Here is a 64,179-nt window from a genome sequence, read left to right on the forward strand (position 1 = left end):
ACCAGCAGAAAATATCAGCACAAGTCAAATCCTGAAATCCTTTCCTGAACAGAAACTCTCATCAAAATCAGTAGGACCAAAGATGTAAGGATCACTTATGTAAAAGTTTCAGGGCTGTTCTTTCAATCTACATATCTAAAAAATACCAGTTAAAATGCGTCAGATCAGTTTGCTTTTTGTCTTTTCTTGCCAGCATGAAAAATGCCTTGATGATTGCACAATCACAGTCCTTCAAAGAATAGCTCTGGTTTGACTTAAAAAACTTCATAATGCTGGCTTAGCCACGTAGACTACTCTTGCCTTTGGGATGAATGAGACACTTTCTGCCTATCAAGCTGAAATCCATGCAGCAGTTCTCAGATTTTAATGAGCAGAAAATCTTTGTTGGAAAGACAGGTTAGACTTGATTTATTTTTTTTTAAGATGAGAAAATACTGTTAGTAGCAGCGGGAAGGAGTCGACACGTGTTCACTGGTTACAGCAGTTACAAGATCTTGTATATGAAAAAAGGATTAGAGCAGCATGGATTTCACCTTTTGTAGACCTGGAAAATTTAGTTACAGGTTCATATTGGTGAACAAATGCCATGAGTTGATCCCACTCCTATTGACATTAAGGAGAATTTTGTCATTCATTTTCTAAGGAACAATTCTTATTTATTCTCTTTATTCCATGCCCAAGAATCTTACCTGAGCAACTCAGGGATTTTACTTTGCAACACACTTCCAGGACATTATAACACAGACAGTGCAGAAGACCTAATTCTAAAGATGTGTCTTAGTAGAGGCACTCCTATAGGAACAGAGAATGAATCCTATTGAGTGGATAGCAAGCAGCCATGGAAATCAAGGACCGCAGACTGGATTTAAGGGCGGCAACATGAACTCCTAGTGTAAAGCAAAAGGGGAGAATGTGATTCATGGATGTATGAACGAGGAAGTAGTGAGTAGGAGTGGGGAGCTGATCTTATCTCTCCCCACTGCTCTGGTAAGACTAATATTGGCATAGTGCAATAAGTTCTGATGCCCGTATTTTAAATGGGAAAAGTTGGAGGCAGGTCAGAGAGAGGATGAGAGAATATGTCTCTCTCTAGTGAAAGCCTGGAAGGGATCTCTCTGCTTACCTTATCAAAAAGATGGAGACATGACTTGATTAAAGTGTACAAGTACCACCACAACAAGATAATACTGTATGCAAAAGATCTCCTTCATCTAGTGGAGAAAGCACAGCAGGAATCAACGGCCAGAAGCTGAAGCCAAACAAATTCATATAAAGAAACCTAGGCATGCATTATTAATAGTAAGAGCAATTAATCCTGGGAACTACTTACCAAAAGTAGGGTTGGATTCTCTGTCTCTTGATGTTTTCAGATCAAGATTGGATGTCTTCCTAGTAGAGATGCCCTAGGCAAACCCCTATGAAAGGGAAGCATGGCGAGACATAATAGTCCATGATATACCATCAGACCAGTTCACTGGATAATCCTGTTGTTACTACTCACTGGCTCTATCTCTGCTAGTAAATTAAAGTGTCAGGACCCAGGCCCAGACTCCAGAACGTGATCACCTACGCTATTAAATTGGTAGGATAGTCCCTCACGTGCTGTTGGCCTAGGTCAACTAACCCTCTCCCAGACACACTTAGCACAGTTTGGGAATGAGTACAGTCCAGGGCTACAGGCAATTTGGACACGGGCACCCTATTTTGGAGAGGAAAGGAATGTAACGGTGGTACATGCTGACCAGACCACCCTTTAGTTGGCAAAATCCATTTTTGCCTGTATTACTTGCAAAGGCTTGAGTCGGCTACGGCTGCACAAGGTTCAATGCCGAGCAAGAGAAACGCCTGTGAATCAGATATTCCAGAGCCGCCTCCGAGTAGGTGGAATGATGTTGACACACTCACAGCTTTGATGAGCCCTAAAAGGGAAAAAGGAAGAATGTTTTGACATATTTTGAATATTCAGAAAAGATAATTGTTTCCTGCAGTAACTGACATTCCATAGGAGTAGTGTATTCCTGCCGGTCATGTCCATACTAGATAGAGATGTTGAAGCAGTGCTTCCCACACAGCCCTCGCAATTAGGCAACTCAGAGCCTGATAACTGGGATCTTTTAAATGTCAACATAGCTTCCTATTCCAGTGCTCACTCGGTGCTCATTAGCAGCATTGAGTTAATGTGTTTTGTTGCTGACGGTGATGATGTACAGGGACCCAACTGCTACCCCTCGATGTCTGCTGTAATAGGAAAACAAGTTCATTACAAGATTTAGTATCTCATCTCAGGGATCCCAGAAGGATGCTCTTCACTGTTCCCAAGTGCTGGAAGCATTTCTTGCCTCCTGAATGTTAAACAGATACTTGGGCTTTCTGTAGAAATAAAAATCCCGTATACTCTGACTAAAGCTTTAGCAAGCTGTAAACAATTTCTACAGTGAAATTGCATCTACAATGCATGTTTTCCAGCACTGTTGAACCTGGCAGCAGAGTAAATATTGTATGGGCCATAAAGACAGTTGGGCAGTAGTTGCTGGGCTACCACTGTGCGCATCAGATGTCCCTAATGCATAATTTGGTCTGTTGGGAGACATGGGACAAAAGACTGGCATTATAGTGAGCCTATACATAAAGACTTTCAGACTTCATCTCCATTCATAAATCAACCAACACAGAACCCTCAAGAGAAAATGAAATAGTTTTATCCTTTCTTCTAGTTGAAGGAATCAAGACAGAAAGGCTAGGTGCTTTTGGTTCACAAGATGTCCGAAGAGAACTGCAGGGCAGGTCTCCATTGCAGGTCACTGTGCAGAGACACCATGTAGCTTTATTTTTTTCCAGCTTTATGTCCAAAACAGATGTTTTCCTCCACACTGAGTACCACAGTGGCTGGACTAACTTAGCAGACAGTATCTGAATGAGGGAGTTTAGAATTAGTTCACATATCTCCACAAAACACCCAAACCAGCCTTGTGCTCTGTGTGTATCGCAAGACTCTCTTGCTCAAGAAAACTGAGCAATTCTGAGTCTCTCTGAGACTCACCGAAAGAGCGCTACAGCTGCAGCAAGGGAATGGAGAAAGACCCTTTTCAGTTCTCTTCTGCAAGACTAAAGATCCTATGCTGACAACAAGGTCATCTATCTCAGATCAAGGTTTATTATTTTTGTGAAACTCAGATCACTCAACACCTGGAGGCAATTTCCTAAGCATCTGCATTTTTACAATGTGAAGCCAAGGTGGGATGAAAGGGCAAAACCCAGTCAGCTCTCAGAAAACCTGGCACTCCTGGGCTTTGCAAGTTTGCCTTAGCTGAGTAAAGTTGTCATTTGCAGGGTATCAATGAAAAGCTTCTGGTTTAAGTGAAGCAACACTATGGTTGTGATTTTCCCTTCATTATACAGAACACCCATATTTTAGAAAATTTCAGTCACATTTCATCCTGGCCTTAAAAAATTATGTTGTCATAAAAAGTGGATATAACACTGAAAAGCAGCACTCTGAGAAGAGGATACAAGTATACTAGCAAAGTGTAAAGAGGCCTAGGGGCTGGCCATCACTTATCCCCAACTTGGGCCAGCTTGCTCTCTTGCAGACACAGCTCAGGCACTGTTGCCAACAGGCATTTTGGATGTGGCCACTCAGTTTTGGCGGAGAAGGTTGCTTACCTGTGTGGTCACGAGGCATGCCGTGACTCTAGATCATGGGGCAGAAAGCAGTCCTTGAACTATTTTTTATTCACAATGGTGCCATTTTAAGATTTATCTTGCCAGGGCATGAGAGAACAAGAGCAAATGAAGCTCTCAGCAGCAGTTCAGACATCAGGACTTAGCAGGAGTTACTGTAAAAAAGTCAAGATTCAACTTAGGACACTAAGTTGAGGTGTCTACATCTAGGTGTCAACACGTGAGGCAAAGGAACAGTTCAATTTTTACCGCCTGAGACCTTCTTGGTGCCCTCTCTGGCTTCTGGACAACAGTGCAAGACTTTGGGTCTTTTCTGTGCTGTGTCGTTTCTCACAGCACCACATAAATGTCTTGTGCACCCCATGATATTTTTCTGAGCAACCAAGCTGAGCCCGTAGCCTTGGGCACTGGTGACCTGAATTGCTCGCTGGGCTTCATTGGCTGTACTGACAAGCTCTCCACTGACCATGATGGTCTCCTATGTAAAATGCATACTAGGTGTGGTCTGCATGTAGACACTGAAGTTCAGGAGTCTTAATATAGAGCTGAAACCTATCCCAACTTTCTAAAGGATTAATCTTTAAATTCATAATAAATTTAATGAATTTAAAAAGACAGACAAATAAAATCATATATTGGTCTTAATTAAGATTATTATAAAGAAAAAATCAGAATACTACTCTTATTTGTTCTATTCAAAGCATAGAGAGGTACAGATATCAAGGGCTACCAGTGCTGATTTCCATATTTTATATTACTCTTCATTCTGACATTCCAGGTACTGAAATTCTGTCTATGTGAGATGGAATTGCATTTTTAGAGAAGGTCATAGATGGATCATGTGGATGCAGCACTGGTCTCTAATGTTTTTTAATATTTTTATAGAGCATAGAAAGCAAAGGTGGTAATAAATTCCCAGGTCATATCTAGCCTGCTACCACCCTCTCTGTAACAGTGACAGTGAGTCTTCTCAGATGGACGCACTACAGTGTGAGAACTTCCAAGAGAAGAAATGAAGGGGCAGTAGCAAGAAGAGAGAGGCTTGGCAAATGGCTGAGTAAGAGACTTTACTGGGCATATTCAAACTTGCCAAACTGAGCCCAAATACATGACCTGGCATCTGTCAGGACATGTCCATGTCCATGTCCACTATCTGCTCAGTCTCGTGATAGACATGTTGTCAGGCAGAGGAGTCTGACTCAGAGATCTCTTCTCCACTCTGCTGTTGAACGTCTGCTGGATCCTGGGAGCACCCCTCACCTCTTTGCACCTCTGCTGGTTGTCATCCCATTTTTTTGGTCTTGTCTGCTTAGTTTTGTAACACTTTCAGCATGTGCTGCTAAGTTGGGTCCAATTTTGAACTATGCCTCTTTGAAAACTGATGCAACGCTGACTCAACATCCCATTCAGAAACTTGGGAGACTAAATAACGCTGTGCACCCCAGATCGAGCAGTGTTTTACTGGTCACAGCAGCGAGCTTTAACAGTGTGTTTTAAATGAGCAGAACTTTATTAGAGGGAAGAGACAGAAGGAAACAGAAGGAAGCATTAGTCTGGGAAACCTGAATTAACAGCCAGCAAGCCCCAGCCTTGCTCCTCAACATGGTTATTAAGGAATTAGCCTGGACCCAGCCTTCTGCCTGCAGCCGTGACAGTGCCGAAGGGACGGCTGCTACCCTCCTCCCTGGTTGCACTTCCCTTGCAGCATGCCCGTGCTCAGGACAGTTCAATGAGTTGGCTGGTCAGGCCATTTCCAAGGCTGTCAGTATGCCATAGACAATGATCCCAGCCTCACTGCTGGTGAAGGATGTCCCCATGGAGCATCTCCCAGCTAGGGTGATGCTCCCAGTTGCCCCAGACTGGTGCCCAATAGCCTCCATGCCATGGGTTTTGCCATGGGCTGCTGTGGTTCACAGGAGCCCCACAGCTCAGCCGTACCACCCCAGCTTATGGCTGGGGACCTGCTCCTGTCTGCAGTCATCACTCTCTCAGGCCACCTCCTTGCTTTGTTAGGGCCATCGCCACGCTGGAGCTCCCTTGGGAAGCTGGGGGTGGTTCTTCTCCAGGTTCACTAATGGGGCCAGAGGACTCCACAACTTTTAAGCTGCCCAGTCATCATGTTTACAAGCTTTCTGGGTGCAGTCGTTGTCTCCTACTATGTTTTTTCACCGCAGCAAGGCCAAAAAATATAAAGCTTCTAGCTATTGCCAGTCTAAGTAACAATGATGGTTCAGTAATACAATGCTACATGGTCCATGAGAGGATTGTAACTCTACCAAATGGCCAAAAGTGATGGGAGTGCAAACAGGAAGGTGGGCTAAAAAAAAATAGTGTAGGTAGTGAACTGTTGAAGCACTGGCTTCTTTGCAATGGAGAATGTGGTTGATAACCATCACCCCTTTGATGCCCGAGAAGAGGGATGTGTGCTCAGGTACAGGGGGAGGCATGATGCAAAAGGAGGGTAAGGAAAGGAAACACAGGGAACAACACGGGGGGAACAGGATGAGCAGAGCACATGATGTGAGACGGGGCAGGAGAACAGGAGGAGGCAGAGAAACAGCCGATCTGAGACATGGTGCAGCCGTTTCCTACCCACGATATCCCATCTTCCCTGAGGATACGCCCCTGTCTTCCTTCTCCCCCTTCAAGTCTTCACCACCAGCACACGCTGTGTGCTGGGGACTGCAGAGCAGGACACGTCCTGCCTGGACAGCCACCATGGCACCAGTGCTAGTGACTCCAAAAGAGCCTGGAAATCCTTGTTTCCAACCGGTACCTCTCCTTCTCCTCCCTCAGCATGCTTTGGCACTGATGTTGGCCTTGAAGGTCCTTATATCAGGAACGAATTGCATTTGGTTCAGGTTTGTCAAGTGCTATTATAATCCATATTTGTATCTCTCCAAAGCCTTTCTACCAGGTCCCAGGATATATTCTTCCTCTTATTACGTGGGAGAAACTCCCTTCGAGCCCTCTCCCCTCCCCGTGCACAGAGAGCAGCATGCACAGGGTTAACTGAGCTCTTCACAGCATTCAAATTTTTGAAAAAATGGGCTATGAGTGCTGTAGCTTTCAGCATGTTTCCTCCTGTGCGGAGGCGCGGAGCCGGGGCGCGCTGTGGGTGGCAGACGTGAGTGACATGGTACAAAGTTCGGGCTGGTCTGACTCGGCTGAAGCTGCAGCTGAGTTAAAGGCAGCGGCGCTGGCTCAGCCCGGGAGTGGAGAAATGTCTCTGTTGGGTACGATAATGGAGTGCGAGAGATGTTGGGAAGTGAAAGCCATGGCAGACCAAGCCGGCAGCAGGACCCTGCGAACGCTTGTCTCCCAGTGCCCCCCAGCCAGGCTGCCTCGCTCCCGAGGACGTGATTCATGGAGATACAGTGATCAAGGGAAACATGAAATATTTGATATTCCCCTCACCCTCTCGCAGCAAAAAACGCGTTGGCTTTCATGTCCTGCAGGCAGCTCACTCACGTACATTGCGCGTTCCTTGGAGCAAGAAAACAGCCAGCGGTGCTCCACTGGAGAAGAGAAACGCACGAGCAGTGCCGGGGACGACGCAGGGTGAGAAGGAGAAGAACAAGCAGTCCTCAGCACCCGGCACTTGGGAGAGGCTGACCTCGGGCCTGGGGGACATCGGGCTGGAGCGACGTGTCATATTCCCTGCAGCTGGCAGCGAGGAGTCGTGGGACGAAACTGAGACTTTCCTTGTGGAAGTCCTGGTTCACATTAAAAAAAAAAAAAAAAAACCAATCTGCTACCGCATGCACAGCTTGGCTCTGTTACGACTCGTGTGTGTTTTCTGAGCAGCCCTCCTCGTGGCTGGAGAGGCATCAGCCATTTTGTGCTTAGGCACAAACTACAGGCTGTTTTGTCTTTGTTTACCATCATCCGTCCTCTCTGTACCACATACAGCTGATCTTTACTCATCCTTACTTTATAGGGAAGGGCAAAGCACCCAAGCATTCAAGTGCATTGCATCAAAGAAAATGCTTCGTAAAAAAACAACACAAAAAACCCACCCTGGGCATGCGGTGAAAGGGCCTCCTTCCCTCCCTCAGGTGGAGACGAGATTTTGGGACTTTGCAATAACAATCTGGCAGTTCGGGCTCCTGTTTCAAAGGAGCTTCTTCATGAAAGAAATCCTATTTAAATCTGCTTCTCTATCTCCAGAAGAACCACTCTGGGCGAATCCTACCTCTCTTGCTTCTGTAAATGACTGTGATGAGCTCACTCATGTGCACTGGATCTGCATTGCTTGAAGTTAGTAACAAACAACTTAGTGAAATAAAATTAGCGTGTTAGCCATTTCTTTCTCAGATTCTCATTTCCTGATTTCTCTTTGTTATCTACGTAGGAGGAAAGGAAGTGAGATCTTCTTCATCCTTTCTGGCTGTGAGGCAATTAATTCCTCTTTTTAATTGTGAGGGTGTTTTGCCATAAATGGTTTAGCTTCCACCCAGGTTGTCTTCTGCATCTCCCACTGCTTCTCAAAACCTTTGAGAAATATAATGTGTTATCGCTGCATGGGCTCCCTAACTCTCACATTGTGCTACCTCTGGAAAATACGCCCATACCTCTTATGTCAAGTGCTTTCTTAAATTATAGGGGCTTTAAGCAATCCCCCTCCCTGACAGTCCTTATTACATCGCTGTAAGGACAGACAGACGGCCAGCGTGTTGCCCCTGCCGAGGCTGCCCCTCTGCCCCCTTCCCATGTGGTCAAGGTGGCTTGAATCCCTACCTGCCCCAGCAAGGCTGCTTTTTGGGGAGCAATCTTATTTACCTCCTCTGTGACTGCTTCTTCCCTTGGTGGAACATGAAAGGAAAAGAAATCACCCCACAAGTACCCTGGCAGCTAGAGAGGGTTAAAAGTTTCCTCCAGAAACCTTTATCTGAAGATTTTGGCTAATATGAAAATGGTTTGCTAGAACATGTGTATCCCCTTTGGAGGGGGAAAAAAGGGAGAGATTTTTGCTTAACACAGGAGAAATTTATTTCACCAAGGTAGCTAACAGGTCAGTGTCAGGGACCTTTGCCTAGACCGGAGTTCAAGTGTCCTTTCTACAAATAGTTGGACATAAGGAGAGGGACTCGACCTTTAGTCTACCGCCTAAATCTGAGTATAAAAAAAACCATTGCCTGTTTAGTCAGAGGTTGAATGAATAGTTAGAGAGGAAGTTTTGGGTTGGGTTGAATGAAGAAACAGAAATTTGGGGTTTCTGGAGAAGAGAAATACTTTTGTTACCATCTAAGATATTTTTGATTGAAACCAAAATGTTTTAAGATTCTTGGGGAAGATAGAACTTAACCCTTCAAAGGCTTGCTTTTGTAAATTTAGGATAATTTTAAAAGTCAAGATGCAATGAGAAGTGAAGAGTTATGTTTCGCAAATGCCAGGAAGAAATACCAAAGTAATGTTTTCAAAAACTGTGCCTCCATTTTGAGGATCAATATTTTTGGCCAAACTTAACTTAGATCTATAAATAGATTTGGTCTTTCTAAAGGTTGGGTTTTTTTCAGGGAAAAAAGTACTATTTGTAAAATTAAATGTAAAAAGCTTCCACATTCTCTCACTACACCTGGAATAAGGACTTTGACCATTTGGCTATGCTGGAGTAGGTGAGGGGCTTCTCCCTCACTCATATTCTTTTTTCATCTCTAAAAATAGTGGTTTCCTCCTGTGGTGACACAAGAAATCAGTTTTCTGGTCAGAGCTCTTGCTGGACTGTGCCCTGTCTCCCAAGAGGGGTGAACTCCATTGCAAACTTTTCCATTAAATGCCTGACCAGCGCACGGGAGCAGTTTATGAACGGGAACACTGCCAGCAAGCCCTCATGCGCTTCCCAGTCCTCTGGCATCTCACCAGGCTGCTGACAGAGAAAGAGGTGGCAGAGGAATTATCTAAGACAGTGGCAGAGTCTCTTGTGGACTAATTCCAGAGGAAAGCAAGACAAAATTATCCTCCCGATTTGAGGGTCTTCCTCCAAGGAAGAGAAAAAACCACTAATGAACGACTTTTGGTGAGCTGAGTATCAGGGCATGTACCCGTAGGTAAAAGCATGTTTAATTTCTTGAGCTGGATATCAGTTACACTATTGTGAGTAGTATCAGCCGGATTATGACTATTTTGCCACTCCTGCAGACTCAGAGGATGGCAGGCTGAAATCATTGCCCTTATCTGTTCTGCCTGTTTGCTCTTGTGAAAAGCGAGGGACGGGTTTTCGAGCGGGACAGGTTTTCGAGGGCTCACTGTCAACAGCTGTAACTGCTTTCAGCACAGTTCACACCCAAAGGCAGGTCAGCGAGCATTATTTTCACTTCCCTTGGAAATGTACTGAGAAACCCCGGAGATGAGATTTTATGTAATGCAGTGAAGTGGTACAGCACTCCACAGGCCATTTACTGGACCTGGTGATTTAGACTAGCGTGAAGAAGCAAGGTCACATTATTAAAAGCTCGCTCCTGCCTCTACAGTATCGTTGAAACAAAAAGTTTTACACGATCTCAGCATCGGGCATGCCGGTTTTCAATGGCAGCGTGATGCACTGATGCATGTGGGAACTACAGTTTCACAGCCAATACATGTGCCATAAATTCACACAAAAAAATAGTCTTTCCTTGTATTTATAGGGCCAGGATGTTGCTATGCATGAGATGATCATATTTTTAGATTTTACAACAGTTCCCTTCTGTGGGCAGAAACCTTATTGCCCCCCAAATAAATACTATGAAACCAAAATAAATGCCAAGGGAATACTGGCTTCAATATAAACGGCCTAAATTCTGGTTCCTTAACTGGCACCTTCCTTGTATAATAACCACTGAGTCAGAGTATGACCCTGAATGCTCGATCGTTACCTCCTGGGGTGTCGTGGGGAGAGCAGAGCTGCTAATTCTCGAAAGTGTGTAGTGAAGTATAACATATGAAAGGGCAGGACTAAGCTTTACATCATTTTTTAATTCAACGACTCATTCATTCAAATAAGATTTACAAAGACATTATGCAATTTTTCTGTAAGCAGTCATCAGGGGTGTGTAATAAATATCTAATTCACAGACTGAGAGTTTTAATTGGATGTAGATCATCTTATGACCATGGTCAGAAAGCAAAGAGAGACTGTGCACCAAATGAGCTTATAACAAAATATGTTGAAGTCTCTGACTCAGTTGTTGTCTTATATAAAAGAGAAGTGCTAGAGAATTGTGAAACCTTGTGAATTATGCAAGGAGGGAGATTAATTACTTCTATTGAATTTATAGATTTTTTTGCACTGCTAGTAGCTTTTAATTACTCATTACATTTTGAGCACTTGAAAACCAGAAATAAGAACTGCAGGTAAATTTGTCCTTGATACTGCTTGTAGAGTAATGCAAAATTAAACGTATCTGTGTAGGTTATTTTACAGTGATATTTCATACATAATATACTGAAAGAGAAAAACAAATGAGCAAACAAAATCTTATTAACTCATTTCTTCCTGAAAAACTCGTCAAAGAGATTAAATAAGTATTTCTCAGCAATTATGTAACAGCATTTTTACTTCCACTAGAAAGGTTCTTCCACTTCAAAAAACTCCAAATGTATTTATTTATGTTACCAAAGAGCATTTCAGAAAGTTATAACACACACACACATCTATTTTCCAGCCTGCAATTTACTGGAAATACTGACATAGTTTCTTGCAAATAAAAGGTGGGGGGAATATAAAAATATAATATTTATTGCTAAATGTATAAAAATCTAATAACGAAAACTTGACACGTGGATTAATGGAAAGAGAAATCTATTTTTTTTTCACATTTATAAATTCTAAATGTATCATCAAGAAGGAAAAACAGAAACTTAAGTATGCCTTATTATCTTCCAAAGCTGTTCAGCGCTAATGGAGTGAAAGATACAGTGATTTGAATTTTTTTACACGGATATCTACAACCATTCATTTTATAGAAAATACTAGAAGAAAAACAAGTGAAAGGGCATTTGATAATGACTCATACTTCCATTTGTAAGCATGGCATAAGCACTCAACACAAGGAAATGGAAGTCAGATCTGGGGAGTTATGGAAAGAAACATAATGTACTTTAGCCCAGAAAATTGCTGATTATTTCAAGTAACGCTGACCCCAGTCTCCCTCATCCCTGAACGTAGTCACCTTGCCCATGGCAATGACAGTCACTGGACTTAACTGAATTCTCAATTACATTTGTTTTGCTACTATTGGGTTTAATTTACCTGTTTGGTATATTAGGTGGTTAACTAGTTGTGTGAAACGAAGAGTGGAATTCAGGTGTCTGTCATTATCAATATTGCAATCCCAAGTATTGCACCTCCATCAATTTTATTGACCAGCAGCAGGAACTACAGAGCCTAAATTGTGAGAACAGGGGAAAAAAAGTAGCACATTGGTGTTCCTGTATTTTTACAGTTATAAATTTCCACTTAGTCTGCACTCTGCACATCCTCAGGGTTGCGGCAATTCTTGCTGATGGCTGATTTCAGTTTAGTAATTTCATTTCTCCACTTCTCATGTAGCACTGAGATGGCACATATAAACAAAGCATGTCAATTTGATTTGAGTATTTTGACATCTCTAACACCTTTACAGCATGAGCACAACAATAACAAATCATTACCATTATTATTATTTGCACCCAAACTGTCAGAGTTTAACAGGCATTTGGACAATGCCCTTAGTAACATGCTTTAACTTGATCAGCCCTGAAGTGGTCAGGCAGTTGGACTAGATGATCATTGTAGGTCCCTTCCAACTGAAATATTCTATTCTATTCTATTCTATTCTATTCTATTCTATTCTATTCTATTCTATTCTATTCAAAAGCCTTGGCCAAGTTCAGGAAATGACTGTAGTAACTTCTTTCTGCATAAAAGTGATTGTTAGGTCTCTGCCTCAAAGGTGCAAGATGACTATAAAGAATAATTAGTATAACTTCAAGGTTTATTCCCGAAGCCAGGTTCTCCTGGTAGCCAGGAGGAGGTAGCAGGACGCAAAGAGTGTTTTGGGGCTGGATGGCGCGGTGGCCTGGGCCAACATCGTGACGTGGCTGCTGGTGCCTGTGCTTGGACCTGCACCCTGCGAGCGTGGAGTTTGCTAGCGCAAACACGCCTGACGAGGCCGGGCTTTCAGCTCTGGCCACCTGCCCCCAGTAGTTTACAAACCAAGCCCCAAATTACGTGAAGCTCACTCATCCCACCACCACATATTTATGCAGCCTTGCCACTCTCGAGCAAAGTTTTCAGCCAAGCGGTGAAGAATTTGATGCTAAACACTGAAGCAAAAACAAAAGGATAAGAGCCAGTGGCGAAGAGCTGCGAATCCCGGCAGTCTGCGGTGCCTCTCGCTCGCCTGCCCCTGTTTTGGGTTACACCGCGTGTGTGACTCAGCCAGGGAGAGCGAGCGCCGGGAGGGGTTGGAAATAAATGTGTTTGGAGGAGGAAACTGAAGGAAGAAAAGTGTTTTCTGTAGGGGAATAGAACAGTATGTAGGACTGCATGGTGGAAATCCAACATAAGCCTCGTGCAAGTCTAACTGCTATGATCCCCCATGACTGTCTTCTCATTCCTTAAGTAATTGAGGCTTCAGTTTAGCAAAGCATTTAAGCTCAGGCTTCATTTTATGCTGTCAGTAAGTGCTTTGCTGAACAGGGGCTTAAAGTATCAAGCTTGTAGTATGAGATTTATCCCACCTAATTTTAGATGTTTGCAGTGCAGATATCTACACCAGAGCTAGTGACCCCAGGCTCTCCTCATTATTAATGGGGAGAAATACGCATTTCTGGGGTGCTGTTCATTAGGCCTACTCTACCTTAGAATAAGAAATACCATTCAGTAGAAGTGTTTGCAAGCAGAGCTTAAGATAGCTAGGTCAGATGTAAACATCTACAATCCAGTTACCTATATTTATATACCTGAACCACAACAACCTCTGATGACAGATAAGTAGAAAAAACCACAGCAATTGGAAGGTATCAAGCAAATGCAAACTGAATTTTTACAGAGAAATGAAACTGAAAATTATTTTCTCATTGAGAAAGTTACAGTTTTAATTGTTTTTAAGACAAACAGCGGAAGAAAAGAATAGACCATTGTGATTCCCTTGTTTAAGGCATTATTTCTTTCATACTTCCATTGTCTGAAATTGCTCCTCTGCCTCCATTGGTTACTGAGGGTTCCTGCTCACCAGCCTAACTTTTAGAAAGCTGCAGCTAGGTAAGATTAATCTCCTCTTGTGTCAGACAGATATTTTTGGAGGAGGAATCCCAAACATTCAAGACATTTCTGCACAGTTATTTGACTCAGAACTCGTGTTTCTCTGAATGTTGAAGACCGCTGCTCTCCCTGCATAGGCAACTGGGACATAAACTTCTGGGAATTACTGCAAATATGGGAATGCCTGGAATCCCTGTGGGAAATAACTGCAAAACCTTTAATCCTTGTTATCTCTGAGAGCACATATTTTTGTTTGCTTGATTAGCAGTGGGAGAGGATGACTGATTAGCGTGTTGGGCAGTAAAGCATCGCGCTGTTTCTCTGTTTGCCTGCCGCAGTCTGCCTCTGGGAAGATGCTGGTTCCTGGGCAAACACCACTGAACAGAAGAGCAGCAGCAGTGTGCGGTGGTGGGGAGTCAGGGAATGTGTAGCAACTGCAAAAACAGCTGTACCAACTGTAGTTGTTGAAAGTACAACACAGCAGCAAATACGCTTCTGTTAAACTTCAGGAGTTGGTGCTTAATGTGGTCTGAAGCCTGCAGCAGGAGTCAAGGACGCCCATGCAAGCACTGAACTGAGGCAGTAAGTTAGGAGTAAAATCGCTTGACTTTTCCTTCTATGAACAGTGGAGACAGACAGCTTCAGAAAACAATTCATCCTATCCCAAGGAAAAGATTTAAAATTTGTGGGTTGAACCACTCTCTGAATACAGCAACCTCTTTCTAACTGCAAGAAAGTCACCAAATTCTTAACCGAGGTGGATAGTCCAATCCTTAAATGTTACTAATATAAATTACGTGCTGCTTAGCACTGGAAAAGTCTTTTTCTCTGCACTTCTATGACATCTACCGAAATGAGGACCATGCTGAGATTGCTGCTTCTATGTGCTATCACAGGCCAGTTGATAACAGAGCTCGGGGCTCTGTGATACCTGCAGAGGGAAAATTCACGTACAGGACCACAACACATCTTTCTCTTCGGACATTTAAAGCTTTCCAATCCTAACACACGTTAAAGCTTCTACCACAAGCAGTAGCCTGGGAGCTACATGGGGACCGAATCTGGTAAAGAGTTTATTTTACTTGGGGACGAATTCTGTCTGGGTGTTTTGTGGGACTCGAAGAAGAGGAAATGATTCACTGACAAAGGGGGGAACAGATGCCTTGACTCACAGTTTCCTGATCCAACCACTAGACAATTCCTCTAGCAATTCCTTAGTGCATCAAAAGGATGGATTAGTTTCTTAATTCCTTAAACATCATGAAATGGTTGTCCTGGGTTTTACATCCAGGCTTATCATACTGCCTACTGAGGGAAGATCTCTAGGTTTTATTCTGTAAGTTTGTAGAAAAAGTGCCAAAATAAGTGTATTTGCCCAACAATCTTGTTAATGCTACTGGAACCAAAGCGCCGAGTCTGCTGCACTGCTTTTCTCATATGTACAGGGCTTGGGGCTTTGGGGTTGATATACTCAAATCTCACTGAGTTCATACAATTCCAAACATAACAGAACATGGTTTTTATGCCTAATTCTGTAAGATTCTGGATGATGGCTAAGAAACACAAAAGGATTAGGTCTGCATGAAAGCAAATTTAAGACATTACTGTTCAATTAAATCATTCTGGAGTTTCGCTTTCCTTCCAGTAAATAGAATTTCTTTGTATCTATGACCGCTATAAATTGTTTCTAGATCATACAAGGATAATTAAAAGAGTGCTTTATGAGGCATGAATGCCAAAAAACCTTATAATTACATTTAAGCTGTCAGCTGTACTTGAGAGTCTTAAACTAAACTCCACTGCTACCAGATTGTCTCATATACACAGTTTCTTTTATAAATGATTTCTCCTAAAGGGAAAATACACTATTTTCAAAAACAGTTTGCTTATGTTGACAAATCAGTAGACGCACTCCACAGGATCCCCTTGCAGGAGCTTTCAGATTCGTAGCCCTGGCAATGTTTCCCCGTGGCTGCCTTGCAGGCTGATTTTAGTTTTAGGACTATGCCATCTGCTGTTGGAATTGCAAATTTCCCTGGGTCTGCACAGTCTGCACCCACCAGCTCCGCCAGTCCGGCCACGCGTGACTGTGATTCGTTCTGTGTGAGGGACAGATCTTGTAGGGCGACTCTGTCTGCCATCCCCGGTGGAGGCTTCAACCTTCCCAGGATCGTTTATTCCACTGTTTTGAAGGGCTCTGCTTTGGCACGGACATGTAAAGGCCGGCCTTTGTCCCTGTTGCTCAGAAGTAATTTTATCAAAGGTGGTATTGCAGGGCCATACTCTGCAATATTAAATTTTAAGAGAAAATTGAACCTTCTTTCTGCTCTTCAGTTCCATGAGCAGAGAAGATGCACAGACAACTAAGGAATGGGCAATTTCAGCTTCCCAGCATGTTTGGTAGCTTCAGGTACCATTCCAATTGCTGTTGAGTGAGGCTGTAGCTCCAGGGGAACTGAGCGGGAAGGGAAGAGGCGTGCTGGAGGCTGGCCCCATAAAACGAGGAGCAAAGGGCACCACAGCTTCTCAAGGGCAGTGGGGAGCATCCCTCAGCAACGTGGGGAAGCTGGGTCTCAAAAACTGGTTTAAAACCGAGATACTTCTTAGGATGTCCCATGGCTTAGTCTGCCAGTGCCTCTGCCTGATCCTCATGACCGGGCTACTCTCATCCCTGAGACTCAAGAAATTCATTTGCTCACAGAATATTTTCCTGAGGCGAGGAAAATATGGCCCACTGGATTGCATTAGCCCTGCCTGCTTTTGTCTGGAAGCTGTCTTGGTATATGAGTTAGTAACACTGTTATTCCAGCTGAGTTTCTAATCACACAGATGGACTCGCTTAGGTCTCACACACCAGCCCTGTGCTCAGGGCTCCAAAACTTTCATCTGACTTAGGGCTGTTATTTGGGCTCTGCTGAGCAAGAGGTCTGAGGTTGCGGGTGATTCTCTGCTTTCAAGATCTGATCTTGCAAAGAGTTATTTCCAGACTCCTGCAATGGCATCTTAACAGCCTGTGATGCCCTGACCCCTCATCTGTGCATTCACAGGACCATGTATTGAATGCATCACATGCCCGGTCCCTAAGGCACATGCAGGACTGTCTGCTGGTGGCTTCACATAGCACAGAGTACCTCTTTGGGCAGTCCAGTGCAGACCTCCTTGCTAGTACCAAACAAGCCATTTCTTCATCTGGAAACAGCACAGGCACATGATCATAGTACTGCAAATAACCTTATTTGGGAGGCACAGTGAATTGGGGTATATATTGTGCAGAGCTGGTACAGTTGTACGGTAAGGACTACCAGTGCAGTATCTCAGGGCAGCATTTCACCCTCCGGCATAGACCCCACATTTGTGCATTTGGAGCAAGCCGTGATAGCTTTAACGTGGCAATGAATCACGTGGTTGAGACATGTATCCTGGGCTGCATCAAAAGAAGCGTGACCAGCAGGTCGAGGGAGGTGATTCTCCCCCTCTACTTCACTCTTATGAGACTCCACCTGGAGTACTGCGTTCAGCTCTGGGGCCCCCAACACAAGAAGGACATGGACCTGTTGGAGCAAGTCCAGAGGAGGGCCACGAAGATGATCAGGGAGCTGGAGCACCTCTCCTATGAAGACAGGCTGAGAGAGTTGTGGTTGTTCAGCCTGGAGAAGAGAAGGCTCCGGGGAGACCTTATAGCAGCCTTCCAGTACCTAAAGAGGGCCTAGAGGAAAGCTGGAGAGGGACTTTTTACAAGGGCATGTAGAGATAGGACAAGGGGTAATGGCTTTAAACTGAAAGAGGGTAGATTTAGATTAGATATAAGGAAGAAATTCTTCACTGTGAGGGTGGTGAGGCCCTGGAACAGGATGGCCCATCCCTGGAAGTGTTCAAGGCCAGGGCTTGGATGGGGCTTTGAGCAACGTGGTCTAGTGGAAGGTGTCCCTGCCCATGGCAGGGGAGTTGGAACTAGATGATCTTTAAGGTCCCTTCCAACCCAAACTATTCTATGATTCTATGATTCTATGAACCGAATGTCCTCCACTGGGAACTGGCATTTTTATCAGGGCTTGGACACAGACAGCACACAGCAGGATTGGACCATCAGGGCATGTTGAATTCCCAGTAAAAAAGTGCTAGCAAAGTTTAAAATCAGTTTTCTGAAAAATTAGTTCTTGGAATAAACACTCTGCTCAGGTATTACCTTAGTTGGGGCTTAGATTGGCGCAATCTCCACCACATCGAGGTGCCCTCCCCTCAGTGCCAACTCGGCAGTGGTGGTTTGGTCAGCAGTATGATAAATTAGTCTGAAAATTAGCTGCTGAAAATTGAAATAAAGTACTAGTTTCTGTTCTTGAATCTTGTTGAAGACTCTCATCGTTTGTAGATCGGCATCTCAGAGGGGCTGCTTGTGCATGAGAACAAGAGGATCGAGAACAAGGAATGAACTCCGACCACTGCCTTATGTTATATTTTAGTTCCCCTTGTCTATACGCTAGTGGGATCACAAAGCTATTAAAAATTAGACTGAACAATAGAGATATTTGTTATTGAAACTGCATTACACACTTAACCACAAGTATCTCTTATCTAATAACATGAAAGCAATACCACTTTGGGAAAACTGAGAATGACTGTGAATTTGGGTAGTCACATTCCTCACAGAGGTAACTCACATCCTCTGCAGGGAGCACTTCTGAGTTCAAAGGTCCACCAGGGAGGACTGCCCAGGGAAATCATCCCAAACCTATTTTCAATTTAAAAATTTCAACAAGGGGCATCTTCCTGGCAGTCACTGCAGAACAGGCAGGCCGTGCTCCATACTTGGCTATGGCAGCTCAGGAAATCAGGTGGTTGGTATACAGATGGGCTCTCCAGGGGGACAAAGTCATATTTCAAGAGACACAACTGACCTGGAACTTTTTAATCCCTGGTTCCTGTTATAATTACATCCGACTGCCTCACATCACTAGCATGTTTATCTACTGACACTATTAGGAAAGGAAATGTCTTATGTTTTAGACACAGAATTATGTTAGCAGTTAGTTAATAGGATTTTGTTACTCAGAGTTGTAGGACCTGGCATCTTTGGCATCTAGACTGTATAACGAGGGGGAAGTATATGCCTAGGCATCAAACCGAGAAAGGCCAGCACACGACGCAAGAAGCAGTTTAAACAAGCTGGTTAAAAATACTAAGAGACCTATGCCTTACATCCCATTCTGCTTCAGGATTTAGACAGTTTTTAAGGCTTGTTTTTCTCTCCACAGCATGAAGAACTCCCCGATCAATAAGCACCATTAATACTCACAGTTGGCACGACACCAGTGCTCCTCCAAGTACTTGGCCCCAAGGCTTTAGGTGTCCATCCTAACATCAACAGCTCCTGCACTGAAATGTCACCCCTCCGTGCCACCATGGCCATGCTAGCCCATGGCTCGTGGGAACTTGCCCCGATGCTGCTCACAAGCACAGGAAATTTGTAAGTTAAAACTGAGGCTCACAGGGAGAGCAAAGTGTGGGGTTGCCTGGAAAACTTGTTGTCCCTTATAGCCCATGGGCTGGTGGAGTTTTGGGCTGATCTGAGGAGACAAGCAAATGAAGGATGTGAAAGCAAAGCCATTAACTCCTGAGCCAAAATGGCTTGGCCAGAGTTACCCAGCAGAGCCGGGAGGTGAACACGGCCCCCGAGGGGCACGTAAACCAGAAGGTTATGTTTTCTAGTCGAGAGGTAAAATGGAAAATATCAAGAACATTAAAAAAATCCCTTTTGCAGACTGAAAATGTGGCTAATACTGCTGTCCCTCCTCCACTTCATTTAATCATCTTAGAACTTGCTTGTAGCAGCAAATGATTCATTTTCAGATAGAAACATGATGAAGTGTCAGCAGAGACCCTTGACATAACGATGGCCAGCATTTCCTTCCAGGACTTGAGCTTTTCCCACAGGACACGCTGTCCACTTGGTAGCTGCCTTCCCCCACACTGCCTGTAACCTGAGGCTAATTAGAGGAGAGCTGTTAAGAGGTTACGTTTCCCAGTTTCCCTGACTTCAGGAGGTTTCAGAGTGGGCCTTGGATCAAGGGCATGACTACAAATGAAACAGGAGGGCTGAAAGCAGGAGGCAGAATTAGCTGTGACTTTTTGACCATGAGGGCTTCAGCGAGAGCAAGCCATGATGGGAAGCGAGCTCCTCCCGGAGAGAGGCCTCGGGGTCCAGCCGTCACTGACCATTTCTCTTCAGTGAGTGGACCCGGGCATGGAGCCACCTGCCCCTCTCCTGCCTGCCCCGAGGCCACCGCGGCTCTGCCCACTGGCAGCACGGCTCAGGCAAAAAGCTTGTCCTGCCTTGCCATGGCTTCCCACCATTTCCAGCCTGGATTTCCTCCTCCTGAGACACTTTGCTACCCACATTCCCGAGCTAGGCTTAAAAATAGGACTGCCTCTGATCCATGCTGGGTAAACAGATTTTAGTTCCCTGTTTTGCATGTGTTGAATTGCATGTTTTGCATGGTATCTGAAGACCGCAGTAAGCTGCAGGCAGCACAGTTATTGATAGCTGAGAAAAGAGCCGTCTCATCTCTGGAGATGCCTTATACAGTGAATTTAAGCTCAGTACCCTAAATTTAGGAAAACTTTACGTGAAAGGAACCTGGGGTGTAGGGAACAGCTAAAGGACTTGATCTTAAACACGCACTCTTACAGAGGCTCGGAAAATTACAAGATACTCCCTTCCGAAACACACCTGCCAAACACAGTCCTCTCTTCTGAAACGCTGCATTATTTGGGAAGAAACGTGGAGGAACAAGTAACCTTATGCATGGGAGTCTCCAAAAGTGCTGCTGCGATAAAATATTGTTGCATGGCGCGTCCGGCAGGGTGGTGCAAGAACGGGGTGGTGGGATGGCTTTGAATGCTAAATTATGTCATGTTTTAAGAGAGACAACCCCAGAAATTAAATGTTGCCGGTCTAAGTTACAATATAGTTGCCATGGCAATTATAAAATGGGAAACCATTGCCGTCATTGCTTGCATTGTCACATGCCTTATGGTGAAATCGTAGCTCCCTGGGTTACAGAAGGAGACAAAAAATGTTGGGTTCATCCCAAGAGGTTGTGTTTTTCTGGGCAAGGTGAGCAGAGGAGCAGCAACCCCAGTGAATCCTGCAGGTTGCTCTGACTCTGGCTGGATCCTTGGGGCACAACTTGGGGACCCAAGCCTGGCATCTAGACAAAACAGCAGTTTGAAAAACCTCAGGGCTTAGTCGTTAATAGAGATTTCTTCTGCAGAGCCACATCCGTGATGACTCCAGGCCTTCAACTTAGCTGCTCACAGGGCAGAGCCTTCAATAAAACAAACCTTTGTGCCAACACCCGCATCCCAGGCAACTACCAACCATGGAGGAGACTCAGCCCTTTGCTGTGACATCTCCTTTGACAGAAGCAGGGTCATGCGTTTTGTCTTACACAAAGGCCAGCAAGCTCCCTGGGCATAGAGGGTTCACTCATAGGACACTTAGGAGCTGGGCACTGATTTCTGCAGGTCCAGGCGACCACAGCAGTCCACCATGTCTGAATTTTTTGGGCTCAATAGCAATGCCCAAGAAGGATGATCTCCTTCAGATATAAGGAGACCTGGGATTAAAGGAAGAGAAGACAAAGCAATAAATCATCTACGATCAGGTTACATCTGGGGGGCACCAGCCCTCTAAGTCTCAGGTCTGACTCTCCATGCTGAGATGATTTTCCCCAGCTCTCCTGGCTGTCCCTCTGGAGCACAAGCTCCGGTGATGGGCCAGCTCTGGGTACTTCACTGTGGTCTTTTACAGCCAGACTCACAATTTCTCTGCCTTCAATGTGAAAACACTGAACACAAACCAGGTCTGAGCAACCAGCTGCACGTATACTGTGGGCAGAACAAATAGACATGTACCTACAGAGCACCATGTAAATACAGCCTCCGTAAGCTACTTTTATTATCAGGAGGTATGCCAGAAACATAAGAAATCAAATGCATTTATAATAATCCTTCGTTACAGACAGCGATACTGCAAACAGTGCAGAAGCAAATTTCAATCCACTGACCACACCTGCCATACAGATATGATGGGACAGGTCCGAAAGCATCAGGGTTTTGTCTGTTAATGTTGTCATACTGACCAAGGCTACCAGCCTATGCAAAAACCATAAATCTCTTCAGTATCTCAAAAAGATCTATCTGTAAGTGCTCCAGATTCCCTGTTAATCACAAAAAGATTAAACTACTTTTGATTCCCAATGTTGTGATGAGATTAGTCTGAGCTAACAAGATAGACTAAGAGCGGTAGAAACATTATTTCTCCTTTGGAGAGGAAGGAACCAAGTACAGGGCAGTCACCTGCTGGCAACCAACAAGTCCTGCTAGTTTGTAGATGTCATTACTCTAGTAATCCAATAAATATTTTTGCATTGAAATTAGTAAACTGGCTAGGAAGCAGGAAAAACATGAGCAGGCAGCTCCACTGGAGCCTCTAATGCGTTGGTGCAGAAAAGAGAGCTAAAATGATCCCACAATGTATATACTAGGAACAAGTGAATCGGTTCAAGAGCTGAATATTACCTCACCATGTGACGATGCAGAAAAAGGATGTCAAGGGGACGTGCAAAATAAGAGACTCCAAAAATAGCATGAGACCTGGTGGAAATGCCTTTTGGTGAGAACTATAAAGAGTTTTAATATCTCTTATTTATCAGAAGTGAGTTTAAGAGGTAACGTACTTGTGACACTGAAGCACTTTCTCAGGAAGAATATAGCAGCTACGAGAAGGATACCTCTGTCAGAGAAAGCCACAGAAATCAGTGGTGGAAAACTGAAACTAGATAACATTAAGTTAGCAACAAGATATAGGTTTTTTCACGTGGAGGATGACTAAATGTGATAAGAAACCATGAAGGATGTGGTGGATGTGGTACATTTTTCAGACCTTCATGTCTCTAGATCAACGCGGAAGATCCTCTCCAGATACAGAGGTTGTGTGAGCGTATCTAGGGACAACTTTGTGGCCTTTGACACCTAGGTCACATGAGAATATGATATGGTCTGAACACTGTAGCGTAAGCCATACTTTTATCAGTGGATATGTATTCATACATTTTTGACACTAAAACCTCCCTGAGGGCAATGATTGCTTCTCTCCAGTGTGTCAGCTGCATCTCTCTGAATGCTGTTTTTGATGGCAACAAATTGTGTGTCATCACTAACTTACTCTGTGTTCACTGTGTCGTGTGCCAGTTTGGAACAAAGTAAGGACAGACCCTTATCTTGATTTTAGGAAACTTCCTTGTAGTCATCATTATCTTGAAAAAATGCACGCGTGCCGCTGATCTCTGATGAAGGGACCTAGGAAGTTATTAAAGCAAGAGCTTGAACTGCCTGTCAAAAGAAATAGAAAATTACCAGCTGGTTTCCCAGACAGCTGGATCAGAAACACAGGCTGAACAGCACTGAGAACAAATATGCATGTAAAGAACATAATAACAGTCCTGTCTTCTGCTGCTAGACAAATCCATTTTTTTATTGTGTAAAATATTTATAATAGTATGTTGTAGGTTGCACTCAGCTTTTTTGTAGAGGGGAAGGGAATAAATTCTCCTGCCATATTCCCAGACCTCCACCGCTGATGGGATGTGCAGAAAACCTACCAGTGCTGCTGTATATTCATGCAGTCCTGCGCAGGCTTTCAGCCGGGGGAAGAGCGGGTGCTAAGGGTGCAAGAGTAACCTGGGGCACTCAACAGCTTCTTTCTGAATTGTTTGACAGGGATGCAAACCTCTTTGCCTTCAGGAAAGCCAACTATGCATATTTTTATGTCTACTTCTGCTTTGCTCACAAGGCCTTTGATTTTATCTTTAAACCAGCAGTGTTTATAGTTCTCAAGGTGATCGTGTTCTGCTAAACAAGTTCCTTTGTCCCATACTGCTGCTGACAAATATGCTAGTGAAACAATTTTACTATTCAGTAACTTCAGTTTTGCCTCCAACTTTTTCACTGTACCCTTTGAACTGACATTGTTGCATTAATGCCTGCTATGACTTGGTCTTCCATGCATGTCATTGCTATAGCCTATTAAAAGCAGTTGCAGCCGTGCTTACCACTGGCTTCCTCCTTCCTTTTGAAGCAGTTTTCTTTGACTGGTCTTAATTAACACATAAGCTGGGAAAGTGCCTTCTTTCCTCCTTTCAAGATGTTTTTGTTTCTTTGTTTTAATTTCACATCTTCGGCTGAATAGATGTTTCCAGTATGTTCTTTATGAAAATCAAAGGGAAATTGAAGCTTGCACAACTTTTTATTGGTGAAAGAAACCCAGGCCATAGTTCTTCTTTGACTGCATTACCATTGCGTGCTTATTTGACTCCATTTCTTCTCCCTATTCAGAAAAGCCAAGTAACATGATTAAAGTCCCCTTCCAACTCAAAGACTTTGACAGCAAACAAAGATGGATCACTTACCAACCAAATGAATCATGTACAGGAAACCAAGGCAAGTGTTAAACATATTTAGTAGGGGAATCAGTTAAGAATGGTATGCTGAAGATCTGTAATTAATTAACACCAGTTCCACGTACTGAAACAAGAGATTGAAAAGCTATTAGATAATTAGTAAAAATCTATAGTGCTGCATTCCTCAGAGCAGCCACAGATGCTGAAATGAAATGCCGGACTGCTAGGCCAGATATCAACTCATCAAGGAATTAATCATCTTATTTAATGGCAAATACCTGGCCACATGGGCAGCCATGCAAAGAGCTGAATAGTCTGAACAGACGGAGCTCTCCTCTCTCATTACTGGTTATGGACACACTTTTGCCATGCGTGCAGCGATCACGTGCCTCAGTTTCCTCACCGATAAGCTAAACAAGCTCCGTAGTTTATCAGCTTCACGTCGTCCATGGAAAGTCACTAGTGCACCAGGGCTTCAGACAGGAGAAAAAATGGGAAAAGTTTGTGAATTACACAAATACGTAATGAATACATATCCTGCACATCAGCAGGTGAACCTCAGGATTTGGTGCAAACGTCCCTTCCAGCCTGGAAATAAGCCACCGGTTGTGAGATCATCTCAGCCTGTAAATTAGCCTCATTACAGCAGAGCAAGAGGGTCGCGGCCAGGAGCAGGGCCCCGCGGCAGGAGTCGCTGCCCGGGGAACACGTCCTCGCTCTGCGTTTCATTACCCGCCAATGCCTGAAACGGAGACCTGCGCTTTGATCTCGGCCACGTCCGAACATCCTCCCGCCTGCACCAGAAACAACTCCCGACCGAGTGCTCAGAAACTGGCTACTGAAAGGAGAGCTGCTCCGTGTCGCTTAAACCGGTGCAAAATTGATTTCCATGTAGTTACCCCAAATTCCCGTAGTCTCAGAGAGGGGAGGGTGAAGTCTTGTAATTTTATGAGAAGGGTCTGTTCTGAACAACCTGGTAAGCACCGATTGCTGCTAGCAGGGAAGGGACAGCTCGTTCTCTCCCCTTACTCAGGGCTTTCTGAGCAGCTGTTAGAAACAAAACTCACTGCCTTGTTTCAGCTACAGTTTTCTCAACTGTCAGGGAAGCTGAGTAAAGAGTATTAAATACTGCCAAGAGGTCTTCTCGCTGCCCCTCAAAAGGTGTTTTTGCTGAGGCAGTTTAAAAGCTTCCTCTTTACCTCTCTGACTTGTGTGAAATCACTAATTTTTCTATTATCGCATCTGTTGCTGTTGATCAAATACGAGCAAGGCTACAGATATTCAGCGTCAGGGTAGGGTACTGCTCTTAGCTTCCGTGGGTGAATCCTTAAGACTACTGCTAATACATCAGGTCACGATCTTATAATTTCTGTGAAATGCTATTAAAATAATTATTTTGTTCCCCAATTTTTTCAGAAAATTTTATTGTTTCCACAATTCAATAGAAAATTGAAATAAAAGTTTATGCTTTGTTTTTAGCGTGAAAACTCTGCTTTGCTTTTATCATCAAAATTGGTCAAAAAAAAACTTTTGCTTTTTTTTTTCCCCCAGTTGCAATCTGGTTTTGTCAGAATCAAACTGTTTTCATGAAACATTTAAACATTAATAAGACTGGATTTTTCCCCAGAAAAACTCCCAAAGCCTACCTTCATCATTTCAGCACCTCGAATGACTAACTCTACATGCAGAAGCAGACAGGTTCGAGTATGGCCCATCAGGCATTAGCGACTGCACTATTTTGTCAGTGTATGTTAACTACATTTTGATCTGCAACAAATAGATTTTTGGACTGATTATTGGACTTTCTTTCTGAGTCTGAATGGGGAATAACTCCCCATCAGACATTTGCAATTAGGTTATGTCACACATAAATAGAAAAATATCTTCTCAGGCTGCAATAAAATTTCAGGCTTTCCATATAACACAACATCATGATAATTTGTGCTATTTTCATAGACCAATACTGTAAGTGATATGCTGTTAAATAAGCCTGTATTCATACTAGAAAAAGGTCTCATATGGTTATGCTTATATTTGAAAATAAATGCCATTACAGACCAGCCCCAGTAATTGCCTTTATTTTGTGGAGGAAAAAAAGAAATAGAAAGGAATGGTGCAAAGTAGTAATCTCATAGTCAATTAAGCAATGCTGAGTCCTGAAATGCCTTTCAGCTCATCTTTCCCCAGGAAAAAGAAAAGCAAACTAATTTAGATGAGCTGAAAGTAGTGATATTTATTTATGATCCGAGGTATAGATTGGATGCTTTTTAACAGCTCAGACCTGGAGAGATGCATCTTCATTTTATGAATAGAGAAATCCAGGCAGGGAAAAAATAAAAGACAAGTATCAAATCAAAATGTCATAAAACTAATCATATAACTGCCATCTTTTAACCTCAGGGGAAGCCCCCCGTCTCTGACATTTGCACATGACCACTCAGTTACCAGCTTAGGGCTCCAGCTTAGGTACGAGATAGGCATATTCTCGTAAGAAATCAGGGCTAGGAACAGAAACACTGAAATTTCTGAGGTTTCAGACCACAAGATTAGTCACTGCCGAACAACAGACTTTAGAAGATAAGCAGGACGAGACAGGCAGACAGAAGACAGATAATTTGTGGGATCTATGTTTAAACAGAAGCTTCCCATCCCAACAGCAGCATTCGAAGTACCACCATACCCCCGCAGCCCTCTCCTGTGTACTAAGCATTTCTCCTTCCCTCCTAAAACCTTCTTCTCCCCATAAAGCCATTCCACACATCATTTTATTGACAATCTTTCTGTATTTTGTCTGGAAATTTCCACAGTGCTATGACACCTTACTGTGCTTTCAAAACCTAGACCTTTTCAGGATGAATTGGAATTGGGTCCAGGACACGGGAATAATAAACATTTTGTCCCTGAAGAGTTGATAATCCAGCGGAAGGATGGATACTGACCCTTCCCCATTGCTGTCTCTTGCACGGGTATGTGTTTGGGTTTGAGCTTCAGCGCTTGAATCCGCACTCAGGAGTGAGCAGTCCCCACTAGGTGTGAAATAAAGCCAAGACAGACAAACTCATTCCCTTACCAACCCCTTCTCTGCGCTGGGTTTACTACAAATATGACTTTTTATGCTATTCTACTTAAATAAGCTCTACTTACTATCTTCTTTGCAGTAATGCTCCCTAGCCCTGGTGAGTCCCACAGAGTTTGTGCCAGGCACGAGAGACGGCCATGCTGAGACACACACTTTGGAATTAGGGCCTTGTTGCTTCCCTTCATTGCTCTTCGCTGCTTATTTCTCAGAGGTTGTCCCTCTAGACTGGCCAAGATAAAATACAACTTCTCACCTTAAAAGAAGCTCTAAGACTTTGAAAAAAGACTTTCTGAGAGCATCACCTGCACTTATGCATCAGGTGGGTGGAGGAATTTTCCACCCAGCAAAGTGAAGAGGTTTGTGGTTTGAGGCGCTCTGCTAGCGTTTTGCTAGCTGTAATAAACTGTTATTTCTCTGAGGATCAGCACTAGATGAGAACGCATCATGCGCTGCATTACACAGGCAATTCCTGTAATCATCACAGGGATGTTGCTCGATAATGACCTATTTGTAACGGCGCCTGAGAACAGACGTACATTCCTAAAAACTCTTCTGTCTAGACTGGAGAATTTTGCAAAAACGCACCACTTGAGAACATCCCCGTGTATCCCGATCCTCGACCAAACATCTGCTCTCGAATTAATGCTGATGCCCGCAGCTCTGCTGCTTTGAACCGCATCGCATTCGCGTTTAATTTATCGCTTTCGTTCGTCCACAGAAAAGATTCATTCAGTGCATTAACTCCTTCCTCCACCCACGGAACAGCCCCCCACGCGGCTATCGGCAGCGTCCGGGGTCCCACGCCCCCCCTCCCCACGAACCGCGCAACCTCACGGCCAAACCCTTTGCAACGAGACTCCCGTAAGCAGGGACGCGTCCGCGCCCCCCCGTGCCCCCCCCCCCCCGCCGCGACCAGCCGGTCTCCCCGCCCGGCTCGGCTCCGCAGCCGCGCTGGTGCCCGCTCCTGGCTGCAGCAGCGGGCGCGGCTCCGGCACCAACTTTCCGTGCGCAGCGGAGCGGAGCGGAGCATCCCCCCCTCCTCGGGGGGAGCGGCGGCGGCGGCGGCCCCGCGGGCGGCCATGCTGGGGCCGGCCGTGCGGCTGGCGCTGGGCGCGGGGGAGCCGGTGCCGGCGGCCCCGGGGCTGCCGGGGCGGCTCCTGGCCCTGCTCTGGCCGGCGCTGGTGCTGGGGGCGGCGGCGCTGCTGGTCCTGCGGGGGCTGCGACGCGGCTGGGCCGCGCCGGGACCCCGCCGCGCCGCCGGGGAGGCGCAGGAGGAGGAGGAGGAGGAGGAAGAGGAGGAGGAGGAGGAGGAGGATGGCCCCGCGGGAGCCGGCGGCCGGGCGGCCGGGGCGCTGCCGGCGCGGCAGCCGGAGGAACAAAGGCGCACGGCGCAGGTAAGGGCGGCGGGGGGGCTCGCTCCCTGCCCGCCCCCGGCACGGGGGTCTCCCCGGGGCCGGCATCCTTCCCCCTCTCCTGCCCAGCATCTTTTCCTCCTGCCTGTCTTGCGCTCTGCAGCCCCGCCGGGCAGCCCGGGCTGCAATCCCCTGCTCCCAGCCCAGCGGCTGCAGACGTCCATCCCACCCCGCACGCCCGGGCAGCCTGTCCTGCCTGGAGATGCTGCGTTCCAAAGCTCTCTTTGGATGGTTCACGGGTTAGGGGGCTCAGCGTTCCTCTCTGAGCCCTGTGGTGGCATCAAGCCCCTCTCCGAGCTTACAGTGCAAGGCAGCAGATTGCTAGAGCTCCTGGCCTGGGATTGCTGGTGTTGGCCTTTCTTCCGCCACTTTGTCCAACACCTTGAGTCCATATGGGCTTCATCCTGTTTTCAGAGAATTACGAAAACTCCAGTTAATGTCCATCATACGAGGAAGGAGGACCCAAATATAGTATCTCTACTATGGTGTTAATACAATGTGCTAATAATGTATATTTACTCTGAATCAAAGCTTCGTTATTATTGCATTAATATATGATAGAAGCTGTGAGCTGATGACCATGGCCACCTTGTTGAATATATGTTGTGAGTTTGATACGATGCACTGCAATGAAGTTTCCGTATGACATTGTCATGGTTGTGTCACTTTGACTTGCTGTAAGCTGGCTTTAGCAGAAAATCCCTATATAAATTACAGAAAACAATTTCACCAAGGTATTGCAGTATGGAAAGTAAAGCTCTCAGGAGAACATACTGAATATAAGTAAGTATGTACTTAAAATTAATACATCAAGCATTTCTGAACATTTTTATCTCTTACTAGGATCTCCTAGGTCTTAATTCTGAGAAAGACAAAAAAACCAAAATGAATTTGCAGAGGTTTTTTTAGGTGGACTATGAAATAAGTGGGTTTTTTTCTTCATGAATACAAATGTGTCAGGCTTTCCATCATAACACTAGTTTTCAGGGTTTATTAACTTTGTCATGGAAATTTTAACCTTTAGTTGTATTATAGTTATATTTTAATAGGCTATTCCATTTTAGGGTATTTTGTCTTTCGTCAGTGAGAAGAGAGTCTTGGCCCGACAGCATAAGTATCCCTGAATTAGTAAAGAACAATTAAATCAAAAAAGCAATCCTAACAGAACTGCTTGTGTCAAGGGATGAAGAGGGAGTTCAGTAACAATTTAATCATAGCTTTATAATCATTGATACTTGACTTGGCTGCAGAACGAATTAAAATTTTGCAGAGCCACCAATTATTGGAGGCAGAGTGGGACAGAAAGGGGTGGACACCCACCTTGTCAGAGACAGGCCTGGTGCTGTAACGGCGGTGGGGTTATTAGTTCAAGCTGAAGACATTGATTCAAATAGATATTTTCTGGTGGGAGATGCTGTACCTCACAGGCCTGAATAACAGAAACCAAAGAAGGGGAGGAAGAGATAAACTGAAAGGATAAATTTGTTTACAGTCATCTGCAGTTTCTGTCGTTAATCTCATCTTTTGCTGCACTGAGCCGATTCCTACTCTTTAGGGGCCAGACTCTAGCAGTTGCATTTACAGGGAGCAGCATCATCCTCTACATGAGACCCACTGATTATTCTGTAAGTGCAGAGGAGGCAAAATATGGTCCTCAGGGGGTGGGGGATAAGAAGAGGATGATCAAGAAAAATAAAAGATCCTAAGGAAAGGTAACCCGGGGAAAACATCTTACATGCTGAAATGAAAAAATCAGGCTTGTCCTCCCATGACAGTACTCTGCCCTTTCTCTTCTCTATTTGTCTCTTTTGTTTTCTTTTCCCTACCCCTCTTCTCCACTGCTCCTTGTCATTTCCCATCATGTTATCTCTGTCTTTGGAACATCATATCCTTGAGGCAAAAACTTTATCTCCTTACGTAAGTGTAAAACGCTGCATGCTGCTTTGGCACTTAGCTGATGCAAGGATGCCAGAACAACGGAACACCTTTAATATGCCAAAATTTGCATATGAAAATCTCTACCAAGGCGGCATCAGAGATATTATTAACAACAAAGTCTTCCAACCACAGACATGGCCAATGCCATAAGCTGGGGTGTGCAGGTATTACAGGATGGGAGCCCCTCTCTGCTGCCTGCTAAGGTATGAAGCCAAGAGACGAATCGCCTCCAGTGCTCAGGTGTGTTGATACATCCCAGCAGCCAAACATCTGCATATCCTGGAGTGGTGGATAAGTCAAGATCTTAATTAAAAGAAACTAGGCGGTTAATTATTTTTGCAGTTTGGGAATGTGTGTTTGCCAGTGATTCCCAGCCGCTGCCCCATGGGTGGGCTGTGAGACTGCCTTCCCGGGGAATCTGCTCTTACAGGGCCGCAGTTCCTCTGATGTAGGACTGATCTTTCCTCGGCGTGCCCCTATCCCCCCGAGCAAGAGGCAGCCAGCGCCTGCCCAGGCTGCCTTCGCTGGAGGGTGCAGCGTACCCTCAGCTCCCTGTGGGGCTCCTTCCCAGCCGGCAGCCCAGCCCAGCCCAGCCACCCCCATTCAAATCCTTCCCAGGTCCAAGCCACTCGAATGCAACGGTGCACGACTATGTTAGTCTCTCCCAGTGCCAGTGCTGCTGGCAGGCAGCTTGCACGCCTTTCATCTCACTACTTGTTAACTTTGCCTATAGCAGAGTAACAGGATGGAGTGATTACTAGTCTCAGAGCGGGCTGTGCACTGGAAGACCCAGTCTGAATTGCTTTCACAGCCCATGTGAAATAAGTCTGTTGAACAAACTTTGTTCAAATGGATGCATGGCCTGAACACAATCATACAAGCACATTTTTAATGTGATCGCATTATGCATCACACATAACAAGTTACATTCTGGCTGTTGTCACATACAAAAAAATCTCTAGAAATGATGCTGGAGGGTGTTTTTTCAGGATAGCCTTTTCCTTAATAAGGAGTCTTTTAGGAAATCGCTAACCAGACTTGCTGGAAGCTAACTGATCTGAGTAAGATTGCTGTTGAGTTTTGGGGTTTGTGTTTATTCAGATTTTTTGGGTTGTTCTGCAAATGGGTCAGTTCAAAAGAAGAGCTTTTTGCACAAATGCAGTGTTATCATCTTCCTTAGGCAACTTATAAAAATACGTATTATCTGATACATCCCAAAAGAAAGCTTTCTGCTTTTCAGAAGTATCTTTATAAGCTGGAGATGCTTTTTGCCTCTTGCAGGGATGGCTTAACAGCACCAGAACTAAAGAACAATCCCTTCAGCTCCAGAGGTATGCAGATAGACATTTTCTCCCACCTTTTCAGGTCATACGGTATTGTTCATGCCAATGCAACACAGTTGCACAATTATTTTCATACAGCTGTCTTGGATGACAATTGATTTCATAAGTATCCTGGAAGGTGTTGGAGTTTGGTAATTGCCTTGATCCCTTGTTGTAATGCTGCTCTAATTAATTAGAATAGCAAATCCCAGGAAACTGATTTCTTCATCCCTCCTTGCAACAGTGGTTTTAATCCACTCACACTGGGGAACCTCTTCTATCTTTCCCCAGACGTCTTGTCAGATGATAAGAGCAGCTGAGCTGGGGCAGGTACCTGTCAGCTCCCCGTGTTTATGGCTGCTGTATATGGCCTCTCGTGTATGCTGGAAGGCTGGCCAGCCCGAGGATATGTAACATAGGGAGCAGCATTTAGGGCTGCTTCTCTAATTTTTCTTTTGGAATTGCCTTCAGCTGTGATTGGCAACAACTGTAGTTCTGGCTGCCGCTACTTGTCATCAGCCTGTATTTGTTACCTGTTAGTGCTCAGGGGGTTCCTACGGGCAACTGCATCCCTGGGAATACGTGCAGAGGAACAGGTTTTCTGTGCTGATGGCCCAGATCCTTTTCCCCGAGGTTCTTGGAGCATCCATTTGACGGGAGCACTGCCTCTTTCCTCTGCCAGGCACTTTAAACGAAAGGAAAAATTTCACGCAGTGCCTATTTCCCATATAATTCTGTCTAATCATTGTATGTGTTTCCCATGTAATTTTGCCTTCTAACAGACTCTTCTTTCCTACTGGGAACACATTTGCCTGAAGTGATTTTGTCAGGGAAAACTTTGTATTAATGCATATCAATCATAGCTATTAATAATAAGGTGATTAATATTTACAATATTGATCACAAACCAAGATCCTGCTCTTTTTTGCCTCTCCTTTGCAGGTACATGTGTGTAGTGTTGTGAGCGAGCATGGCCCAAAGAAGTTCCTTTATGTTCTTCTGCCATGCATGAAAAGCCCCTCAGTTTCCTTTGCTGACGAACACAATATGTTTTTGTGGCTTCGCATTGTCACCTTAGTGGAAGCTGCCATTGTGTTACCTTTTCTGTAGCTATTGGGACTGAATGAGTAATTTTATTTGAAGCTGGTGCCTTCCTGTCTCTGTGGTGGACTCTTGCTCTACCTAAACCCCATCCTTTCTCCTCTGACAAATGCAGTCTTGTCCTTTCCCATTCACCCAGTTCCAATTGGTTTGGGAAATAAGTCTCCCAGGCTGAAGTCCATCATCAGCACAAGACCATGTGGCAAAGCCAGACTGGCCAGGATGTCTGCTTCCATTTATGAAAATCTGATTCAGAATTAATGAAACTCAGCGTGCTGCTTTATTTCCCAGCGCGTTTGTCATGCGGATTGCTCATTGTCTGCTGATGGAGCAATACAAGCTGTTGGCTGGCTGCAGCAGCACTCGGGTTTGCTTACCCTGTGGCTGAGCTTGTGCACAGGAGGGAAGAACCCATCTTCAGAGAGCAAACAGTGGACTGCAGAGCAAACAGTGGACTGCAAGCAGTATTGCAAATCCAACTCACAGTGCGTAGCATAGGGAGCAAAGACCGGATCTTCCAGAGGATGCTGAGAGAAATGAAGACTTTCTGCTCAGTTTTCAGCTTGTTGAAGGAGTACTGAGAGAGCTGAAGAGTGCGGCGATATCTAGTTCAGTAGTAACACAGCATGTTTCAGGGAGGTTCTTTAGTGCCCTGGTTAGAAAGTCCTTTTCTTTTTGTTCTTTTCTCTTTTCTCTCTTTTTTTTTTTTAAATTTTCTTTTATTTTTTAATTTAGAGCATGTTGGTGTTGCTTTTGCTGTACCAGTGTAGCCTTTTGGCCTAAGTCCACCACATTTATCTTGTGGTGTAACACAAGGTGAAAAAAAAAATCAGTTTTTGCACTGGAAATGAGCACTAGGAAACAATTTAATTGAAGTATTTCTTAAATCTGGAAATGGTTTTGTGTTCACAGACCCCCTGCCAGAATGGGGTAGTTTTTGCTTCCTTTCATTTCCAGCGTCCAACCCACTTAATTGGAGTTCTCTGAAAGTGGTAGCTGAAAACAATTTTCTGAATCTTTATTCATGTTCTTAAACGAATTCCCTGATTTCCAATGTGTGAAGCATATAATAGCTCCCCTTGGGTTTCCAACACTGAGTTTATTTTGTCCTAGTATCCCTCTACTGGGGAAACCTTTGCATGCCGCCTTAAGGAAGGCAATTTTAAGCACCTTCCCCAAGTGGGACAAAGGGCAGTTAGGGAACCTGAAGTTAATGTTCATATAATTTTTAATTAATCTTGTAACCAGTTGGTGGCACTGAGATTTGAAAGCAGACTTCCTGACCTGACACGCTTACAAAGGTGTTTGGTTTTGTACAAATGACTAGTCTTACGGAGCTATTGAAATGCATAAAGGTAAGTGTCTAGGGGTACAGTTTCATGGCTTCGAATACACGGTTTATATATTAATGATTAAACCCAGTGTTTTTTAACATTTGAAGACCTATCACTTTGCCTTCTTTCTTTGTGACTTTATGTAGAACTACATTAACAGCGTAAAATAAATTAAATGCTAGCTCAAGAGAATAAAGGTTTCAGAGCAATCATCAGAAATATAACCTCAGGTTATATAAAAAGGAAAAAAAGGCGGCGGGGGGGGGGGAAATCCTGTTCCACTGGGTCACGAACTGAATGGCCATGAACTAAAAATAATCTTTCTATTGTTCCGCAGAATGTGAGTAGAAATTAATATGCTAAGTCTGATTCCACTAAAAGTCTAGATTCTGTTTCTCTGCATATATTTAATGTATTTGGAATTGCACTGATGACTTTATACAGTCTCTTAATGCGGTGGGTTTAGATGTGTTCTCCCTGTGCAAAACTACATTTTTCATTAAGAAAAAAATTACCCTGACAAAATTCATTTCTCTTTAATAAGTCCATTAGGTTAAGTGCAATAAAATAATGAAAATTCCTTTTTCCTTTTCAGAATGGCCAAACAGCAAGATAAAGAGGCATGACTAATCCTGTATCCTAAAGGCTTTGAAAGGGAAGAATAGGGTAGGGTGGGGTTCCTCAGCCATACAGCCGGCTTACTGCCTGAAAAGGGGCTGGATAAAGGCAGGATTTAATACAAAAGGTCAGGCTAGAATAATACCTTTCCACTGAAAGGAAGTTGAACTCCTTAAAAAATACTTGGTGATGAAAGGAAGGGAGCTGCTGCTATTACTGAAGGATGGTGGAGAAGCAACAGATACTTCAGGTTTGAAAGAGCATCACCAAAGTGGTGGGCTATTTGGTGATCATCAGTCAGTGGTCAGGTTTGGTATTTTTCCTGCATTCAGCTGCTCATTAGGAAGGATGCAGCAAGGTTCAGGAGTCCCAGGTGGGTATTTAGGGCCGAATAGCCAGTCAGTCATCATGAAGACCCCTGGGATATAGTAAATGACTGTCAACAGTATATTTTTAACCTCTTAGTCAGTGATGGAAAGAGAGAGGGATGTTTACCTAGCAGATGAAATATCATTTCAGTCGGAAATGTTGTGCTTGTCTGGTAAAAGTATACAGCAGTCAGATTGGCAAAGCATTAAAACAAAGTGCTGCAATTTTTCCACCTTCTTGCTTGCTGTCATTTATATGGAGAGAAGGTCCAGTAACGTGGAGCCGAGACAAGTCTGTCAGAGCCAATATAGTTAGCATCTTCCCTAATTCTCTGTTGCACTCAACATTTTTCCTCTGGAGTTTTCCCTGCCTCTGTGAGGGCTCCGTACAGCCTGGGGCTGTGCTCGCTTATGGCAGCCTAGGGGAGGAAGACAGTTGCATGTCCTTAATCTTGACACCTCCTTGTCTCTCTGCGTGTAGTCCCTCATGCTTGCAGAAGCATCTTGATGTAAAGAGAGGCTGATAGGAGGTAGGATGTCTCTTATCCTCTGTGTGTGTCTGAAAGAAGGCAAAAAAGCATCCTCCTCCTTGCTTCGTAAGTCGCTGCCGTTTCTGTTGGTGGTGGTGGCAGTCTTGCTGGAAGTGGCTTAATTTGGGAGGTCCATTTGCAAAGCCTTGAGAAAACGTTGAAGATCTCATTATGAGAACTGGGAAATCACCAGGCTTTGTTGAGATTGGAAAGGAATATTGTGCTTACACGTTGTGTGGCTTCCCCCAGTTATCCCTTTGTGTATTCATGCTATAAAACTCAGTTTTCCTGAAGTCCTGTGTCATACAGTGGAACACCCCCCCCGCCCCTGCAACATTTTATATTGCATAGGAATTGTGTTCACTCAGACATGATCGATTTGTATTTTCATACATTTAATTGGACAGACGCATATTCTGAGAAAGAAAGAATCATGTAAGCTCAAGGTCTTCCCTATCTAAGTGGTTCAAATTTTCACCAAAATTCTCCTGATTTTGTATTTTGTATCTTCCATCCTATATGAGAGGCTGCTTCCCTCCCTGCTCCAGGCACAGTGGGATTTCTTCTTTGAGCAGAGCAGGATATGGAAAATGGTCTGTTTTGTGGTGGAGTTTATGGAGTGCCTCTAGTAAATGAACCTGAGAGTCTCAGAAGAGAAATGACTGCTTGTGGGAAAAACCAAAGATGGCCTCGCTAACTATTACAAAACGTTATTGGGTTTTAACAAGAAGTCATTATTTTACTAGTGAATGTTCAGAAGAATATAATTGTAAACATACCAAATGACAGCTAAGGGAGACAAAAGAGATGAGGACCATTTGGTTTAAGCTTATAATTTGAAGCTGGTGGGATTACTGATATAATTAGGCAGATATTTTGGCTCCTGTTACTGTGGTATTTTACTGGAAGACCCTGAATCGGTGTTGTCTGTGTGTTCAGAGAGTGGTATGTTGCAAAGTCGGCAATTTTGGGGCTCCTCCTCCGAATAATGGTGGGGGGTCGGCTGAACACCAGCCTGCTGGGTCCATGCTACATCCTTGTACACCATGAGTTTGTAACTGGTCGGGGTTTCCACGCAAGCACCTCCAAGGGCAAAGCATTTGCCAGTGTGCAGGTGCCCATCGTGCTGTCTTTAACATACACGTCAAACCAGATTTTTCTGAGACTTGTGGAAAATAGCTCTCAAATGCCTTCAAAATACCAAAGAACTAGGCATTAACGGGCTGAAGGACTGCAGCCGCGCTGGGTTTGCTGGGGACAGGCATGGGCAATCACCCACAGGATTTTGTTTGCTGCTAACAAATCACTGCAAACGTCAGCAGAGATTATTTTTTTGGTGTCTAAGAAATAACTCTGGTTCATCTCTTGGAAGAAGCTGCTTCAAGTCCCGACGATGTTTTGGAGTGCCTTTGGGATAACACACAAAAACTTCTTGCTCTGTGGAAAAGAGTTTCTTTATGTCCCCGTGAGTCCGTGTGAGAGCAGAGCTGTAATCTCACCCGTCGCAAGGTGGCTCCGAGTCTTTGCCTCTCACATCTGGGGTGGTGTCCCCGTCGCCTAAAGGGATGTGGCCACCCAGTGAGGCTTTTTTTTTTTTGAAAAAAAACAACCAGGTTTTAGCTTTCCTGATTTACTGTACAGTGTTTCGCGGAGCGTGCTGATTTCTATCTCTCTTTTTCATTAATTGTACGTGTTACTCTTCACCCTGCTAACAGCATCTGTGACGGCGCAGAGCGGGTACTGCTCCTCTGCAGCTGAATCAGAGCAGGTTTCATCTTCCAGCGTGCGTGTGGTTAAACTGCCACCGTGTCTGGGGGACAGAGATGACTTGTGAGGGTGAGGAGGAGGAGTAGACAGTGGAAGGCATCAGCAGTCTTCCCTTCCCCAAGAGGACTGTGGGCACCTGGAGCCCCTTCATCACCAGCTTGTGCGAGGGTGCCCGCTGTCTCCTGGTGCCGAGGGGACAGCTCTGGGCTGCAGCCGGGCGTTTTGCTCCCCGCAGGGCTGCCTTCACCTGCCAGGCATCGGGGCTCCCTGTCGCCCCGTGCCCCAGGCAGAGGTGGAGGATGGATCGGGGACAGCCTGGGGCAGGCTCCCTGCTGTGAGCTGTGCGTTCAGCTCGGCAGCCCAACAGGTCTGGTGGGACTGAAGGAAACCTGGGCAGCGTTGAACTGGGGTTGCATTGCACAAGGAGGGCAACCCGGACAAGGGAGAGGAGTGCCATACATTCAGCAACATGCTCCTGTGCGTGTCAGGGGGAAACAGAGGCACCTGTAGAAGGAGGGTCTGCCTTCTCTTGGATGCTGCCGCCTCTGTAGCGTGCAGTGGCCCTTGCTGGCACAGCCCTTGCTGTTTCAGCTGCAGATTTACACCCTCCCACCCCTGAAGCTGGAGGTTGGCCATTGCCAGGGAATTCTGAGACAGCCGAGGCATTAATCAAACTGTAAGTTGAAAAGTCCGTAAACTTTCATGGTTTATTTTACAGGATCTAGGTAGGATGAAAGCTATTCTTTTAGTTGGTCAGATAGACGTGAGGGGGAACATATGGTCCACCCCAACCAATACACAAGAATTAAAATAAGCCTTCTCCTGTCTATGCTGCTTTTTTAAGACAGGCTTACTCTATTTGAAAAACAACTTTGATCCTAGACAAATCTTAGGATAAACCACAAATATGTCTGCTTTGGAATAAATCTATGTGGAGTTTCTCGATTTACATTCATAAAGGCTTAGCTAACACTAATTAATTTGGAATAAATTAACTCAAATTGGAACAAGGCCACAAATTCTAGCCCAGATTTGTACTGGGGGTTATTTAGCTGTCTTTCAGCCTATCATATGTGTTATGGGAAGGTATTGAAATAATTGTATTCATATGTATATTTACACGTACACACACATGCATATATATATTCCATAATGCATTTTTTTATTGTCCATCTTCTAGGCTCCAGTGAATGGCCAGCTTATAACATCAGTCAACATCAGAGAGAAAAAGCTCCTCAAGGTACCTCCTCAAGCAAGAGTTTTAGAGTTTATATATTGTTTTTCAAGAGACACTTGTTTTAAGAATGTTCCCTAATTGGTGGTCCTTTTTAAAGACAATTTGTTGTTCCTATTGTTGGAGCACTTAAAAGATGACTTAGGAACGTAAGACCAAGTAACTGGCACAGCCACACTGTGGTGCTTGTCACTGCCACCACAAGTGGGACAGTCTCAGGGTCCAAGCCCAGAAGTGGGAGCTGGGATCTCCTGTATTTCAGTTCCAGCTCTGACACGGGACATTTCCTTGGGTCTGGGCAAGGGTTTTATCTTGGGCATTGAGCACTTGTACTGGTGTGGAGGAAAGTATCCATGCTTTACAGACACTTCCAAGTGAGGACCAGCCCCCCAGCCTGGGCAGGGAAGCATGTTCCTGGCAGGGATATCCCACCTTGGAAACCGCTGTGTTAAAACTAGAACATTCAAAATTGAAGGCTTAAGGTTAGCTCTACTGTTTCATCAAGCCATATGAAAATGGCCTCAGCCACTGCTGTACCCTTTCAGATTGGTGTAAACTACAGATATCTTCATTAAAAATAGGCTGTTCCATGAGGGTTTTTTTGGTTAAGCGTAAACAGGGTCCTAAGTCTTGATTTCAGCGATGCTGATTGTAAAGGGGGTAAATAATTTTAGGTTTTCCTCCTTTTTAGGAAGAAAATTAGAGCTTAGGAATGATGAATGCAAATCTTACTATAGAGCAGATGCCTGAATTAAAATGTGAGCTTTCTAACCTAACAGATAAGGCCAAAAACTATGGCATTCATTGGTTTGGAGTTTGCAATAAAATCTGCTCAGGAAGACTTTTGCACCCACTTAAAGACTCCAGTGACCCACTCTCTCCCTGAGTACCACCGTGTGGTCTCCATTTCAAAACTATTGCCCTGAATCTTTTTTTCTTCATGATGAAATGTAACAAATACCTGTTTTATCTTTCTGCCATGTATCTCCTGTAGCCTAAGAAGAAGAGGAAAGCCCAGTGCTCAGACAAGGAGGTGCCAAAAGATCTGCTTTCTGTGGAAAAAGACAAACTGCAAGAGGAGGAAGGTAACAAAAGATGTGGTTCTTCTGTTATCTGTTTCATATTACCAAAAAATAACATGGGATGAAATATTTCAAAAGGGAGGTCTTCTCTCATTCTAGTGTTCTGTGTTATTGGGAAAAATTGCCCATTGGAGAGCTATTTCTATCATCTGCTCCTTACTACATGTAACTATGCGGACAGGGACCGTGTGCTTTCCTGCCACACGTCTCAGGTCCTTACCGCCTTCACAGGGATGGCAAATCCGCAGACGAGGAAGCATCTCTGAAGTGGCCAGAGGTCCGCTGGGTAGCCGGGTCCTATCTTCATGCTCTTACTCTAATCCTGTGGCCTCTGTCATGCTGATAGACAGCTGAAGCTGTGGTCTTCCCAGGCAGCGTTTTGTTGTGCCCATGATTGAGGCTGGTAAAGGCGCTGGGGTAATACACAGCCAATTTCTAGCACACCTGTGAACAGAGCCAAGATCTTTGGTTGCAAGCAAATCTGCAGAGAAATCTGGCAGAAGGCTGGCAAGGCTCAGGCAGCTAGAATTTCATTGGAAAATGCATCGCATCCCATGAGCCCCCCTCCGCCTCCCCCCACCAAGGGTCATATTGAAAACAACAAATTCTAAGCTTTTCTGGGCTTAAAAGATTATAATGTGATTAGTGTGGTGGTGAGAGCAAGAGAAGCCCTCGCTGCTGTCGGACCGGCGTCCTCCCTTGCGGGCCCTTGTGTCAGGGTGCCTGCAAGGCTGCGGAGGAGAGGCTTTCTTCAAACAGATGTTTAGTTTTTTGAACGGACGAGCCAGCTGAGCTGTTTCATGCATTATTCAGGGATGGTTCAGAGAAAGATGATGTTTGTCTCAAGTGAGATCCGGGGACTGTGTTTTTCTTTATTAACCATTTGTGGCAGTCCCTCCCCTAACTTCTTGGGTCATGGAGAGCATGGACGGAGGCAGAACGTGGCCCCATCGGTGTGAATGAACGTGTGTGGAAATCAGCTGTGTGGCAGAGGGTCTCCACATCGCAGAACAAGGCTTAGGGTAGTTCAGGACTAGAGAAAGCCAGTAAATTGAAGCCTTGTTTGATGGTTAAGATTTTCATTAACTTCTCTCCGCTGTCAGACGTACAAGGCGGTTGATGCTCTGTTGTGACATCTCCCCCGAGGGAAAGGGGTGTCACATCAGGCTGACACAAAGGACAGAAGAGGAAGTGCAGTTACATGAGCCAGGACACATGATGGACAGGTTTGTGATGGGGATTTCTTATGTAACGCGTTTCTGCAGAGACAGCAAACGCTGCAGCAGGGGAGATGCTGCATGGGACCGGGGCAGCACTCGTTGCCCTGGTGCCACTTTTACAGGCAGCATCAGAAACTATCAGATAGCTATTTACCTTGGTGCTAAGCAATAAAGGCAGTAAAGGAAGTTTCTTGTTAGCTTTAAAATGAACTTTGCTCTGTGTTGTAGGAGTTTGGCAGACCAAGATCAGCAGCCGAGAAAAGAGACACTTAAGGAAGGAAAGGCTGAAACAAAAAGGTAAATATATAGGCTCAGTTCATGCACCTGATCTGGCCGGGCTTGTCACCCCTTCTCGCTTCCCAGCATCTTTCTGTTTGCTCTGTTTCTCATTCAGCAGCAAAATCTTTGCACTTACTTAGGCTATTTACTTAGGAGAAGACAGCTTTGAGAGCTCTTACTTGGGAGCTTGCCTTTTACTCCAGGCTTTCATTAAAACACATAGTGTTAACCATAGGACTTTGAAAGCAAATGTCTATTAGTTCTGAGATCTGCTAAAGGTTTGGTGTAATGTGGATTAGTTACTTTTGTGTGACTTGACAGAAGAAGTTTTCTGATAATGGATGTATAAAAACCTGTGTAATTTGCTCAGTTCCAAACAGGTTCTTTAATCCAGGCCTGCCCAGAGTGAAGAGCTATAAAGGGGCAATGTACTCGTACCCTAATGAGATAAAATGAAACAATGCTTTGTGCTTACATTTTTCCTCTGGGGATTTCAAAGTGTCTGCCATGCACTTATGCCTATATACTTTTCTACTAATTCTGTTATTATAACCGCTGTATGAAAGCAGGTCATGGAATTAAGGCATTTGGAAATGTTTTAATTATCTGTGGTAAAATTATTAATATAATAGAAAAACCTGTAAGTTTAATATATTAGAGTAATTTAGAAGCTAAGATGGAAGTTTGGGATTGGGAGACACAGCTGGATGAATGTGGGTGTTTGTGCACTGTCTGCAATAAGTCTATCTTAAAGTGCTCTCAGATGCACTACTAAAATTGAAGATCGGGACAAGTGAACAGCAAATTTTAATTAAAAAATATACAGACATTTTGGGACCACTTTCTCTATCATTTGGATTCTATAAATCAAGAGTTAAGTATCTGCATGACAGTCTCTAAGGGCTTAAGGTGCTGAGGTTTCTACTTGCTCTCCAGCAAAGTAGATGGGTCCGCATTTGGCTTTATTCATGTAAGTTGGCCTGTTGGCATCGGTGGTGCCAGCTGCCTGTGCAGAAGGTTTAACACTAAGCCCATGCAGGCGTTAAGTGCTTTGCTGGCCCAGGGCAAGGGAGCTCAGCAGACTAAGTCGCAGTTGAAGCACCAGAAGTCCTTGGTGCGATCCTGGAGCCTGGGTTGTGCAGGAGGCTCCACCAGGTGATCATGGTGGTCCTGTTTAGTATGGACATTTACAGAGCAGTGAAATGTGCTCTTCCAGGAAGAAGCCCTACCCCTGCTGAGTGCTGATTGCTGTTTCTTAGCAGGGAAGAAGCAGCAGCAGCAGCATTAAGGTGTGTGAAGGTGGGGTTGATGCCAGCAGTGGTCCCCTCCCCACCAGAGTCACAGGAAAGTGGAGTCCTAAAGTAGTTTGGGAGTCCTTTGGGACAAAAGATGTTGGAAATAATTGTCATTATATATAGCATCCATATGCCCGACTTTGATTTCTCTAGCAGCCTTGAACTACCAACATCCAAGAGGTTTGCTTTCTTTTTCCTTGGAAGTCTTGCTGTCCTCCTTCTCTCCCTTTACTGCTCTGGGTCCTCAGCTGGACTCTGGAGGCCTTGAGCCACCCTTGCAGTCAGGGAGGGATGCCCAAGGCCTCTGCGATGCGGTGTCATCTCCTGTGGGACTCAGTGCTAGATTGTGTGGTGCCTTCCTTCTCCCATGGCCTTCACGTTGGCTGCTTCAGTGTCCCATCTCAGCGATTCTGCTCTACTGTCATTGTATCTGTAAATAATTTCAGTTGGAATATAGTCATTACATCTGATGGGTTTAGATCAGGCTTTGCTCTGTTGTTTCCCCTGTACAAACTCTTCATTGTAATTAAAAATTATGATGACCCTGTGGTAATATTTATTCCCGAGAAGACCCCAGCAGAGCATCCCTGGGTAGCTCGGCGGTTGAGCCAGCCTTTGACTGGGATGAGAAGGGAGCGGTGTGGCCACTCACAGAGGACACCAGTGGCGGTGGAAAAGGTGCTCTCCTTGCCAAGGCAGAGTGTGGGACCGTGCTGAAGGCCTCAGGAGCCATACGGGAAGAATCGGTGGCCTCCCGGTCAGAAGAGGATGTTTTCTCCAACGTAGGTGAGTGTCAAAGTTCAAATGATGCAGAGAGAAAGCTTCATGGATTACTGTGTCCAGCAGAGTACAGCCCCACTGACGTTCGTCCTGCACACACACAGTGTTGTCCACCCCCTCTGAACCCTGCTAGCTGTCGTTTGTTTTCCAGCAATGTGAAAAGAGTGGTCTTTGTGGCAGGAATTTCTTCTGTGTTGTAGACTACCTGTTGGGTGCAAGTTCTCCACCCATAGGTATTTAGTGTATGGTTCCTTTGCAAAGGAACCAAAGCCTTTCCTTCCGAGGATGCCCACACACGGTCAGAGTTGGGCTTCAGGGCATATCTGTGCGTTTCAAAGCAGTATGAGGCAGGGTATTCCTAAATCAGTTTGGGTATTTGACAGTTGGAAGTAGTCTGTTCATGTCAGTGCTCTGCTGTACCGGCACAGTTTGCCCAGCTTCCCAGCTGATTCACCCCTTGTTGGTGTCCAAACAAGGTCATTTAGAGCTGCTTTGGGTCTCACTTGTGCTGTTGGGACATTCTTTGTGTAACATAAGCTGGAGATGGGAAACTGCATCTCTAAAACCTCAGACACCTTTAAAGCAGTGAAGGGATGGACTGCCAGGCCATTAGGCTAAAGATTAGGAGACGCTGATATCACCCCCTCACTGGTATTTGATGACTATTCGTTTCCGTCACGATTTCATTTTTATGGCAAAGTTATGTCTCACGTTGTATTTCTACTGTGGGTGATACTGTAAATTCTAGAGCACTACAAATAATTAATAACTAGGTGGTAATTGGACCTTTATATCTTTCTTTAAATCTCTCTTCCTGACTTCTTGGTGCGGTGGGAGAGTTACGAGTTAAAAGTTAAAGTGGTTAATACTGCTTTTTGGTTAATTTTCATTAGAGTCTCACCGATTAATTGAGCTTGATGGCTGGATTGATTGGTATATAAGGCCATATGATGACTCACCTTCAGTAGCAATAATCCAATACTCTGGTGATTCAGAAAATGGTCCTAGGTTGCCCTTACATGAGTTGCTTTCTCTGCTAGAGTCCTCTTTCTGCAAAGTATAGGGTTGATGCGGGGAGGATGTTAGTACCATTTTTCACTCCAATGTTTTCAAAAAGCCAAATTCCAAGCTGATATGTGACGACAACTTCTGCCAGTTGTGCATAAAGGGGACATCAGTTCAGATGAGTAGGGATTTGATTAAGTCCAGAGAAGTGCCATGCTGGTGTGACGTGCACTTTGAAGGGCTGAGAAGGTGTATGGGGCAACTGGGCTGTACTCTCTCTGTCCATAGAAGATAATTTCTCCTTGCTTGATTCTTCTCCAGCAACAGCAGTGGCTGCAGGCTTGGGATGGAGAGAACGTGGAAGGGCTGTAATGAGATTGGGAGAGTCAGGTAGAAACTGCAGTCGCCAGTGAATGTGACATCACATTTTGGGTTACTGTTTGTTTGCTTTTTAAACGCAGGAACATGGGATATTGCAGAAGTAAAATCCTGTCCTGTGACCTTTGGGACGTTATCAGAACTGTCCAGGGAGTTAGGTGAGTGGTCTCTCTTTGGACTTCTATCTGAATTCTTCTATCGCTTTCTTAGATGCTTGGCTTAAAAGTACTCTCATTGCTTACATACAGGTCTTCTCCCTTGGAGCCACATTTCATTAGTCACTCTCCCTTGTAGAGCTTGCTCGCATCTGCAATCCAGCCCTACCAGCGTTCTAAGGAGTGACATCAGAACGTTTTATTGAGCGCTTTCCAAACGCGTGTCTCATCTTGGCATAAATAAAAAAAAATATTGCCTCCCCAGCAAATTCTTTCTCTGTTAGGTTTACTCGCACAGAAGGTTTCCGTTGTGTTCTGATGACCAACAAATTCAGAGAATTTCAGACCGAGGGAGGGAGCAAACGCCCAGGTTGGAGAGGCCCTGTTAGAGGCTGCCTAGCCAGCAGCTTCCTCGCCAGCACAGCGAGGGGTTTTCAGCTTGAGCCTCTCCATGCATGGCCTCGAGAAGGATGGAGCATCTTCTGGTTTTGTATGAATCTTGAGCCTCGTTTCTGGCTTTCACTTTGCCTCTCTGCAACTGTCAGTCCTTCTCACTGCCTGGCTCTGAGCGCTCCTGGTTCGTACACTCTCTGCCTACCAGAAACTCAAATTTGTCTGGAGGTCCAACTGGCTGATGAATGCAAAGTCTGGTCCTGAATCTTTTAGAGATGCTAAAGGCAAGCATAGATACATATAGAAAGACATCCGTGCACAAAACAGCATGTGCGGTGTAAGCCAGAATGCTGCAATTCACTTCTAAAGCCAGACGTGCTACTCGATATAATACATGCCATATTTTATCATCTATTTTCCAACACTGCATCAGTGGATTGAAGCAGTTCCTAATGTACAAGTACTCGACAGGGAGAAATATTTGTCAACATTTGCATTTATGCAGCAAAAAATCAAGCTGATAGAGAGCAAAACTGCATACACAAAGGAGTTCTTTAGGTGAAAGGAAGAAAGGGAAAATCAGAGACATGAAAAAAAATCTGTTGTGTATGAAAGAAATGACGAAAACACTAGTCTGTTATGTAGAGGCTTTAGAAAGGGGCTAAGGGGGGTCATTCAGGGAGGGATGTGAATCCTACTGGTTGCTTTAGTTGTTGAAAATAACCATCAGAAAAACTTTAACTCTTCTTTTTCCTCCAGCAGCTATCTCTCATCTGTGCTCTTTCTCAGAGTAATTCGTTTGGTAATTATGGACTTCTGTCAGAATGAACAGAAGCTTTCTCACTGAAGTCAGTAGGAGCTGGAGCTGATACACTGGATGTGGCTTGTGTTCTGCAGGAGCTATAGCTCCCTTCTTACATCCCCGACAGAGATGTGTCAGAAGTTTACATCTCTGAATATTGTCAGTGTAGCCATTCCTGAGTGGGTTGTTTTTAATAACTTATGCGTGTAGTGTCCTTGTCCAGCCTTCATTAATAAATCTATTGTGATGAGCAGCTTAAATTACATATGTATGTATGGCTTAAATTACATAATGTCCAGGCATCATGACATAGCGAGCAGATAAAGGCCTGATTAATTGGTTTTAGTAATGTGATTATCTTTTAGGTTTGGGGATTTTTGTTGTTTTATTTTAAAAAAGATGCTTTTCCCGTATGCAGATAACATGAAGAGTAAATCATCTGAGGACAGTCCTTCCAGATGCTGTTGGCACGCCAGCTCGACCTTCCTCCCCGCAGATGATGCATGGCAGGGGCAGGGTACGTCCCTTTGCTCATTTTCCATTGAAAGATGAGTGTACTAATGCTGATACCCTTTTCAGTCTGTTTTCTAAGCCTCAAAAATCAGGAATCACTTCCCAGCTGGCACAAGGCTGGTAGAGGTACAGGAGAAATTCAGTTTGGGTCTGGTTTTGGGCAGGTACCCAGAGCTGCTGCGAGCTCGGTCAGAGCAGCAGGCGCCCTGCGTGGGACCCTTCAGAAGGGCGAGAACATGCAATTTGTTTACATTTTTACTTAGAAGGCGACAAAAAAGGGATGCAGTAGGTGCAGTCTTGTTCGGTGCATACATACTGCTGTGCAAAGTGTAATTAGAGCTTCTGGGCAGCGAGGCCAGCTGCAGGGAGGCTGTCTGAAGGCTCCCATAGCCCGGTGTCCTCTCTCCAGCAGTTGCACATAGCAGTTGCTGGCAGATAAGCACAGGAACAGGGCAAGCACAGGGCAATCCCCCATGTCCCTCCCCACACCCAGCAGAGAGTGGGTCAGGGATTTCCTGAGCCAGAGGCAACAATATGGGCTCTGTGCTTCAAAAAAACCCCACGTGTTAGCAATCATCTCAGACTACTAAATTTGCAAAACGAATTCAAAGTTGGGTTTGGTTTTCGTAACTCAAGCATTGTGTTCCCCTCCCTCCCATCGTTGGGTGGGGAAGGTGGAGCTGAGTGGCCCCTTTCCAGGCAGCCCCCAGCCCGGGCTGGTGGGGTGGCCGGGGAAGAGCCGCAGGGAGGACAGGGCGCTGCTAGAGCACGGGGTACCTTTGCCAACACTTAAAATTTCCTCTGTAATACCCAGAACCCAGATGCAGAATTCAACTCCAGCGGCCTGTGGCAATCAGGATTTCAGTCTTTTTATGACTGATAATGGTTTTTTTTTTTAACTTTTAAAATCTGCTTTCAAAGGCCAGTGTGGGTCCTGAGTGGCTGGAATAAATTGGCATGAACAGTGTGGGTATTAGATGGCCTTTTCTCTTGACCTTTTGGTCAGGATTGAGTGAAGTATCTATTTATACCCCTGTTGTCGGGAGGCCTTACCCTGCTTTTGCAGGAATGATGCCTGACGAGCCGAGCCGACCCCTTCTTGCTCTAGCTGCTCCCATTGCCTTAACTACGGGAGAACCCAGAGTGGTTGAATGCATTGAGGAGAAAAGACTGCGGTCGTCTTGCTTCTCTGCCCAGTGGTAACTGAGACTCTGCAGCAGATGCACCAGCTTGACCATCAGAGGATTTTATAAATAGTATAGTTCACTTTTAAAAAAATAAAAAGAAAAAAACAAACCCAAAAACCAGCCCCAAGCATTCCCCTCCCTTAGAGCTGTGTTTGTTTACCCTCACGTTGCTGCTGCTGCCCTTTGTAACTTCTGAGCCCAGGCTGGCCCGCGCGGGAAGGAGGGAGGCAACGTGGGTAGCTCTTCAGCAGCGTTTCCTTGCCTTGCGTTTAGCGTATGTCACACTTGGCACGCTCTGGATTTGATCTGCAGTTGCAAAGGCGGGCAGAGCTCCTCTTTTTTCGGTGCTGCGTCTGTCAGAGAGCAGAACAGATAGGAGCAAATTCAGCAGCTTGCTCTTGCATCTTGGAGCAGATGCATTTTTATCGAAAGCAGAAATGGAAGGATTTCTGCCTGCCTTACAGCTTGCTTCTTAGTAGTAGTAGTTTTTTCCTTTGAATCATCAGCCGTGATATTGATGCAGAGGGGAGTGTCACGAACATGTATTCCCTGAATTTAGATGAGGTAATGGTTGGCATTAAGGTCTGCGCTGCAGGCAAAATGAGCTCTTTGACAGTTAAACAAGGCCTGTTAGCTCTTGCACGCCTGTGAACTAAAAAAAATGCCATTTATAACCTGAATATGAGCTGGGGTCATTTTATCAAATCCAGATCAGTACATTTAATGAGTCTCTTTGTTCCGCGATAGGCTGGTGCAGAAGAAGGAGCTGGGTGCTGGACTCCTGCCTCTGCCCCGGCTCGCGGAGCAGCCTTGGCTGGCTCCCCACGGCACATGGGGTTATCTTTTTGTGAAGTACCAGTAATAATAACAGCCTGGCTCACAAAAGGTTTGAGGCTTAAGTGTTGTCGGAACTGAAATCATGTATACATAGAGGGAGAGAGGGTGTTAGTAGGTAGGGAATTGAGCGGTCACTGTGATATGGGGGTGTTTAAAAGACTGATAAATCAGGCTGGTTTCAAAACAACACGCTGCTAGGTTGACATTCATTAATGATACACGTTGCTGATGGTTAATTCTTAATCATTGCCACATCTGGAGTGCTGCGCCCCGTTCTGGACTCCCCAGTACAAGATGGACATGGACATACTGGAGTGGTTCCAGCAGAGTCCATCCGTGTGTGTCGACACCCGCTGGGGTGGTTGCCTCTGGTCTGCCCAGTGAGCGGACAAGAGGCAACGGGCATGAAGTGAAGTATGGGAAATGCCATGTATACATAAGAAAAAGCTTTTTTTTCATGGTGAGGGTGGTCAGACTGTGAGTAGCAGGGTGAGACTAGACGATCTCCAGAGGCCCCTTCCAACCTCAGCGATTCTGTAATTCTCATTTTGTCATCAGTCATTGTCTCTGCATATTCTAACAATTAGTCCTTAGCACTCTAAGCCTTCGTTAGCTAGGACTATTCAGTGTCTTGGAGCTGAAGCCACATGGTTAGCACTGACGGCTGCAGTCCCTCATGAGGGAAGGGGGCTCCAAAGCGGGCAACTTCTGTCACCCTCGTTTTTCCCTGCTCATTGTTATGGTTTGCAGGCTTTTCAGCCCTGCCGCGAAGAGAAAATCTCTGTGCTTCTGGCATAGTTCATGTTATGCTCGGGCCCGGGAGCTGCTCTGGTTTCGCCAGGCACCTTTCTCGCTTGTTCTGCAGGGCTGTTCTGGATCCACCAGACATCTCCTGCCAGCTCTGCCTCCTGTGCTCTACCTTGATGGCTTTACTGCTTGCACGTGTTTCCCAATACTGCCTCTGTGCAACTATACCGCACGTCTGCCGCTGCCCCCGTGGTGACATTTATGTACTTACACTTAGCTCTCTCACAAAACACGTTATAGGCTGTGGCTGGTTTTGCTGTTACAAAATGTGTAACCCGCACAGTGCAGCCGGCTGGGCTGTTTTAGAGCACTAGTGTCTGGTTCCAAGGCAAGCAAATACAGATTTTATGCCATGCGTCTGCTTCCACGCGCAGTGGGCCTGTGCTCTGGTGACAGCGCAGGGCAGTCTCAGAAGACCCACGTTCTGCTTCGCAAATGCAGCACGTCTCATGACCACGAGGGCTGTCTTTTTACCTGTGACTTGGCATCTTCCCAATGAATCCTTCTTGATTGCCAAGGCAGATTTTCCCTGGAACCTTGAGAAAGCTCCCATGGCTCATGATTCCCATCCTTCCTTCTGTCCTGGGGTTAAATGAATTTTAATTCCTTTGTTTCATGGGAATAAGCAGCTTCTTTGGATTAAAAGAAGTCTTCAGTCTCGGATTTATTTGATATTTTGCATCTACTGAATTATGCTAGAGGAAGGTGCCAAATGAGGGACTCCTACACCCAGCTGCTCATAGCAATAATTTTGACCTGTAACACATAAATGCAAGCTTTAGACTGGAAATGGTCTATCCATTTGCACTGAATGGATTCCATTTGGTCTACAAGTGAGGGCTCAGCAAGGATTTGGGTTAGGACCATGCTCATTACACAGCCACCTGTCCTTTGCAACGGGACGGGTTTTCTACAGCAGCCAGAGAAGGACTCAGCACCATAGACAATACGCAGTCCACTGAGGATTTTGCCCTGCCAGATGAAGGGCTGCTCTCCCTTAGGTTTCTGCTGACATATTGGGGGAGAGCATGCCAAAGAGGGGTGCTGATAACATAGGATCCAAACCTACAACTCTGGACTAGAAAATTTTTAATCCCCTTCTTGGTGACACAGACTGATTTTTGCTGCAGTACCTTCCAGCTTCGTTTTCCAGGCCAGATAATTAGGTTCAGCCTGTAGAGTACTCTACCCTCTCTGTCACCTGGTATAGGGAACGTGCTGACCAGACCCTGCTGCTGTGGGGCCCTGTTTCCCTGCTCCCCGACACCTCTGGCTGCTCCCCAGCATTGCCCAGGCAGCTGGAGACCAAGGGCGTTCGGGTGGTCGGCGCTGGGGTGGACTTTCTGCCGGCAGAAGTGCTGGCATCCTCTCTGATTTCTGAAGACACCGTCAAAGTAGTGCCCTTCAGGATCTTAAAGTATCTTCATCGCATGGGGTATGGGGAAATCACCTTGGCCCTGGAACACACGCTGCAAATGGGACATGTTTGGTGCTGGCAGGGAACAGAAAAGTACAGCTTTGTCTGGGTGGAGCTGCTGGGGGACTGAGGTGGGTTGCATGCAAGAATCTAGCTAGAAAATGGCATTTAATAGCACCGCTTTGGTAAAAATGAACAGCAGGAATTATCAAGATGTTGGTCAATAGACGCGCTGAGAGAGATGACCTCTGTTAGTGCTAAGCCCACCAAGGAAGCAGGAGTACTCGCTGCTGCACGGCACGTTCCTTTTTGTGCTCACGGTTTTCTCCTGCTGAAGGAATTACTGACTAGTTTTGGCCTGTGAGAGAAGTTGTGGCCCAAGAAGGACCAGTTGCTGATTTAAAAATATTAGCAATTATTGAAAATTTAAAGCCATTCCAGGAGCTGTCACTGTAGCTGGAAGGGAAATACGCTACACAACAGGAGAGGTTTTAAACGAGAGCTCAAGGATAAGTACATTTAATCCTATTTTCTCATCAAATCCAGCAAATTGTAAAGGAACTTGTATTGCACTTAAGTTTACTCTGAGTTGATTTTAAACACCCCTGGGACATAATGCTTTGGGAAGAGTAATTCTGGGATGAGGCAGAGTCACCGCTGCCTGGCTGAGCTTCACGCCTACCCACATGATGAGGGCGAAGCATAAACGTAAGCCCATTGCAGGAATTTAGCCATTAAAACTATTTTCATCTTAAAAATAAGTACATAAACATACTGTTTAAGAGTTCGGAAGTTAAATAAGTGAAAACGATAGTCGTGGCTTCCAGTGTGCCTTCCTTAAGTTACAGTCCGTTCTGCTTGCACACCCACGAGAGCGTCCATCGGCAGAGCTGGTGCGTGCGGCTCAGGAGGGACTGAAGTCTCGGTGCCATTTCACCACTCCCTGCGTCATGCTATGTACCTTCCTGGTAGCCAGAATTTGTCTTCTCTCTAGCAGTAGCAGCATGGTTCTACCTATATTTTTTGCTGCCACGGCACACTTCTGGTGTGTTAGTGCAGAGGCAGAGCGTGCATGCGCAGGCTGCGGAGCTGGGACTTGCTGTGTCCTCACTCTGATGTACCTTCTGGCATAGACGTGGGGTGGAGAGCGCAGGTTGGTGTTGCCTTCAACCACACCAGCTAAATCCTCCAGGATTTGTGAGCCAGATCCTCATGTAACCTAACTGGGGAGAAGCAGCAGAAGCTTTTTGGTGGTGCTACAGCTTACACAAACTGTTCTTCACACATCTAAGTCATTCATGTATATTGTGCATCTCTCAAATCTAGATGCATTCATTTGCCTAAAATACTTAGACTGGAATTTTGGGTGGAACACATTAGAAAATACTTGTTCCTGTCCCTTTGAAGAAGGAAGGAAATACTGTCTATGTACAGGGCATGGATTTTAAACAGAGAAGCTTGAGCAATGTTTATAATCATGTTTATAACATTTGGCAGCAAACTGGACAGAGCAACTTTTTGGAAACAGTTTTCTTTTATCAGCCCCAGCATGCTTTTGGTTTTGGCCCTGCTTCAACTAGAAGTTTTTCCATCCAGCCTGGGATTTTTTTGTATTTGTTTTTATTTTAAGAGACATGATCAGCTAAGAGTTATTATTATATGTTGTGTTTTGAAAGTCTTTCTCCCTGTTAGGGTAAGACTTAAGATTGTTACATTCAAACCATTAAAAAATAATCAAGTTGTCCTTTCAACATCTTATGCTGATTTATCTGCTTTTTTGCACCTCATTCAGCTTGGGCAAGGAAATTAGACTGGTCTGTTTTGCCTTCTTGCCTGAGGATCATTTGCCAGTGCTTTGTGGAGAGGCAGCTGAGGGCTTGCGGCCAGATGCTGGCAGATACAGAAACCTAAAAGATTTTCAAAAGTTTTCTGCTTAGCCCCCATGAAATGATCAGAATCGATGCAGGGTTATCTATTTCATGCACATTTAGAGTTGCATGTGAAGGAGCTTTGGAAGTCTATGCCGTGTTGGTGCCTTTCTGGCTTACATTCAAGAAAAGAAAATGGAAGAGGAAGACAAAGTCAAGAACGCCCTTGGTACTATTTTCTTATAGGAAAGAAAAGCCAATGAGAGCATTCACAAATGCACAAATCCTTTGCTAATGTTACTCTTCCACACAAATAATTGCCCTGAGGATGGTGTGTTGCAGTGAGTGGAAGAGCCTGCCGTCTCCGCCAGTGTTTCTGGATATGCCTGAACCCTTCTCCCTGAAATTAAACAAAAATGTTTGACAAGCCATGCTATTAGTTTTGTAAAGCTTGTTTTATTGAAGTGCAGGCTGGAAGGGCTTTTGTTCCTGTATGTGTTTTTCTGCCCTTCTTTAATTTTCCTCCTGTCCTGAAGAGTGCAGTCACTAATTGTGAATTAGCAGTCAATGTTTAAGACGCATGCGCATACGGGCACACCCAGACATCCCATCGGCAAGCAGGAAGATGACAGAAACTGTTTGCAGCATTTGTGTTACTAGTATGAGCCTGGGAAGTAGTATGGATTTGAACATAACTCATTCATACGCTTGTCCTGATAGATGGTCCTTCAGCAATTGACCTAGACTCTGACTGGAAGGCTCCCACGGAAGAGTGGGGAAACTGGACGGGAGATGAGGAGCATCTGACAGGGGACGAGGAGGAGAAGGTGAGGCAGCAGTGTTGATGACCCAGGGAGACCTGCTCCACTGGGGTCAGTCTCAGCCAGACTGGAGTGTCCAGTCCAGCCCTGGAGCCTGACTCCTCCGGTGGTGGGGGCTTTCTCATGCTGGGAGGAGGCGCTTGGCGTGGGCACTCCCCTGACCTGCCTGCGGTAGCTGGAGCTGGGGGACACACTTGCAGGACGTTGAGATGGGTTGGGGGGGTTGGCTGGTTCTCGGAGTTCATCATCCGGATGCATTGCGGTCCTGAGCAGCAAACATCGGGTGTTTGCCACCCTGTGTGAATGAACTCTTTCTACTGCTGCTGACCTTCCTGAATATCTGGGGCTTAAAAGAGGTGTAAAGTCCACCGCTGACACCAGCCTTCACACCATCCCAGGCAGCTGGGATGTATTTATTTAAGTGAGAGGGTTTGCTGATAGTGATACAGTTGTAGCTTGGGTGGAGAGGTAGAAGCAGAAAGCTTGCTGTTTAAATGCTTTCTAGAAGCCCAGGGAAATGTCCCCCTTTGGCAGCAGTGGGAAGAGCGTGCTGAGCTTTTTGCAAACAGCTGTCTTAAGCCGAGGTGTGTACCTTAACCAGAGAGACGCCCTGCGTGTACACTGTCAGCACACACTCCTGGAGGTAATCAGTTTTCCTGAAAAAAACATGAATCGGCTGTTCCAGGCCTCCTCTTATAAAATCTCTGATGCTTTCAGGATTTGCCAAAAGGCAAAGCAGGCAGTCGTTTCTGCCTTTCTGGACTCGAAAGCAAAACGCAGCGGAAGAAGAAGAAAATTGAAGTGAAGGAAGCAAGGGGTGGAGCTGGACTGAGGCATGTGAGTATTTTGTATTCCCAGAGTAGCGTCTGGTTTTCCAAGAGCAGAGAGGGATGTCTTCGCTGTTAGGATGATGTGACCTAAGGGGGGCTTTTCTTCATCTTCTGGCTTCCTCTTCTCTTCTCTTTTCTCCCTGCCCTCCCGTAAAAGAAGGGTGAGCACAGTGACCAGTGGGTTTTTGCAACACGGTATCCCCTAACATATTTACAAAACAGTTTGATTTTGCAATGCAGAGAGGAGCAGATGGCTTTAATCATGGAAGAAGAAATGCTTTCTCAGGCAAATGCACTCCAAGTTTAGTGTACAACTGGGCTGTGTTTTATCTATGGTGGAAGGTCACCTGGAGGTATTAACAATAACACAAATGTGGTTCCCAAAAGCCAGTGAAGATAAAGCGAGACCAATGTTATACCAGTGAAAAGCTCATTGAGAGAAAAATGTCTCAGAGTGCATCAGAAAAAGGCTGTGGAAAATGTCAGCTCATTTGGGATGGGAAGTACAAAGGAACAGAGTGTTGACTGGGTTTTGGACCAGTCCTTGGCTGCTGCTCAGTGAAATGAGAATTGGGGGGGACACCCCCCAAAATGTCCTAATTGTTTTTCATTCACTTGTTACTGAATATGTTGCTCTGGACTCGTACAGCTGCGTAGTATCATTTGTCTTCCCCTCGCACCCACCGTGGTGTCTCCTGATCCTTGGGATGATTTTGCTCCCTGATCTCCTGATGCTCCCATTTTAAGGGAAAAGCTTTTCACTACCTCACTGACCACAACCCACATGGTCATTAGGACAGCCCATCAGCTACCGGAATGCTGCCAGGCCGCTCTTTCTCTTGCACATCCAATTAGTTGCTTTAGCTTTGTATGTACCTTAATGAATGATCTTAATGGTGCTGTTCAGACTCCTCAGGACAGCATTGTTTCTTCTGGCACATTTATGATGGGCCAGAAGAAGTTTGTGCTGCACGTCAGCCCCAAATGCCGATGTCTGCTGCTGTGCAAGCTCATCCTTTGGAGATGGACATAAAAAAATGAAATTACTTGTGAAACCAGATACACAAAGTTGCTCATCACACTCCCTGTGCTACCTCCAGTATTTCTGTGGACTACGGTCATTTAGCAGTGACTGGGCACATCGTAGTCTTCAGTCTCACTATACAATTACAGTACTTTCACCTCAGTATATCTTGCTGTTCTTCTATTCGCGGGGGAGAAAAAGGGGAAAGATGGTAATGAAAGACAATTTCAATACTTTAATCCCTTCTAAAACAAATAAACAGGAGGCAGGTAGATGACATCCCAGAATATTCTAATAATTTAAAAACTAATTTGTCCTGCAGTTTCTTTAAATACCCCAATTCCCTCCAATAATGACATTTTCTCTCATATTTTGTACTCGCATATGCTTCGTTTAATTCATATGCTTAGTGAAGCATATTGTTTCAATTAAGCCCCAGCAAGGTTTGGAAACAAGAATGGAAGAAGGCCCAAGGGACTTGGTATCTACAAAACATAGCAGTGATGCAGTCTGTGCTTCCTTCAGAAAATCCTTGGACGTTGCTAATAATTCACCCAATAATGGTAAGTGATTGGTTTTGCACATTGGATGAATTTTGGTTTCAGAATAATGCGTAACCTGAGAAGTCTTCACAAATGCATTTTTAAGTGAATATGCAAAATGCTTCTCCTTTAGCTGTATGTGTTAATTCCTAGAGAGTCTCTGTTATATTTTTTTCTGTGACAAATACCTGTTCCTGCTCCTGCCAGAGTTAATGAGCAAAACTGCTATTGCATTTAGTGGGAGTAATTTTTGCACAGCGCTTTTAAACATGAAACGGAAGCAAATGTATGTGGGAGTCAGAGCCCACTAAAAACATTCACAGCCCTCCCCATGACTTTGGATTACCCTTGTAAGTAGGTGGCCCTTGTAAAACACATCTAAGAACCCCAAAATACCCTTCTTCGGGCAAAAAGCCAACAGTTCCCAGGGATGTGATTGCATGTGGAAGGTTTGTGCACTGGCCCCTGTTGTTTGCATGGCAGGTGTGCCTGGAAAAAAGGAGAGGAGGAAGAGGAAGAAAATGAAGAAAGAGACTTGAGGGAGCTGTGCAGCTGCCAGAGTGACAACCCAATGGGGCAGGCATGCCGATGAGCTGCAAGGATTCTGCTTTCTGCGATGCCGCGCTGAGCCCAAAGTGAAGAGAGGCTCTAGGAGACCTCCCAGCGAGAGGAAGGGGAGAAGAGGAGCAGTGAGCCAGAGAGCGTGAGTGTGTGAGAGAATGGAGAGAATGAGCACGCTGTGCACAGGAGGTGGCGTTTGGAGTGGCTGTTCGTTACAAACTGCTGCTCTTGATTAAAAGCTGTTGAATGGGTTTTGACTGGTTGCATTAAGTCCTTTCAGTTTTTCACTGTCATGTTGTTTGTCAACTTGTAATGTTAAATGCCATTGTAGAAATGGTCGGGACATACCGGACCGTGATTGTACTTCAGTTCCAGGGAGCGTCCCCCAGCTAGTCTGGTCTCTGGCATTTTTGCAGAGATGCTCATCGACAGGCTACTAATGTACAGAAGGAAGCGCTGTTCAGAGACAAAGGGAGAATAACGTGGATTGTTCTCAAACCTCCTAAATCTTTTAAATCCTTGTTGGCTGCTACAGTCAGACTTCTGCCTCATACCTTGACATATTTATACTTTTCACCCCCCGTCAGGCTAGCTTGCTCCACAAGGGAAAATTTCTAGAGGAGGTTTTAAAGTTATTTGGAAGGATGGTCTAAACCCTTTTTTTCTCCTCAGATTTCATGGTGGGCTAAAGTTTAAAGTCTGTATGTCCAAAGCATGTTGCATTTGTACTTATAGTAGACTGAAGTAACTTTTTGAAATCATTTTTCTTAATCTGATGTTTGGAAGTTTTTATCATTTTGTTACTTAAATATTCTAATATAAACTAAATTTGTGAACGAAATTTTTAAAAATGTCATTTTAGTATTTATTGAAGAGTGTGTATTTCTCGTTGTCAAAGGGCTTATAGTATGAAGGAGGGAATGTGTTACAATTGAATACTGTGGTTTATAAACAGCGCTGAGCTGATACCACTAAAAGCTGAAGCCCTTTATCCCTAGAGGAGCTGCAGCTCTGGGAGTAGCTGTGAGGGTTCCTTAGGTGGTCCTGAGACTGCGCCTCCACCTGACCCATCTTAGAAATGCTGTCTCGAAGGATGAGATAATGATTGTCAGATCTCCATCTGCATTCGACTTTGTGCCTTTGGAGATCGTATGGGAAGATTACCTTACTAATGCATGTTAAACGTGTGCACGTTTGTAGGCATTGGGCTGATGCTGTGAAACTCATTTCACGTCGGACACTGAGTAACCAGGAATTGTTAATGGCTTTACACCGCTACAGCAGCACTCCTCTTCGCATCATTGAGCCAGAGGAGAGCTCTGTGCTTCTGCCATCGCAGCCACCCAGTCCCTGCTGCTGGCTTGTCTGAGCTTTACCTGCAGCTCAACACGTTCACCTGATAGCCTTCATCTGTCGCATAGCTGTCAGAGCAGCTGTATCCTTCAGAGAAGCAATTAATTGCAGCAATGTATTTGTGTTTGGAGTTTAGCTGCTATATGTTAAAGGGCAGTTCTCTTGTGCTGTGGTTTTTGGGGTAGCTAGCTATACAGTGTGCCCTGAAATTTAGCACATCAGGTTTCAGACAGACAGGTGAGGGGTAATCTTAACTGATGCCACTTAGCAGCCCACTGGCCAGAATCTGCACATCTTGGTGTTTGTGTCTCAGTGTAGGGGAAATATAGGCAGTTTATGAATGGACTGAATAGACCAAAGGGCTTTTATCTGGAAAGTAACTGGTTTGGAGCAGATGCATAACAAGAAAATACACGGCCTCACTGGAGAAACAAGTACAGCAAGTTCAAGGATTTAGAAGATGTGTTAATGAGTATGTGGGTAATGAGTAAAGTTCTGCTATCTCTGAAGCCAATGGAAAACATTCATTGACCTCATTGGGGCCAGGATGTTGCCCAAGGTCTTTGTTCAGCATTGAAGATAACCTCTGTCATCCAAAAAAAAAAAAAAAAGAAAAAAAGAATGAAGGAGGTAAAGAGAAGCTCACAAGAATGGTAGACTCCAGATTTCTTCTTCTTTTTTCTCTGTATCTGCTTGCAAACTTTTTGATGTCTGTGTAATTATGTTTTATTTGAACCTGTTACAGTATTTCAAATGTTCATTGTTTTTGTAATAAAAAATCAAAACTTTTGCCCAAAGCCCAGCATTCATGAGCAGTTTTATTTAATTAGTTTGTATGTGTGTAAAAGCACGTGTTTTTGGCTAAAACCAAGCTTTTTCGAGGTACTGTAAATGTTTTGTAAGAGATTTCCTTCATCCGAACCCTTTTATGTTTAGGAAATCCTCATGACATTCTTCTGTTGTTGGGATAAAAGAACAATCAAGATCTGTAACACTGACAAGTTGACCGCAGTGCTGATGACAAGCAGCAGCAAATTCTGTTACCCAGTTTTTCTGTCAAATCCATCAGTACCACTCTTACTGACATCAGCAGTATCAGAAGAGCTAATGTAGGCAAAGAAAATACACTCCTACAATTAAATACTGTTGATCGTAGGCTTTCCTAAATAATTGCAAAGCTCTCTTCAGGGCAAATTTGGTGGCAATGTACTGTTTGTGTGATTCATCCGCTGTATCGGTGCCATTGCTGCGAGTAGTTAGGACGGGTGTGTTGGTACCGTTTGGTGGCAGGGCTGCGGTAGTGCCGGGGCCCTTCTGCGCCGCGTCCCCCAGCGCTGCTGCTACGCGGGCTCCCAGGGACAGGAAAGTGTGCCGAGGGTCTGGTTCCTCAGTGAATGAACAGAGTTTAAAAAACCAACCAAACCAAAACACAAAGCACTCAGCAGCTGCTCTTAACTTCCATTTTCACTTCCTAGTCCTCAGAGGCTGAAAAACCATTGCTCAGCTTCACAAATGGTCTTCGCAGATGGCCGGTGCCTTTGAAAAGCAGACCTTTGAGCCCCTTAGGAAATTCCCCTTCCTTTCATCACTGCATGTTCAGGCCACGCCCCGGTTTTTATGCTTTTAAGACATGTCTCCCCTTCTCTTCTGTGAGAATTAACGATTCAGCCTGCTATGCCGCTTCTGGCACCCGGAGCGTTGAACGAACGCGCTTGATATGCTCGTTCTCCTAATCTCTGATCTTTACTAGCTGGAGAGTAGCATAAGTCCTCACACAGGAGATTCAACATCGCTCCAACAGGTTGTAGCATTGCTTGTGCTAGAGCTGAATGTTTTTATTCTCTGTATAACTTAACCCTTAGAAGGGTACATCTAAAGCAGCCTCTCTTTGGTCATTCATCAACCCAGCGTAGTCTAATTGCCAGCTCATGGGCCAGATCCAGCTGGCTCCCCCGACCTTTTCCCTAAGCAATTCATTAGTTGTTTGAGTGGCACATGCCTCGGGAACAGCCAAAACCTCTCCCTGCACCTGCAAATGGCTCAGCGGCTGGAAATCGAGCCTCTGGTGCAGCCGTGGCGTGGGAGGTGGGCTGAAGAGTGGCTGGGAAAACATCTATGATCTGGTTAGGAGCAAGCAATTAATTGTTACAGCAGCAGCTGCAAATGATGAAATACACTGCTTTAAGTTTCAACTTTCTCTTAAACTTAGTCTGCTCTATTTTTGTAATGATGCTCTTTCTTGTGGGAAGCCTTTTGAAGGTGGAAGATTGGCTATATCCCTAATAATAGGGCCATATCCGTAAGCGATGGGTCCGTGGGTATCTTGGGCACTAAGATGTGGTTGATGCTGTAATTGATGAACTCCTGACCTACAAAGCTGTGTTTACTCCCAGGCAGACTGCAGTATGCAGATGAAGAGGCTGAAGCTTTGCTTCACACTCAAACCATGGTGTAATACCGTCAGGGTTAAGTGGGGCAACTGCAGAGGAATTTGGCCTGCTGTTCCATAATTATCTGTAATTGATCATTGTAATTATCTGTAATTACCAAGGTTCCACCCAATCTGCAGATCAGTGGCACAGCTGACATATCTGCATGAGCTGAGTATCAGGTAGACATGCTAATTGCTTGGCAGAAAATAATTTATTTACTATGCTAACAACACAGGCCTGCTCCATAATATGGAAAATGCTCTAAGAGTAGCTGGCTCCTTGTGAGGAGAGAGGGTTTTTAAGTCATGGACTACAAAGATCAGATATGGGAAATCTTCTCCTCCTTCTGTGATCGTACTGAACCAGACCCAGGGTCTTTTCAAGGCAAATTGAACTTTCCAGTATGTGCCATCCCTGATATTCAGCTCCGCAGATCTTCTCATCTGCAAAGGAAGGGTCCTCCCGTACTGAATTGGTCTCAGAAACAAATTCCCTGTGCCTTCTTGGGAAAGAGCCACTCTAACAATAACTGACCCTTGTACCACCCCATCAAGAGACTACTAGAAACTTGGTAAACTTTAGTTTATGTCAAACTTTGATTTCTGTATCCATGTACTATTCTCCTTTGGTGGTGGTTCTGAGTGCTGTAAATTACAGGGACACATGATAAATTACTTAATCGAGCACTTTTGGCAGCATCAGCTGCCTGCCGCTGTGTTCCTCCTGGAAATCTTTGCTGACGTCCCAAGCTGCAAACCCATTCAAAGCGCCAATGTGTAAAGAAACAGCAGTTACCAGAAGGTAACTCTTCCTACTTCCCTGAGTGGGCAGCGTTCACGTCCTCAGGCTCCTCCTGTTCACCCTGCCAAGATGCAGGAGGGGCAAGTCCCGGCGGAGGGCTGGAAGGGGGAGACTGCCAGGACTGCCAGGCCTACGGGACATTTCCCGTTTCCAGCACTCACTTCTAGTCATGTGAAAGTGCCGAGATATCTGAACATGCAAGTACCATTTTAGATGGAAGAAAACGCTGTACGTTATTTTTAGACATTTTTGTAGCTCCTCAGCTGTATGAAGGCTGATATAAATGAACCATGGCTTTTTTAGTTTAGCAGATTTTGATTCTGTAAATGAATACAAGGATTTTTATTCAGTGTTTGATATTCAGAAAACCTGAGCATACAGCGAGTAACCCAGAAACAGAGTCTTGTGCTAATAAAAGTTTTACGTCATGCTGTCATATTTTAGCTGCTTTTCTAACCCTGACTTTTTGATCCATCTGTTCCAAGTTAAAAGGTTTGGAACTGAGTTAAATTGACTCTTGCTGGTAAAAGATAATTCATATTGTTAACAGCAATCAACTAGAACAAAAAGTACAGAAGCTTGGAACATTACATTAGGAATCTCGAAGTGATGTTGATTAAATCAATAAATAAAAGTAAAATCCAATAACCACAAAACTCATCATGATACATTCTTATTACTTTCTTATCTGTTTTACAAGAAACCACTGAATCTCCAGATTAGCTTGTTTTCTTCTAGCAGAATCCATCTTGGAGAAAAAGGCTGGTAAGATTTGTTAATGCTGACTTCAGGATATCTAGGATTTCACTGTGTGAGTCACCAACAGGAAAGTTTCGCTCCCGACTAATTTATTTTAGGTTTTTTCCCCCTCATTGATATATTAATGCTTTGCTTTTACTCCAGTACATTCTTATCTTTTTTAAGGAAGCAAAAAGCCAATCCATGCTCTTAGCCCAGATATTTTTCACATTTTCTGCACCAGTTTTATTGATTTTCCTAAATTCTGTTGAAGGGATCTGGTGTTATATACTGCAGTACCTATGTAAACATATTAGTTTCTCTGGGATTTTGAAAAACCTTGCTTTTTTGTTTTTCATTTAAAAATGGTTGTTCAGTGTGGAAAATAACCAAGTCTGAGAAACAGTGTCACCTTTCCTCTTTTTTTTAATTTTATAATGTAGAGTAGCAGACACATGCATAGAGTACAGTTATAGAAAAAAATTATAGAAGTAGCTTGTTACTGCCCTTATAGTCAGGCGCCTTCCATTTGGGATGGAAGAGCTCCAACATGTCCTGCACTGCACCTTTTATTCCCTGGCAAAGAAACCACTAGACAGGAGACTTGCTGGATGTTCCTATTGCTTTCACTAGCCTTTGTGGTGTTGGTCAAATCAGTTCATCTCACCGTGCCTCAGTTTCCCCAACCCCAAACAGGACAATATTTTCATTACAAAGTGATATGAACTCTGTCTGTGGAGGTTACGTACGATCATCAGCTCGTGGTCTGTAAGTTTCCCCTCACACACACACACACAGAGCAAATGCTGAAGCAGAATAGCACCTCATCTTTCATAAACCTGGCAATAGTTCAGTGCATGCAGAGGAGAAGTAATGATTACAGCGTAAGTCTAAACCAACATCTTTTAGTCAAGGATAGGCTGAAGAATGGCACAAAAGGGAGAAACTTTGGAATTACAGTCTGAAAAATCAGCATAAAACAGTCTTGGAGATGTATTGTTTTGACATCTTGCAGGTGTTGAACTTAATTTTTTGAAGAAGCTGAAGGAGAATGCAACCTGGCCTCTCGTTTACATGATCCTAGCTGTTCTGCTGTCACATGTGGTTTTGTATTATTTTCAAATATGATTATTCAAAAATAATAATTTGTGTTTGGTAAAACGTTGCCTTGCCCTCTCAAGACAGAAGTTCAAATCTCCTGTCTAGACATGGATTTTGAAAGACCTAACTAGTTTTGCTAATGAGGAACACCGTGATACCAGAACTCCTTCCCTCCCTACCTGCTGAGAGAGAAAGAGTTAAGTGTCATGCTGGTAAAGGAATCTGAATCATTCTTTTGCAGCTGCTTCTGACTCGCAGATATATGGAGGGCTTTCTGCTCTTACCGCTGTGGAAGTGGACAATTTGCTCCCGCAATGTCAAGGTCTTTTTGCTATTTGGCAAGAAAAGTTTATCATCACCAGTACTGTCTGTCTCTCTGAGATTTTGCTCTGGCTGCCATGACTGTAAGCTAAGCCCTTCAGAATTTTCATATACTTAGCCTCACAAATCCTCTCTGAACTAGCAAAAAGGAGAGAATTAAGGCTCAGAGAGAATGAAGCATCTTGCCCGAGGTCATCTGGACTGCTTGTGGCATGGAAGAACTGGAATCTTTCACAAAGGGTAGGACTAAAATCATTAACCTCTCTTCTCTTCCCCCAAGTACAGGAAACAATGCAATCATTATCAAAATACCCTTTTAATCTTTTTTTTTTTTTTCCTTCTGAGGGAAGAGAAAGTGGAGAGGTTTCTAATGCCCACTCTATAGTTCCACATCAGTCTATCCTGCTGTCGAAAGCTGCTTTATGATGTTAAATGACATTCACATTATTCTTCCCAGTATCTTTGTTGTCTGCAGGGTATAACAAGCAGTGAAGCTCAAGGGAATCGCATCAATTTTTATTCTGAGCCTGGCTGACAAAGATATGAACACTTAATTAAGATTCCT

The 64,179-nt window shown here is 44.7% G+C and overlaps 1 protein-coding gene across 1 annotated transcript; it reads left to right on the top strand.

Annotated features, from left to right (window-relative positions):
- Positions 1-27,296: 27,296 nt before the first annotated feature.
- Positions 27,297-57,119, top strand: LOC142079935 (uncharacterized). Its single transcript, XM_075144613.1, has 12 exons — positions 27,297-27,335; positions 28,009-28,842; positions 39,019-39,078; positions 40,067-40,157; positions 41,603-41,671; positions 43,519-43,734; positions 45,195-45,269; positions 46,880-46,978; positions 53,811-53,917; positions 54,629-54,748; positions 56,199-56,328; positions 56,791-57,119. The coding sequence occupies exons 1-12, from the start codon at positions 27,297-27,299 to the stop codon at positions 56,844-56,846; spliced, it is 1,896 nt and encodes a 631-aa protein (XP_075000714.1). The 3' UTR covers positions 56,847-57,119.
- Positions 57,120-64,179: the final 7,060 nt, after the last annotated feature.

Source organism: Calonectris borealis, chromosome 3 (assembly GCF_964195595.1).
Source record: "Calonectris borealis chromosome 3, bCalBor7.hap1.2, whole genome shotgun sequence".
Taxonomy (NCBI): Eukaryota; Metazoa; Chordata; class Aves; order Procellariiformes; family Procellariidae; genus Calonectris; species Calonectris borealis.

Bases quoted from the DNA above. Each gene is read 5' to 3' on its own strand.
- LOC142079935 (XM_075144613.1), top strand. From the start codon at position 27,297: ATGGATACTGACCCTTCCCCATTGCTGTCTCTTGCACGG. The intron at 54,749-56,198 runs GTGAGTATTTTG...GTTTCAATTAAG, and splicing joins GTGGAGCTGGACTGAGGCAT to CCCCAGCAAGGTTTGGAAAC. The intron at 56,329-56,790 runs GTAAGTGATTGG...TTTGCATGGCAG, and splicing joins TAATAATTCACCCAATAATG to GTGTGCCTGGAAAAAAGGAG.